General features: G+C 32.5%; 6 protein-coding genes across 8 annotated transcripts; 3 read left to right on the top strand and 3 right to left on the bottom strand.

Annotated features, from left to right (window-relative positions):
- Positions 1 to 15,006: 15,006 nt before the first annotated feature.
- On the top strand, positions 15,007 to 15,803 carry LOC112803705 (2-hydroxyacyl-CoA lyase-like). Its single transcript, XM_072196015.1, has 2 exons — positions 15,007 to 15,145; positions 15,607 to 15,803. The coding sequence occupies exons 1-2, from the start codon at positions 15,007 to 15,009 to the stop codon at positions 15,801 to 15,803; spliced, it is 336 nt and encodes a 111-aa protein (XP_072052116.1).
- A 7,602-nt stretch (positions 15,804 to 23,405) lies between these two features.
- LOC112801807 (uncharacterized) lies at positions 23,406 to 27,975 on the top strand. Its single transcript, XM_025844740.3, has 5 exons — positions 23,406 to 23,825; positions 24,129 to 25,071; positions 25,844 to 26,010; positions 26,329 to 26,589; positions 27,198 to 27,975. Exons 1-4 carry the CDS (start codon positions 23,635 to 23,637, stop codon positions 26,534 to 26,536), a joined length of 1,509 nt encoding a protein of 502 aa, XP_025700525.1. The 5' UTR covers positions 23,406 to 23,634; the 3' UTR covers positions 26,537 to 26,589; positions 27,198 to 27,975.
- Positions 27,976 to 28,176: 201 nt separating this feature from the next.
- LOC112801808 (alcohol dehydrogenase-like 6) lies at positions 28,177 to 32,458 on the bottom strand. 2 transcript variants are annotated; one of them, XM_025844743.3, is made up of 11 exons: positions 32,322 to 32,458; positions 30,982 to 31,083; positions 30,735 to 30,871; positions 30,613 to 30,650; positions 30,074 to 30,396; positions 29,496 to 29,578; positions 29,314 to 29,389; positions 29,156 to 29,217; positions 28,867 to 28,962; positions 28,594 to 28,755; positions 28,177 to 28,410 (listed from the first exon to the last, which is right to left on the bottom strand). In XM_025844743.3, the coding sequence occupies exons 2-11, from the start codon at positions 31,022 to 31,024 to the stop codon at positions 28,294 to 28,296; spliced, it is 1,137 nt and encodes a 378-aa protein (XP_025700528.1). In that variant the 5' UTR covers positions 31,025 to 31,083; positions 32,322 to 32,458; the 3' UTR covers positions 28,177 to 28,293. The 2 variants fall into 2 exon arrangements, with proteins under 2 accessions (XP_025700528.1, XP_072093518.1); XM_072237417.1 differs by having other exon boundaries at positions 32,403 to 32,421.
- LOC112801809 (uncharacterized) lies at positions 32,380 to 35,244 on the bottom strand. 2 transcript variants are annotated; one of them, XR_011882233.1, is made up of 6 exons: positions 34,578 to 35,242; positions 33,859 to 34,001; positions 33,448 to 33,632; positions 32,856 to 32,969; positions 32,556 to 32,763; positions 32,380 to 32,476 (listed from the first exon to the last, which is right to left on the bottom strand). XR_011882233.1 is itself a non-coding variant. In XM_025844745.3 (5 exons), exons 1-5 carry the CDS (start codon positions 34,938 to 34,940, stop codon positions 32,636 to 32,638), a joined length of 933 nt encoding a protein of 310 aa, XP_025700530.1. In that variant the 5' UTR covers positions 34,941 to 35,244; the 3' UTR covers positions 32,494 to 32,635. The 2 variants fall into 2 exon arrangements, 1 of the variants encoding a protein (XP_025700530.1); XM_025844745.3 differs by lacking the exon at positions 32,380 to 32,476 and having other exon boundaries at positions 32,494 to 32,763; positions 34,578 to 35,244.
- Positions 35,245 to 35,842: 598 nt separating this feature from the next.
- LOC112801804 (uncharacterized) lies at positions 35,843 to 39,563 on the bottom strand. The gene is made up of 2 exons (XM_025844737.3): positions 36,739 to 39,563; positions 35,843 to 36,546 (listed from the first exon to the last, which is right to left on the bottom strand). The coding sequence occupies exons 1-2, from the start codon at positions 39,491 to 39,493 to the stop codon at positions 36,134 to 36,136; spliced, it is 3,168 nt and encodes a 1,055-aa protein (XP_025700522.1). The 5' UTR covers positions 39,494 to 39,563; the 3' UTR covers positions 35,843 to 36,133.
- Positions 39,564 to 66,928: 27,365 nt separating this feature from the next.
- Positions 66,929 to 69,085, top strand: LOC112801806 (uncharacterized). The gene has a single exon (XM_025844739.3). It carries the CDS (start codon positions 67,259 to 67,261, stop codon positions 69,020 to 69,022), a length of 1,764 nt encoding a protein of 587 aa, XP_025700524.1. The 5' UTR covers positions 66,929 to 67,258; the 3' UTR covers positions 69,023 to 69,085.
- Positions 69,086 to 72,089: the final 3,004 nt, after the last annotated feature.

Raw genomic sequence — 72,089 nt, 5'->3', positions numbered from 1 at the left:
ATGAGACAAAACGAGAGCAGCAGCAGCAGTCTTCATGAGACAAATCTTAGGCATCAGAACCATCTCCCTCCGAAGCAGCTTCCTCTTCACCATCGGTGGCAATGTCGTCATCATTTTGAAGGTTATCAATGAAGGTCATGAGCACAGCCACCCTATCCCTTGATTTCTTCAGAAAGTTCTCATGCTTGCTAGCTAATTTCCTTTGCTCCTTGCTCATGGCAATAAAGTGATTTGATTGGGAGACAAATTCTTGAGCAACATCCTTAACCACATTTAGCAGAGTTGATTTCTTTCCAGTGGAGATGGATGTTCCCTCAGTGGAAGGAGCAGGAGAATCCTCAGGGACAAAATCATCATCTTCATCATCTAGGACAACTCTTTCAGATCTAGTGGGTCCTTTGTTCTGTTTCACTGAACCACCTCCCTTTAGATATGAATGTCTATTTTCATATTTCTCATTGGTCAAGTCAACACCAAAATACTCAAAAATACAAGTTAAAAACATGCCATAAGGAAGAGCTTTGTCCTTTTCACTTCTAACAGAATCAAACATGTATCTAACCATCAAATATGCAAATGAAATTTCAGTTTTGGTGAGAATGGCATATAAAACAAGAGTGTCAGTGTATGAAACCCTTTGATATGAACCACTTTGAGGAAGTATAATGTGGTTGACCATTCGGTGCAACTGAGCACGTTCATATCCTAGGGCTTTGTGTGTGGGTGTAATGTCATCTATTAAGGAAACATGTTCACAAATACTATCCAGGGCATCATTGTATGAAACACCAACTCCTTCATCCCACTTAACTGACGTGTATGCACAAGGCCCAACATCAGTATACTTCAAAGCTTCACTGATGGTCTCATTGTTTAAAATGATATCTCGGCCCTTGACATACGAATGAGCAGTGCCTTCATGATAAGTCATGTTTGCATAAAACTCTTAGACCAACAATGGATAAACAGGTTTTTTGATGTCAAAAAGGTGATTCCAGTCCAGAAAAATTAAGTTGTCAACAAAAGGAAAACCTTTTCTTTTCAAAGATGGCAGATCAGCGAGAAATGAAGAGCATAGGGTACGATACTGGATGACTCCCTCATAAAAATCATTATTCATGGCAGATTTGAATCTATAGGGGTTATAGTTTGAATGAGAGGTCATAAAATGGGCTTTGTGATCAAATGGTCCAATTTCTGGTTCTTTAACATTTTTGAGAGAGACTCGAGTGTTACCTCTCTGTGAACGCACAGGAACTGACCTTGCCCTGGGTAGTTGTGGCTCAGGAACAGGTTCCTCCGTCGCCGGACGCTTCCCTTTGGATGAGGGTGGCTTTGAAGAGCCAGGTTTTGAAGAGCCAGGTTTGGAAGGCGTCGCCTTTGGTGGTGGAGTTGGTTTGGCAGAGGCAGGGAACCTTGGAGTGTTTTTGGTTCGAGCCATGGGGTCACAGCGAGGAGGAGAGGTAGGAAGAGAAGGAGAAGGGGTAAAGGTTCGGTCTTGAGAGCGAGTGGAAGGCTTTGTGGGTGGTTTGTAAATCTTCTCACGAGGAGCCCTTTTTGCAATGACTTTCTTCCTCATTTTGGTTAAAATGATGCCTTTGATGAAAGAGAGATAGTGGTGTGAGAGGAAAGAAACCGAAGGGTTGAGGAGAAGTTATGGAGGGAAGAGAGGGAGTGTTGGTAACCGTACCCAAAAGCAAATTTCCAAAACCATGCAACTGCATCACCATTTGAAAAGACTTGACAAGACATGACATCATAAAGGAGAGGATTTTATTTGATTTTCAAAAATTAATTTTTTAAAATTTGAAAGACAATCAGCATTAAATTAAAACTCCTTTTGGACCAAAGTCAAAAATTAAGGTTGCCAAAAAAAACTTTCCGGCCAAAAAAAAACTTTTAATGAAAACTTAAACACACTAGTAAGAATGTAACATTCACATTGGGCCCATATGTGGTTTGAATTAATGAAACATATAGGATTACCCAGATCTGAATTGATGTTGGCCCAGATTGATTTTTCACTTGCAATAAGCCCAGAACACGCTGTTTTGAAGGAAACATTCATCATCTGCCCAGAATTGTCTCATACCTGTTTATGAGACAAAATTCTCCAGCAAACACATCAGCACTTTTCAAATAAAGAATTATAACTCAAAATTCCTAGACAAGTCCTAAGCATGCAGAAACTATCCTCAGCTAATGGTTTAGTAAAAATATCTGCTAATTGCTCTTCTGATTTAACAAATTGAATGCAAATATCCCCCTTTTGGACATGTTCTCTTATTGAGTAAAATTTCACTTCAATATGCTTAGTCCTAGAGTGCAAAACTGGATTTTTAGAAATATTGATGGCACTCATATTATCACACATTAAGGGAATATTTTCAGCATTTAATTTGTAATCAGCAAGCTGTGTTTTTAACCATAAAAGCTGAGAACAACAAGAAGAAGCAGCTATATACTCAGCCTCTGCAGTGGATAATGCCACTGTTGGTTGCTTCTTACTTGACCAAACATTTAAGGACTTTCCCAGGAAGCAACATAAACCAGAAGTGCTCCTTCTATCTATTCTGTCACCAGCAAAATCTGCATCACAATAACCAACTACAGAAAATTCATCAGTCTTAGGATACCAAAGACCAAAATTGGATGTGCCATGAATATATCTAATGATCCTTTTAACCGCAGAAAGATGTGACTCCTTAGGTTTGGATTGGAACCTAGAACACAATCCAACACTTTGCACAATATCTGGTCTAGAGGAGGTTAAGTACATAAGAGAACCAATCATTCCTCTATACCTAGTCTCATCAACATCTTTCTCATTTTCTCCCTTATCTAATTTAGAATTCGGGTGCATGGGAGTTCTCATAGGTTTGGCATTTTCCATACCAAATTTCTTAACTAATTCCTTGGCATACTTTTCTTGATGAATGAAAATACCGTTTTCAGTTTGTTTAATTTGCAGCCCAAGGAAAAAATTAAGTTCACCCATCATACTCATGTCAAATTCGCTTGTCATGAGCTTTCCAAAATCAGTACAAAGGGATTCATTTGCTGATCCAAAAATAATGTCATCAACATATATTTGGAGTAAAATAAAAGAATCATTAGAGTTCTTGATAAATAGATTTGTATCAGTGGTGCCTCTTTGAAAACCATTTTTCAAAAGAAAAGAGCTAAGTCTCTCATACCAAGCTCTAGGAGCTTGTCTTAAACCATAGAGAGCTTTAGACAATTTAAAAACATGATTAGAATGCTCTTTATTTTCAAAACCAGGGGGCTGCTCCACATATACCTCTCTATCTATCACACCATTTAAAAATGCACATTTCACATCCATTTGGTATAGTTTAAAACCACAAAATGCAGCATAGGCTAAGAGAAGTCTTATGGCTTCCATTCGGGCAACAGGGGCAAAGGATTCATCAAAGTCTATTCCTTCTTCTTAGTCATATCCTTGTGCCACTAGTCTTGCCTTGTTTCTTGCAATGCTACCATCTTCTCCTAACTTGTTCCGAAATATCCACTTGGTGCCGGTCACTTTCTTTTCACTTGGCCTTGGAACCAAAGTCCACACTTGGTTCTTTTCAAACTCAAGAAGCTCATCCTCCATAGCTTTAACCCAAGAGGGATCATTAAGTGCTTCCTTGACGTTTTGAGGCTCTATTTGTGAAAGAAGGGCAACGTTTGAACTTCCATTTGCCTTTCTAGTGGAAGACCTAGTTTGCACTCCATGAGAGACGTCCCCAATGACAAATTCCTCAGGATAATTCTTCAAGAATCTCCATTCACGAGGTTTGGTGGACTTGGATGCGGATTCAGTCACCAAGGGATTCTGTGAGCTGCTGTCTGCAGAGTTTCCTTCAGATTCATGAGACAAAATGGAATTGTCTCTTGATTTTTCAGTATTTGTAGTTTCTGGTTCAGCTTGTCCAGAATTTTCTTTTTCATGATTCTGAGCAGTTTCATCTTCAATTTGAGCCTGATTTCCTGCATCACCATCTTCCAAAATGCTTTGCACCAAGTTAGTATCACAGAATGTAACATGTATAGACTCTTCAATAATTCTAGCATCTTGATGATAAACCCTATATGCTTTACTAGTTGTGGAATATCCTACAAATAAGCACTCATAAGCCTTTGGATCAAATTTTCCCAAATTTTCTTTGTTATTTAGTACAAAACATTTGCATCCAAAGATGTGCAAGTAATCTAAGTTTGGTGGGTAGCCTTTCCAAAGTTCATAAGGGGTTTTCTTCAAAAATTTCCTTATGATTGTTCTATTTAAAATGTGGCAAGCCGTGTTAACTGCTTCAGCCCAAAGGAATTTTGGAACATTATTCTCACAAAGCATAGCTCTTGTCATCTCTTGTATGCTTCTATTTCTTCTTTCCACAACACCATTTTGTTGTGGTGTCCTTGGACAAGAGAAGTTGTGAGATATTCCAAATTCCTCACAAAAAGATTCAAACAAATTATTTTCAAATTCAGTTCCATGATCGCTTCTTATAGAAGAGATTTTCAAATCCTTTTCATTTTGAATTTTCTTGCAAAAAGGTTCAAAGGCCGAAAAGGCTTCATTTTTGTGTGCAAGAAATAAAACCCAGCCAAACCTAGTGTAGTCATCCACAATTACTAAACCATAATATTTACCACCTAGGCTTTGAGTTCTTGTTGGACCAAATAAATCAATGTGTAGCAACTCAAGTGATCTTTTAGTAGAGATGTCTTCCTTTGGTTTAAAAGAACTTTTAGTTTGTTTTCCCATTTGGCAAGCATCACAAGTGATGTCTTTGTCAAACTTAATCAAAGGAAGACCTCTTACTAACTCTTTCTTTACAAGTTTGTTTATTTGAAACATACTTGCATGGCCCAATCTCTTGTGCCACAACCACTTTTCAGATTCTTTAGAGTGAAGACAAGCTACATTTTGATCCTTTAGTTCATCAAGAGTAAGTCCATACATATTATTGAAACGCTTGGCAACAAACATCACTTCATTTGTTTTTTCATTAACAACACAGCATTCAAGTCTTTTGAAAACAACTAAGTATCCTAAATCACATAGTTGGCTAATACTCAAAAGATTGTGCTTTAAACCACAAACTAGAAGCACATCATCAATGAAAGTAGATTGCTCATTACCTACTTTTTCAACTGCAATGATTTTACCTTTGCCATCATCTCCAAAGGTCACAAAACCTCCGTCATACTTATTTAGTTTGATGAAGTAGGTTGACCTTCCAGTCATGTGCCTTGAACATCCACTATCCATGTACCACATGTCCTTTTTGTTCTTGGATGCTAGGCAAATCTCATCGAGATTGTTGTTTCCAGCCATGAAACAGTCCTTGTCATCTCCTTCAGATTCTTCTTCTTCATTTGAGTCATTCTCAAGATCCTCCCAAGCTGCCATGAGTACTCTCTTCCTTTCCTTCTTTCCTTTGTCCTCCTTTTTGAGCTTTGGACAGTTTGACTTGAAGTGTCTAGCCTCCTTGCAATGATGACATGTCACCTTGCTCAAGTCTATCTTGTGCTCCTTTGAACTTGAGCCCTTGTATTTGCCTTTGCTCTTCAACATCCTTCTAAATCTCCTAGCAAAAAACAAAAGCTCGTCATCTGAAATACCATCACTTAACTCACTCTCTTTCGGTTCTATTTGTGACTTAAGGGCTATTCCCTTTTTCTTTGAGTCTGTGTTTGTGTGTGTGGCTTCATTGGCAAGGAGTTTTCCTCTCAGCTCATCATAGGTTATTGGACTTATGTTGTTACTCTCGGTTAGGACAGTGGCAGTGTTTTCCCACTCTTTTGTGAGGCTTCTAAGGAGTTTTCTCACCAAGGTTTGTTCTGCATAGTTTGTACCCATAGCATCAAGGTTGTTGATTATGATTGAGAATCTCTCAAATGCTTCATCAATGCTTTCTCCATCCTTCATGCTAAACATCTCATACTCTTTTCGCAGCATATCAATCCTCGTTTCTTTGACTTGTTTGGTGCCTTCATGTGTAACCTGGAGTTTTTCCCAGATTTCTTTGGCTGTCTTGCATCTAGACACCTTCCGGTACTCTTCAAAGCTGATAGCACAGTGAAGAAGGTTGATTGCTTTAGCGTTCAGCTCTATCTTCTTCTTATCATCTTCATTCCATTCAGCTTCTTCTTTTGGAGTCACCACTCCATCAGCACTTGTTTTTGTTGGGATCTTTGGACCGCTCACAATGATCTTCCATAGGTTGTAGTCAATGGATTGGATGAAGATCCTTATCCTTTCTTTCCAGTAGGAATAGTTCTTCCCGTTGAAGAAAGGTGGTCAGTTGTTTGACTGACCTTCAGTGAGGGTGTAGGCTACTGTGGTTGTGCCCAAGTTGTTCGCCATTGGATCTTTGCTCCAAGCGGTTAAGCTTGATTCTTGAGACCTTAGCTCTGATACCAATTGAAGGTTGTAGTAGGCTTAGAGAAGGGGGGTTGAATCTATGCCTTCCTTTTAAGTTGCTGTTTTGACCCTTTTTTAGTAGAAGTTACAAATCTGATTCTGTTTGAACTCAGCAGCGGAAATTTATGAGACAATTTATTTTTGTCTCATGAATATCAGAAAACCGAACATGACAGAGAAGAAAAAGCTTACACCAGCATATATCCTGGTTCGGTTGCTTTGTGCTATGCAACCTACATCCAGTCTCCTCCACAAATATGGAAGAATTTCACTATAGTTAACAGTATTACATACACCAATTTTACACTCAAGTTCTAACCTAACTTGACATTGGCTATGCTAACACCTAACTATTTACTCTTAGTGCTAACCCAACTAAGAAAGGGATACCAAACAGGTACAAGATACAAGACACAATCATACCTAAAGAAATCAGAAAACAACTCTAGACTTTTCTCTCAAGTGTATCTCTCAGCCTTTTTTCACTCATGGCTTTTTCTCAAGCTTTCTCACATTGCCTTTTCTCTCAAGAAATTACAGAAAGATAAGCTTAGAAAAATACATTACAATCAGTAAAATATGAAGGAGATTGACTTCATCAGCAGCCTCTTTGCTATGTGCAAAACCAGATTCACAAACCTCATCTTGAGTTCTTCAGTATTGGCCGAATGCTTCTTTGAAAGAAAGCATTATCCAAGTAGATGAACTTCCTAATAGAACACTGTTCTCACACTCTGGTTTTTTTTCTCCTTGCTTCAGAATGAACAACAAGCTTCTTTTTATCTCCTTGCATGTTCTTTGGTTCTTCCTCCAAGGTCAACATCTTGAGCCTTGAGCTTCACCAACCACAGATCCACTTTTTCTTCTTAATCCTCAGAGTAGAAACTTTCCCTCTGACTTCCTCATCTTGACCGAAAGCCACAAAGCAGTAACCATAGAAATCTTCTCATGGTCAACTTGATCTTAGCCATAGAAAAGCTACTTGGTCCCCAAGTATCACTTGTGACCGTAGATGTGAAACAGAATAGGGCAGAGAACCACTTTCCCTTGAATGTCATTTTCGGATATAGCAGAGAGTTGGGAAGAAGAGAAGAAGATTTGATGCAAGCAAAATGAGATGGATTACCTTTAACCTAAGCTTGATTTGGTTTGGTTTTTCTGATTAAGTTTCTGTGTGTCAAGCTTTACCTTTCTCTCTTTTGCTTCTTTGGTGTTTAGTTTGGTGAAGAAGCTCTTTCTCTTTCTTACTTTTCTGAAGGTTTGATTTGACTTGATTTGAGAGGAGGGGAACGTTGCTTTGGTTGGAGCATTATGGTGGGAATTGAAAATCAATTCGGGCTTGGATCATGTAACCCGTTTGGCCCATCTGATTTCTTTGGCTTCTATCCTTTGCTTTTGTTTGGGCTTTACCCATTAGCCTTGCTGTATTGTCTTTATACCATTTGGGCTGCTTAAAGGAATTTGGCCTGTAACATGAAATAAATAATTAGTAATATGCCATTAAGATTGATCAACACTAATTATTTATTTTGCCCAAAAATAATGTTTGTCATCACTAATTAATTTAGTTAATTTCTTAACTCAACAATAAATCAAATAGAAAGAATCTTTAAATAAAATAAAGATAATAAATATAATCATAAATCAAATAAAAATGATCTTTGGATAAAAGATGGATCTTTGAATAAAATAAGAATAATAAATATAATCATAAATCAAATAGAAACGATAAAAGGAGAACTATCATAATCACAATTTTCTTTGTACTTTTCATTATTTTTTCTTGTAACTTTTATAGAAGGTATTAAGCTCAAACCAGTATAAAGAGGTGGGAGTCCACTTCTCCTACTGAAAGTTCTTATCCCAAAAGTTTTGGCAATCACCTTTCCTTATCGAAGGATCATATCGATATCTTGTCTTTGGGGACCACTTTACTTACCGAATGATCATTCCCGCAATTCAATTTACAATCAAGGTTATTTAGACATACACAAGAAAGGGAGTTTATGTTATAAGAAAGGGACAAAAGTTTGTCCTTGAGAGTTCTCTTTCCTTATCGAAGGTTTTTATCTCAAAAGTTTGCCGATCACCTTCTCTTATCGAAGGATTATCTCGATTCGATTATTTTCTCTTATCAAAGGATCATTTCGATTATCTTATCTTCGGGGGTTACTTTCCTTTATTGAAGGATCATTTTCTTAGTTCTTTATTCTTTAATGCACATAAGATCATTATTATAATGCATAATGTGTATGAAATGAAGAAACATTATATCATGACATGACATGCAATGCTAACATTTATATTTAAAAAATATTTAAGATATGACATATAAAAAAATAGTATAAAATCCCTACCTCCAGTGAAGCTCCTATATATATATCTCCATATTCCGTAGTTTGCATAATTTAAAAATGATATCTTTTTAAATAATATATGAATAAAATTTGTGGATAGTTTGACAAAAGATTTAGAAGTAAAAAAGTGAGAAAAGATAATAGTTTTTTTAATCTCATTTTAAAGACAAAAACTAGATAATTTATTAATATTGTCATTGAACTCTAGATAACTTAACTAAATAAATTATATTGCAACTATTTTTGTATTAATTAATTAATAAATAATTTAAAAAAATCTTTTTTTAGACAGAAAGTATACATTTATCATGAAGAGGAAAAATTGATTAGGTGATAACTCATTATTCTTGTTTTGCTTTTTAATTAGCAACGATATTTCCTATAACTAAGGTGGAAAAAGATCAGGTAGTCTATCAGGGGTCTATAGTCTAACTTGTATTTGGCCTGATCTGGTCTAACTTGTTATAACATAATTAAATAAATCAGGTTCAAACTCACTAATTAATCTTATTGGTTGTCAGATTAGGTTGGACTTGTTAAAACATAATTAAATATATAAATAATTTTTTATTATTAATAAAATTATGAGATATTTTAAATTTATTATATTTTATTATAAATATTTTTATATATTTTAAATATTTTAAAAGATTAAAAATTTTTATAAATATTAAATATGACATATTACATATAAATATTTTTATTAAAAAATAATTTTTTAAAAAATATTTTATTTTTATAAAAAAAATTATCAGAACTTTTAACAGGTTTCATACCAAGTCAGACTGAATAACAGGCCAAACCTAATACTTTATAAAGAGCCTATAGCACACTGCAGGCCAGGCTAATTAACTATATGACGGACTTAATCTGTTTTTACCCCTGCCTGCAACATAATCGATAAACCTACTTACATTAGTCCTTAATTAACAATTATTGAATTTCTTGTTTCTTTTAATAAAATTAAATAGGGACTAGCTCTTTCATTTTGTTTATGTTTCGTATATGAAATTAACTAAAATGGCTCTAAAGTATATGAATACTTAGTACGCATTTTAATGCAAAATAAAAATATAATTACTTTGTGAATATGACTTACAAAAACCAAAAACACTATCTAAACTGAAGTTCATCATTATAATCACATTTGTCATGCTTAATCACTAATTCCTTCAGGTGCTTCAGGGGACAAAGCACGATCAAATAGAAATGGATTCTCTCAATTTTTTTTAACAATTGAGAGAGTAAAGTATGATCTCTCACCATTAATTTTATAAGTGGAACCAAAAATAAATATGAAAGAGAAAGTAATAAAATGTTAGAGATCACGTTTTACGCTCTCAAATTTTTTTAACGATTAAAAAAATTCATTCTCCAATAAAACTCACTTGAACATTGTTAGACACTTGTCACACGCTATTGTTGCCATAAGTGGTTTCATTTATTTTCAATATGTATTTATATTTTAACATGTATTTTATACTAATAGTTGACTTTGATAACTAATTTTAATATACATATAACATAATCGATATTAAATATATTATATAATTATGTAATAATTTCACAATATTTATGCTCCTACAATTATATAATTGATACTAATTTAATTTAAATTATAATATTCTAGGTTTAAATAATAGTATAATATTTTAGGTTCATGTCCTCCTGTTGAATTTAATTAGGGGTGAATGCGAATTGGATATGATTAAAATTTCAAATCGATTTGTATTAAAATTATCGGATCGGATCTAATATTCACAATTTTTAAGAAGCTTGGTCGGATCCACAGATTTATAGATCGGATCAAATCGAATCTTGAATATATACGCAAAACATAAAAATATTTTAAATAGCTTATTTTTATTAAAAAAATATCAATAAAATTCTTCTTTTTTTTTTCATTTTTTTAAATATGTTTACATACCTGATTTTTTTTAAATATGTTTACTCTCAAAATATTTAAATAAAATATAAAAAATAGTTATTTATTTATTTTTACGAATTTGTAGATATGATATTTGTGTGCAGATTAAATCTAACGGATCGAATCTACACAATATTTATTTATTTACTTATTTAATTTTATAAACCTGTGGAAATCTACATAAAATTGGCAATCTGATTTTATTAACGTGCAGATGGATCTGATTCGATGTAGATCAAATCTATATATGCAACTTTTCATTCGAATTCAGATAGATAATAAGGATATGCCGATCGAATCCAATTTACAACACCGTGGTTGGGTTGCGACGCAAAGGTGGAAGAGCATTGTGACCTCCTAATCCCTCTTGAAGGGGGGTGCCGTGGACTCTTCTCTCTGCTTATGAGTACTCTTTACTTTCCATTTAGCCCAATCTGAATTTGTTCGAGTAAGAAAAAAGTTGGGACCTTTAAGGAAATGTTTATCCGATGGTATCCTTTGGTTCATCCCTTCATGAAAATTGAATTCGGATGGTTCAGTCAACAAAGAAGGGAGAAGATTTATTACATGCTTTAGTGCTAACCTAGATTATTGCTATGTGACTTTTTGCGGGACTCTAGGGTGTTCTTCACTCATCAATGATGTTGCGTTCATCAACAAGAGCTTCTCTGCGCTTCTTTCCGCAGCAATCTCAATTTGGTACTCTTTCTCATCCCAAACCCTACCTTATTCCCATTACTCTCTCTTATACCACTGATATTGATGCCATCAAGGACAGACACCATCTCCTATATTCTATTAGGAATCTCCAAAACCTTGACTCTGCTTTGCATCTCTTTCACAAGATGGTTTCCATGAACCCTTTGCCATCTGTGAAGGACTTTACCGTATTGTTTAGCTCTATTGTTAAGATGAAGCATTACACAGCTGTCATTTCCTTAATCAAACACTTGTTCTCCTTAGGTCTCAAATCTGATACCCATACACTCAATATTGTTGTCAATTGTCTGTGCCGTTTGAATCATACTTCCTTTGCCTTCTCGGTGGTGGGGACGATGTTCAAAATCGGCTTGGAGCCCAATGTGGTCACGTTTAGCACCATTGTTAATGGTCTTTGTATTGAAGGCAATGTGGATTATGCTATTTGGTTTCTTGACCACATGGATAACTTGGGATATCAACCCGACTCCCACACCTTTGGAGCAATTATAAATGGATTGTGCAAGATGGGCAACACCCCTGCTGCCATTGCCATTCTAAGGAAGACGGAAACAAGAAACTGCAAACCAAGTGTTGATGTTGGAGGTTATACCACAATTGTGGATAGTCTTTGCAAGGATGGGCTGGTATCCGAGGCTTTGAGTCTATTCTCGGAAATGACAACAAAAGGTCTTCAACCCGATACTATCACTTACAATTGCTTGATTCAAGGACTCTGTACTTTCAGCAGATGGAAAGAGGCTGCGTCTTTACTGAGCGAGAGGAAACAAAAGGGAATTATGCCGGATATGCATACTTTTAATATTTTAGTGGATGCTCTTTGTAAAGAGGGAAAGATTTCAAGTGCGAGAGCCATACTTGGTCAAATGGTTAGAATGGGAAAGGACCCTGATGTTGTCACCTATAACTCAATGATTGCTGGTTTTTGTTTCCAAATTCAAATGGAGGAGGCCATGAAAGTATTTGATTTGATGGTTCACAAGGGATGCGTACCAGACGTCTGCACTTATACTTCATTAATCCATGGGTGGTGCAAGATCAAAAGCATTGATAAGGCTATTTATCTCTTGGATGAAATGGTCAATAAAGGTTTAAATCTGAATGTTGTGACTTGGAATACTCTTATCCATGGATTTTGCAAAGTGGGTAAACCGTTAGCTGCTAAAGAATTGTTTTTTACAATGCACAAATTTGGTCAATATCCTAATCTATCGAGCTGTGCCATAATATTGGATGGCCTATTCAAATGTCATTTGTTTTCTGATGCAATATCATTATTTAGAGAAATGGAGAAGAATAAGTTGGATCTTGATATTGAAACTTACAATGTGGTGCTCCGTGGGATTTGCCATGCCGGAAAACTAAATGATGCACGAGTACTCTTCTCTTGTCTGCCAGCAAAAGGCTTGAAACCTGATGTATATACTTATACAGTAATGATCCAAGGTCTATGTGGGGAAGGACTTCTGATTGATGCTGAAGAGTTGCTGAAGAATATGGAAGAGCATGGCTGCTTGCCAGATAGCTGCACATATAACGTCTTCATCCAAGGATTACTACAACGAAATGCTGTTCTGAAGTCAATAAAATATTTTCAGATTATGAAAGACAAAGGTTTTGCAGCAGATGCTACAACCATGGAATTGCTTGTAGGTTGCCTCTCTACGCACAAAGGAGAGAATGCTTTTCAAGAATTTGTGCAGAAAATTGTTTGAATATATCAATATAACCTCTTAGTTCTTTATTTGAATTGAGGTTTTGATGTTTGTGTAGAAACTGATACTTTCATGCTGCTTTTTGTTTTCAAATTGGACCCAGCAGAGCAAGAATCTCCTTCTTAAGAAGATTATGCAATGTATTATTCTAGTCATCTTAATAGACAGTAAATAACTTTGTGGCTGTATCTCTTTTTTTTTTTTGTTTAATTACTCTGCAGACTGCAGGTACTTATAGTTTCACCGAATTTTCAATTAAATTCCTATACTTTTTTTCTTTTCAATTGGATTTCTTGACATTAATTTTTTTTTTCAATTTAATTCCTATCGTGACAAAATCGTTTGAGATAACAAAAATATTTTGTTAAAAAATCGAATATTCTTATAATTGGGTTAAAAAAGAAAACTGAACCTACCTCCAATTTTTCAAAATTTCAAAACTACTATTGACATTTTGTAGAACCCTAGCCAGCGCTTGTCCTCTGAAGTTAGTAGCGTTTCTCCTCTGTTCACTGGTGTCGTCGTCCATCTGCATTGTCATCGTCCTTAGCGGCATGAGCATCCGTCGTCGTTCGTTGTCCTTGGTCTGTACTGCACTGCTCTGTGCTATTAGTGGCAACTTCATAACACAGACGTCACTATCGAAGTCTTGGTTACCTCCACAGCTTTGGAGGAAGCTCTTCAATTTCTCTTAAACTGAATTCATTGAGTTGAAGAATTCAAGAAAGAAAGAAGAACGAAATCGAAAATGGATAATCAGAAGCAGATTCTCAAAGATTCCCAATTCGCACCCTTTCTCACTTCACGTTCCAATATCGACCTCAAGGTGAAAAAGTCTCCTAATTAGCCTTTTCAATTTTGCGTCTTATCTCAATTTAGGACTTTAAATTTCACCATAATGTGTCTAATTCCCCTTCATGTATTCCGTTTTGTGGATAAATGGTGAAATTTGAGTGTGAAAAAACTGAGTTAAGGGTTTAGGATTTTTAATTTTTGCTCTTTTGTGGTAATGTCGAAATTTGAGTGTTAACAATGACACTCAAGGATCCAAAGAAAAATCTAGGATTCCTAGAATAAGGCTGCGGCCCCTGCTGCCGCTACCCCAGTTGCTGCTGGTAATGCCATTGTTGTTTCTGGGGTAGATGCTACCCCTGTCACGACTATGATTCATCAACCTGATCCTTCTGTTGCTGTGGGTGATTCCTCTCAAAATGACGAAGATATTAAAATTCCTCTACGGTATGCAAATTGATATTACTAATTTTATATGGATTATTACAATTAAATGATGTGGATTAAGATTGTAATTTTGGATAAAACTGTTGTATGTCTCAACAAAATAAGAAAGATATTTTGTGACTTTTGAATTGTTCTGAGACTTGTTGTTTATCTTCTCCAACTCTAAAAGATGCTAAATCTGATCTAAATGTCATTGTTAATTTCATTAAGGTCGGATTATGAACTTATAGCAAGTAAATGTTATATTTTTTGGATTGATTTCTGAATTTTTTTATGTAATGGTTTAAGGTTTACAATATATATATATATATATATATATATATATATATATATATATATATATATATCAGTGAGAAAAAAATTGAGCTAAATCCCATTTGGGTTTGGTTGGTAATGCAAAAACAGTTGTGGAGACTATGAATAAAGAGATTAAAGATGGTCCTTTTTGTTTGGCCAGGAACCACCCTTGAGTGGAAGCTATATGGAAGAAGTCTAAGGATAATGCGGTGAAAATGGAGGCTTAGATTGCTAAGGATGTTCTGCCATTCAATTTCTTGACGCCAACGAGGATCATAAGAATGCAATTCTTGGAATCGAAAGCCGGCTCCAGTAATGGTGTCCAAAGGTGCAAATACCATGGATGTAGGTAAGGCTGTGTTGGATCAGACAGAGCACAGGACTAGGTTGGATGCAGGGACTTGGGGAACCATAGGGGTTGGCCTCGGTTATTGCATTGCGGCTGCAGTGGCTTGTCCCCATTGACTTGTTGTTGCAGTTGAAGGGGATTTTGGATTCGAATTTAGTGCCATTGAAGTTAAGGTAGATACGGCTGAATCCATGCTTATGTTTATCTATTTAATTGCCCTTCCATTGTGTTACGTGGATTGATGCCCTTATCTTTAGTTATATTTTTATCATCATATAATGGAATGGTTCTTATTTTAGTCTATACATAAAATTTTTACTGCTATTGTTTTGAACTAGGATCTTCCATAAACTCTTTTATGTTTCTTTGTCCATAGCTAGTAGTTATGTGATAGAGAGGATTACATAAGCTGGTGTAATTACTATGCGCCAACCTAAAATCCCAGATTCTGGACTGTTGCCTTATATGTCTTATCTTTTGTCGATACTTGACAAAATATGTATTGCCTTATGTGTTATCTTTTTTTCAATCCATACATTTAGTTCAGTAACAGTTACCTATGGTAGTCATTGTTTTCAACAATGGAGGGGTATATGGTGGTGACCGGAGAATCTCCGAAGAGATGAATGGACCTCACAAAGATAATCATGTTCCGACTTTCTTTGTTTTGAAAGCAGGCTACTATGCTTTGATTGAAGCTTTTGGTGGAAAAGACTATCTTAGTGGGACACCTGAAGAACTCAAGTCTGCTCTTTATTGTTGATCCCTATGCTGGTTTTGGGAGGCTGTAACACAAGAACTGGTTTTTAGATTATTTGTATAACACTGAAATTAGGTTTTCTATAGTTTTCGTTTTTAGATTTCAAATTTCAATTACACAAGTTACTTAGCCTTGTGATTTTTTATGGTGTACCATGATATGATAAAGATACAAATTATATTCCATGAATTCACATAAATGTAAAATGTTACATGATCATAATAAATATTTGAATGATGAAAACTGAATTTTATACTATTATTTTTGTTTCATTTTATTCATTTTTTTTGTATGTTCTTAAGATAAGGCAATTTGAAAGTAAAAAAAAAAAAAGAAGGTATTTTTGGTATAATTTGTATATAAATAAGCAAAAAAAAAATGATAGTAACAAAATAAAAAGGATTATAGAAATATCTTTTATATTCTAGAATCATTGAATATGGATTATAGGAATATATTTAATTGAATATTTATAGTTTCATCGAATTTTTAATTAGGTCTCTATACTTTTTTTTTTCAATTGGGTCTCTAAAAGTATATAAGTAATTTCACAATTTACTAACATTTTTTTGATATTTAACGTTAACTAGGACTAAATTAAAAAAAATTAATATATAAAGATCTAATTAAAAAATATAAAAATTTAATTAAAAATTTAATAAAACTATAGAGACATGCAGAATAATTAAACTTTTTTTTTTCTCGCAACTCAATAGAGAGTGCATGATGCTCTCGAATTCTTTCTGACAGCAAGAGCAAAGGAAGACGTCAATGAAAATATATTATATAAAATATATTAGATTTAACTAATTTGATTCATATTTGTTATATAAAATATATTAAATTTAATATGAGATATAATAATTAAAGAAAAAAAAAGACAAATAGATCATGATTTTTTTAACTCTACATAAATTAGCCTGAGTAAATAAAAATGTAAAATATTTTTTATTTTTTAAAATATGAAATAATTAATTTTTTTGTCTAAAATATATAAAAATAAATAAATTATTTGAAATTTAAATATTTATATTTTAAAAGATAAAAGATATTTTATATTTTTAATTGCACAATACTAAATAAATATTATTATTTTTAGTCTGTACTTGACCAACAATAATTTATACCTATATTTAGTTATTTACATACGTTTTACATATATGAAATATATAATTTGTATCTATATTTTTTAAAATTTTGCATACATAAATTTACATAATTTATATCTATATTTTTGAAAATTTATATATATAAATTAATAAACTTTATTTATTAAAAATAATTTAATATTTATACTGATTAAATAATAACAAAAAATACTAAAATTTAATTGTTCCAAGGAGTTTTTCATTTTAATTAGTGAAAAACTTATTTATTTTTTTCTAAGATAATTACTTTTATTTTTGGAATAAGGTTGGTCCAAAATCGGACATCACACATAATAATGGCCCACATGAAAAAGTTCCACCAATCAATTAAACAACTATGTAATTAAAGTAATGAAAGAAATTGGTAAGGTCATCTTCAATAAAGAAAAATAGAGAGGCAACGGGCCATGCACTCTTTCATGAGCTTTCGAGCAGCGTGAACAACTTCTACCGGCAGCTTCTGTTTACTTTAAAAAATTTGCTCATTTTTGGATTTTCAAATCTGCCATGCTAAGTTAGCTATAAGTTTCTTTATCTCCTTCAATTGTCTTTGTCCTTTGTTCTGATTTTGCAATTCTTTCTACCATCGCCAAGACTCATCAGTAATTGCTGGGGGATAAATACCCAATAGCCTCCAAGCTTCTGCTGAATCTGGAGAGATCCACAAACAATGTGAAATCGATTCCTCTACTGAGTAACACTGTGGGCATCGGGTTAACTTGGGGGATTCGAGTGTGGAGCTTTAATTTGACTAGTAATCCATTATGCATTAACTTTCATAAGAAATTTTTTACTTTAGGTTGGCTTTTAAGACTCCATATTCCTGACTATATGGATGTTTTTTTTTTGCACTAGATAGAAAAAAAATTTCACTGGAGGATGATAAACTTGAAATGCAATTTTATAACCAGATGAGACTGAATAATTTCCTTTATTCTCCTTTAGCCAGGTAATGTAGTCTTCTCCTTCTACAATTTCTATGCTAATAATTACCTCTGCTTTTGCTGCATTGAAATATTCTTTTATTTTTTGTTTAATTCCATTGTCTATTTGGTAGCATTAGTTCTGCAAACTATTTTGGAGTGTATTCTGTATTTGCATTAGTTATAGGTGTTATGGCAGTAAATTTTTTGACTCATGAGTCCTGTGTAATACTTATCATGCTGCCTCGTCCTATTCTCTAGAGAATGTCTTTTTCCAGAATTTTTTGATCCTCCAACACGCTCTTCCAACCCCATGAGAGGTTGGTTTCTGTCTTATCCCGTAAAAAACTAGAAAATCTATAGTATTTATTTTTATAAATCTTAGAAATTAGGGAATTAGGTCTAGTCAATAGTCTCCACGCTTGCTTAGCTAATATATCAAGGTTGAAGGCTTTAAGATATTTGAAGTTCAATTCTCCTTATTCTTTTGGCTCACAGGTAATTCTCCAACTTATCCACTGCATCCTCCTTTCGCTTTCCTTTTGTCCCTACTAGAATTGCAGAATTACTCTCTGAATTTCTTCGAGCAGCATTTCTGGTAGCTTGAAACAGTTTAAGGTGTAAAGTGGTACAATAGTTGCAACACTTTTATTAACACCTCCCTGCCACTTGATAAAAGTAAAGCCTTTTTCAGTGTTAAAACTTTTGTGTAACCTTATCCTTTATGCAATTAAATGTTGCCTTTTTACACTTTTGGATGACTGATGGGAGTTCTAAATATTTGTCTTGATTGCCAATATGAGGAACTTGGAGTATGTTAGCTAGGAAATCTCGCGTATGCACTAGTGTATTTCTGCTAAAGAACACTGATGATTTATCCAAGATGACCTTCTGATCACTAATCTCCTCATAATTCTGTAAAATCTGAATTAGTCTCCGACAATCCTCTTTTGTAGCCTTACTAAACAGTATTGAGTCATCTGCAAAAAATAAGTGATTGATTTTGGGACATCGGTGATTAAGTCTCAATCCAAAAAATTTCTGTCCCTGTTCTCCTCTGTGGAGCAGATGGAAAGTCCTTCTACACAAAATAGAAAAAGGTAGGGAGAGAAAGGGTCGCCTTGCCGCACTACCCCTCTACATGGTTTAAAAAAACGATGAGGTTGACCATTCACAGTAACAAAATAAGAAACTGTCGTCACACACTCCTTAATCAATTCCACCTATTTATTACAAAATTCTAACTTTCTCATCATAGACCATATGAAAGATCTTCAAAGCGAAATCATGACTCCCATATTTCTTGTTCTTTAGAAAATGCATGAGTTCATATGCAATTAATACGTCATCACTAATTAGTCTTCCTTTAACAAAAGTATTTTGTGTATCATTGATAAATCTATTCATAACAAACTGCAACCTATACACTAAGATTTTGAATATAATTTTATAAAACACACTACTAAGTTATAGGTTTAATCTGCTTCATATTCCTAGCATTTGAAATTTTAGGAATTAAGCAAATATTTGTATGATTAAAAGTTTTAAGTAGTTTACCTCCAAACCACCTACCAACCCAATTGGGTGCACTAAGAACATAGAATTATATCCGACTCTCCACAGCACATCCTCCACAATCGAGGAATTGTTCTTTGTCTCGCATAAGAACAAAATTTCAGGGGAATGAAATTTAAAAATCCCTTTGATGCTGTGGAACTGTCGCGCTTTATGTCTCTTGCGGTGCCAAATTATGGGCGGCATCCTCTCACTTTTCAGACAAATGTTATTTTTTCGAATATGGTTTTTTATTTTGTAATCTTTCACCAACGTCTTCAGATTGTCGCTTAACCCTCGAAATTGATTTGAAAGAATATTTTCTCCTTGCTAAATATTTCATATTCTTCTTCCTACCTCCCTTATTACCTACAGATTCTTGCCATACTCCAATAGAAAATACATAATCTAAACAGCGTTTTTGTATTTGTTCAGCTCTATTTTCATCCACTTTCTCTTTGTCTCCCAGAATATGTTGATCCTCCAATGTATCTCCATTTTTTTTCACTGTACTATTACCATTCTTTCTGCTCTATACTTCATCTTCTTCCTCCCGCACCTGTGAATTATTATCCTGGATGGATAGATTGGTAAAACCTTTGATTATACACACCGGTGTTGGTTTGTTCGATCTCGCTCTCCCTTCTCCAGCCTTGTTCTTCAATTTGGATGTGGATGTTCTTTTTGGTTTTCAATTCTCCTCCCAAGTTGTTCAGCTCGTAGCCAAGGTCTTCACTATTCCTGCTGTTGACTTTCTTTCACCGAGTCCTCCAAATATTGGCTGCAAGCTCTAATTTCACGCCCTACACAGCCACAGTAGTGGTAAAAGTTCCCGATTCTTTCATACTTAATCTGAATCTCTATGACTTTGTTATTTTTTCCTGCAACTTTTAAAACCTTTCTCAAAAGTAAAATCTTTCTCAAAGGCTTAGTTATGTCCATCAGTATTTGAATTTTGAGAATTGTTTCTTCTTTCTCCCTCATAGTGAACACATAAGCATCTATGACCTTTTCCATCGCCTCTCCCACCTTTCTCCTTAAACGTGCCGTTTTGCATTGTTCAAGTAGTCCCCACATCTGCACCTATATGAGAACCAAAGTAAATTCTTTTTCCATTAATCTCAATCTCTATTGACCACCTCCGTAAGTTTAAAATGTAATTTTTAAACAGCCACAAGTGCCCCTTTCTCTATTCGAACTAGGTCAATTTTCTTTTCAAAGAAAAATTGGAATAGATTTCTTCCATGGTCCATCACTTTAAAGCCCTCTGGTTGTCTCCATATAGCATATAGCGCCGCTTCAAGAGTTCTAGCACTGAATTATCTGTCATGAGTATGCCCACCAAGCTCTTTATGCATTTTTCCATTCTTTTCTTAATATCTTCATCCTCAAAGTGAAAAATATAATCCTCCTCATTATCATGCACGAATTTGCCGTGATGTGATCCTGATTAACAGTCAAAGCTACCATGGTTATTTTTAGGCGCTCTACGAACAAAACTTATAAAATTAGGATTTTTTTTGCAAACCCTAGCAGAGCAAGAAAATAACCCTAACAGCAGGGCAGTTTTTTTCTGAAGAGTTAAAAGGGTTTTAAAAACTTATTTATTTTCAAATTAGAAACTCAAAGGATTTATTTTTCATTTTCTCGTAATTAAATTATAGAGTATTTAACTATTTTGGTCCTCAAATAATTTCGAACTAGACACTTTAGTCCCCAACTAAAATTAATTACTCAATTGCTCCCTAACAATTAATTCCGTTAGTCACTTAGGTCTTTGGTTCCGTCAACTCTAACGGAAGACAAAATGATTCCTGATAACTCTAACAGGGGACAAAATGATCTATGACAACTCTAATAAGGGACAAAATAATCCCTTACCCCTTTGTTCGAAAACGACACTGTTCTTCCCTAATTCATACTCTCCTTCTTCACCTTTACAGTCTTCTTTTCCATCTTTTCATTCCTCCTCTTCAGCTCCAAGATCAAGCCATGGTGTAACTGCCACATGTATCGCACCTACCTCAACATGTCATGGACCACACACTTCCTAAATTCCTGTGACTGGTACACCCACCTCCTCCGCACTTCACCCACCAGAAGCATCCACTTCCACGTCCTCAATAACAATATCACCTTTAATTCCGACAACGTCCACCACATCCTCAAGACCAAGTTCCAAAACTACCTCAAGAGCACGTTTTTCTCCACTTCCTGGCAAGAAATATAAATTGTTGGACATTAGGACATCATGAGAAGATTTTTGTTCCACATCATATGCAAATTCTCATTTGAAATAGACCCCGAGTGCTTCATTCCTTCTTTTCCAGAGTCCAAGTTGGCAGACAGTTTCGATCTCGCATCCAAGCTATCAGTACAACGAGCATGTCGTCGTTGCCGCTCATATAGAAACTGAAACGATTACTGAACATTGGTTCGAAGAAGTTGAAGAAAGCGATTGGAGTGGTGGACAATGTGATGATGGAGATGATAGGACAAAAGAAGAGGGAGATCCGACGACGACGACGAGTCTTAACAAATCAGATTTGCTATCTAGATTCAGGGATCTATCGAAGACGACAAGTACTTGAAAGACATAGTCATTAGTTTCTTGAGTGTGAATTGGTTGAGAACAAGTTGAGGATTTATCTTCTTATAAACATTGAAGTTGCAGAGTGTGCATTGTCTAGCTTGAAGTTACAATATTAGACTGTTAGTGTTATGCGAGATATGATAGAAATTAGGAGAGAACAATGTCTTTTTTGACCAGAGGAGGTTAGAGACTATTTTGTCCTCTATTAGAGTTGTCAGGGACTATTTTATCTTCTGTTAAAATTAACAGAGCAAAAGACCTAAGTGACTGACAGAGTTAATTATAAGGGAAAATTATTGTAAAGGATCGCTAAGAAGATTTAATTATTAAAAAGGACATTTAATATTAAAATTATTAAAAAGGACCAAATCTTCTTATAATATTTAAGAAGAAGAACCAAATCTTTTTATAAAGAGACAAATATATCTTTAATTATTTTTTATTTATTTTTTATAATTTTCCCTTAAATAATAAAAATTACTAAAATAATAATAAAAAATAAAATTTTAATAACAGTTTTACTAAATATTATTTTCTAAAATTGGTCATCTAAAATTTTAAATTAATAATTATTCTTCAGATACTTACATAATAATACTTATTTCGTGTTATGTATTATAGTAAATTGAGTTTATGAACTGATTCAATTTATCATGTATTTTCTATAATAATAAATTAAATTGGATTGATTAGATTTATTAAAGAATTTAGTGCAGATATAATTTTTCACTTGTTTTAATAAATTGAAATGACCTAATTCGATTTATTTAGATATTTTATCTTATTAATAATTAAATTTATCTAATTTGATTTATATAGATATATTTAAAACAAATGTGTAATCAAATAATTTTATGTAGGACATCTGTATAATTTTAATCTCTATTTATTAACATAAATTACCTTTGAATTTATATCATGTTTTATTATTATAATTCAATGGCTAAATTAACATGAATGCTTTTTTTTTCCAAAGACAGAAGACTCGAATCTGCGACCTCTTAATTGAATATGGGGAGACCTCTTAAAAAAAATTAACATAAATGCTATACCCCAAAGAAAATATAAAATGCAGGGTCTCTAAAAATTATAATCTATGTTGATAAATTTTATTTTTCTTAAAATTTTAATAATTTTTATTTATTTTTTTAATTTTGTGATCTTTACCCAACAAGAAAAATAAAGCTAAAAAATCAGAAAAGTAAAAAAATACATAAATAAATAATAAAAATTACTAAAATTTTAGAAAAAAATTGTTAATATAAAAATTATAAAAAATAAATAAAAAATAATTAAAAATATATTTGTCTCTTTATAAAAAGATTTGGTTCTTTTTCTTAAATATTATAAAAAGATTTGGCCCTTCTTAATAATTTCAATATCAAAGGTCCTTTTTAATAATTAAATCTTCCTAACGATCCTTTACAATAATTTTTCCTAATTATAAAGAACCAATCGAGTAATTAATTTTAGTTAAAAAATAAAAGTCTGGCTCGAAATTCTTTTGAGGTACAAAATGCGTTAACACTCTAAATTATATTTGAGTCTTTTATTTACAATGCGGTTCTGTAGTAGTCTGTATTATCTCCATTGACGAAGAAGCTCGAAAAACCAAAATGGAGGAGCAGAGGAGGGTTGCGCAAGTGGAAGCGGCGAAGCAGAGGTGCAGCTCCGTCATCGGCGCCATTCAGCAGCTGTCACGTGGCTCCACCAACATCACCGATTCATGCAGGCGAACACTCCTCAAATCCGCACGTGCCGAGCTCTCTTTCCTCTCTCGTCCCTTTCCCTCTTCCACACCCCTCAGGTAATATTTGATTCATTCATGGTTTGATTTTCACTGGTCAATATTCACATGGATCCTCAACGTTATGTTCATACTACAATTAATTAGAAAAGAAATTGTTTTTTTCTTCTTTTTAGTACATAACAGTTTACTTTGTGTGGATGTGGGAACATAGGGTGAAGAATTATTGAGGTTTTGAAAACTTAAAAAGTGTTTGGATCATGTTTTTATTTTTTTGGTATAAGTGGTCTTCATGAGAGTAAGTATCTGTTGTTGTATGCTTGATTGCTTCATACTTTTCTGAGTGTTTGTATGTGACAACAGTGTCAACGTTGGGCACCTTGAGGCAGTTGTATATATTCTTCAGCAGCCTTTTATAACCGGAGTTTCTCGAGTTTGCAAATCGATCCCACTCGTACCTTCAGCTAGAAGTAATGAGCATTGTTGTTCCTCTCTGAAAGACATTCATGTTGATATAGTGTGTACCCTCAATAGGAAGCCAGTTTGGATTATAGTATCTGATAGAAATCCAAAGTACATTTCTTGGAACAGATGTCATAGAAGTAAAGGATTAAAATTACGCGTTGAACAAGTCCTTGCTGCTGCCCGGTCGACCTTATCTTTAAGACCTTCTTCGGTTATTCTTTTCTTTGCCAATGGGCTTGACAACCATGTTCGCAAGAAACTTTGGGATAATTTTGCGGCATCTGAAATTGGCTTGCAGTTTTCGGTTTTCAGTTCTGTTGCATTGGAAGAAACGGAAGGTGACTGGATAAATGTTATTGCAAGATCATATAAAGATGCATGTGTCCTTGAAATCGACCCTGCTGTTGACAAAGAAGTTGGTTCAAATACAAGTTGTAATGGCCATGGTTCTAGTGCTGACTCTTCTCAACTTGAGCTTTCAGTAGCAAAAGCTGAAACTCAGGTGCATCTTTTAGAAGAAAATGCCAAAAAACTAGGACTTTCAGTACAGGAAGCTGAAATTCGATCAGAACCTTCAAAAGAGAATGCTGATACAAACTTAGGGGATACATTCTGTTCAATTGTTATGGGAATGAAACAAAACTCCTTTAACAACAGAAATTCTGAATCGACTGAACCTGAAAACCTTTCATGTGAAGGTAATCTAGTAAATTTTGATACAACAGCTCTAATAGCTTTTGTATCGGGGATTAGTAATGGTGGTACAAAGAAGCTGTTGGCCACTCCAGAATCTGAACTGAGGCAGCGGTTCAAGGGAAACTATGACTTTGTGCTTGGCCAAGTGAGTTATTGAGATTTCTGCTACATGCTTCTTGTTATCTAATTATTGTTGACAGTATATGTATATAAGTAATTGGGGCAATGGGATTTTCATGTTCTTACTTTTTGCATGCTTGTGTCTATGCTCATTTTGATCCTTGCAGTTGACTCCACTTATTTGTAAGATGGCTTTATTGTTTTTCTTATAGAATGTGAACTTGATGAAATATGTGATGAGCAACCTTTATTTTGTTATGAAACAGAATCATTTAACTTCCAAGAATTTTGTATTCTGAAGGCTTCAATGGTCTAGTTTTGAAGTTACAGTAATATTTTGATTTTTATTTTAGCATTGGAGTGTTACTTGTTCCTTGATATTATTTTCATGTTGACATTTTGTCTGCATTATCTAAATCCCAGGTAACTGTGTCCTACTTTTAAGATCCTATCCCTATATATTTTGGGGGGAGTTTAGATGTACCCCTGAATTACCTTATTTGCCAGTTGTGTTATTTTCAATATTGCTGCCTTGAAATGTTGTAAGGCCTTTGTTAATTCCTCTTTGGCTTAACTAAATATATCATCCCGTGCTTTTATATATTTCATTAAATTCATTGTATTGGCTAACTTTTTATTCATTTTTTTCTTCCAATGGGTAGTTCTCTAAAGAAAGGTTATACAGTGGAATAGTTCATGGTGTTAAAAAACGTGCATTTTATATAGCTTCAGAAACTATTCTGGCTTTTATTGGCATCAAGTGAATTGGCTAAATCATTGCCCAATTTTGTTGCCAGGTAATGTCCGAACTTGAAAGTCCAATCCATGTACAATTTGGTAAAATCTTATATGGGAAGACAGGAATAATTTGTGAGAGTGTTAATACGGAATTTAAGGAGTTGGTATTGATGTGTGGAGGGCCCAATGAGAAACTCAGAGCTGAGAAGCTAATAAATTGCCTCAGGTCAGTTTAATGAGCTATAGTATCTTCATCTCACCCAGTTTACCTATATATGGAAAAGAAAAAAATTGCAATGGAAAATTATTGTTTTTAGTATGTATCAGTTTTCTAATCATGGATTCACCATCTGTTTTACGAAATTATTAGGCGTGTTTGAACATACTTATGCAGTTGCACTTTTAAGGGACTTTTTTCCTAACCTTTTATTTGTTGTGAAGTTCACTCTTGAAAGTTTCTTTATTGATTATCTTTTTATTTTATTTTTTAAATTGATAATCCTTAAAATAATATTTGCAATAACAAACTGGAGGATCACCACAGGGTTGTTCCTGATACACCTTCAGAACGCATGATGAGCCTCCCAACCACAAGGAAGCTGGCATTGAAAAACAAAATTGTCTTTGGCACTGGTGATCATTGGCATGCTCCCACTTTAACTGCAAATATGGCATTTGTCAGAGCAGTTTCACAAACAGGGATGTCACTTTATACTATTGAGCACAGACCAAGGGCCTTAACTGGTGACTAGTTTCATGAATTCTTGACAAGTTTTGAGGCATTCATTCTCACATAGAAAACCAGGTAACAGTGTTATCTTGTCAATGACACATTAAATGGGCAAGAGGAAAGAAACTTATGAAATTATCCTTTTTCTAAATCTATTCCATTCCATTATCAAATTGTTCTTTTGAAACCAATTTCTGGTGAAGGGTACTTTTCAATTTCAATTGGTTCAATGTAGAATGATGAGACTTCGGTAATTGGCATCTGCTTGCAAGATGTTTATAACAAATACATAAGCATTGAGATAATAAAAACAGAGATACTTGAGCTCAAGTAACTATAACTACACTTTAATTTGTAAACTAAATTTTTAGCTTACCGCTATCTATACATAGTTTTACACTTTCCTTAAATGAGTATTACACAGAAAGAATAGCTTATCTGTAAATGTAAAAATAAATAATAATTAAAAACACAACTAATTTTTTAAAGAACTGTAATATAGCTATTTATTTTTATCATTATTAGTTTGGTAATAATAAAGCTATTTATTGTTCAGAGAAGTCTAAATCTTGGAACAACGTGAAATTTTGCAACTATAGGATAATATTCAGAGCATAATGCCAACTGAAAAGGAATTTTTCATTACCACTGATAAAAATTCAACCAATGCTTTCTTTCCTCAGTTCCAATCTCTCAAGCTTGATGTCTATTGGGGGGACTTCAATGGAATGTCTCCTGTCTGCTGTTGTAACCAGCAGTTGGATCTTCAAGGTGCTTGCAGACTGTACTTGTCCAGTGAAGGGCACATTAACCACTGTATTGTTCCGATGATCTTGGAAAAACTGTGGCATAGACCTTTCACATAGTCCAGTGTTTTTGTATCAATCTTGGTCCTTTCTCACTGTAAATATTTGTATCTGGGTTGTGTGCTTTGGACTTCACAACAAACTCTGCGTTGTCATGTGAAAAATTAGTTTAAGATTACTTATCCTGTGCTGTCAGTTCAGAAGTTGGGAAGATTTGACTGAAGATTAGGTAATGGATTCAACAAGGGGAAAGTGCACTTGCAAAAGCAACCTCTTTAAGTGTATTGGCATAGATTTTTAGTAATGGGGGATGATATGAACTCATACCGTGCCCCTTGGGAACTACCAGGGGAGCTGTTGGTGGTCATGGAATCAAGGTGCTTCCACCTCTACGCTGGGGATCCTATCTTTGATTATCTATCATAAATATCAAAAAGGGTGTTTTTGTAGTTTCATCTTTTTGTGATTACATTATTACAACCTTTAGCTGAGTTCAGTTCAACAATGGATGAAAATAATGTAATGTTGCTGGTCTATGTTGAGCTTCCTTATCTGACCCTGACTTATGAAAATACCGTTAGTGTTCTTTTTAAAGGAAACAACCTATATATACTTTTTGGTTGAAATACATATAGTTATAGTTCAGTCTCCCTAATTTTTATTGTGCAATGAGTTGCTGCCATTTTACATCCTTTTGGTGCCAATGCTAAGTGCCAAGTTATGTCATGCTAAAAGATTGACATGTAACTTTTTATAACCGCCAGATAAAGTTTCTATATTACTTGGAGGAAAGATAAAATATTTCATATTCCGAAGGGTATTCTAGAAATTAACTTTTTAAAGAATTGCAATTCAATTTGAAAAAAAAAATTAAAGAGAATAGCTCTTATATAGTTATATTAGTTCATTCTACAATGATTTGGATTTTGGACCGTTTTCCTTGAAAGAAAATACTAATAGAAATCCACAGGAATTATCTTGGCATGTGAATAACACAACGCAGACACTTTCCTTCCTTCATGAGATCAAAAGCATTGTTAATGTCATCAAATGGCAAATTGTGTGTTATGTAGTCATCAATTTGAATTTCCTGCATATTAAACATCATATTAGTACATATTTCTTGCTGAAATATCAAATTTAAAGTAGGTTGGAGTTTGGAACTTAAAAGTTGAGAGTGAGGCCTTGAAGTGAAGACTTGCATGTTCCACATGAAAATAAACATAGACAAAGCAATGATCAAACAAAATAATCAGGGTACTCTTGCTATTACCTTGTTCACATACTTCTCTACTAATAAAGGAAGATCAGATTTAGGTTTCCATCCTCCAAATAGAGATCCCTTGAGTGTTCTTCCCATTAAGAATAGTCCATAGTGAGCTGACATCTCAGGCTTCACCTTTGGCACACCAAGTGTTACTGTCAAACCCCATCCCTAGGAGAAAAAAGGGGGGGGGGGGGGGGGGGAATGCAGAATGAAATTCAAATCTATTAAATAAAAGCCTTTAAATTTCACAAGGAGAGTTTTGGCTATAATGAGTATTACATCACAACAGGACTGCAATGCAGTGGTTATCATGTCAGTGTCGCCTACACATTCGAAAGAAAAATCTGCTCCGCCATCAGTAATGCGCTTAATAACCTGAAAATTTTCAACATATAAACGATTGTTACAAATAAACTTGTTTCACAGACATGTAAGTCTTAACCTAGCAGCAGCTATTTGATATGATATATGACCATATATATATATATATATATATATATATATATATATATATATATATATATCTGAAAGGTTAAATTGGATATTTTCTGATGAGATAAACAACCACCTGAGCAATAGGTTCTTGGTAGGAACTCGGGTCAACAACTTCTGTAAATCCAAAAGCTTTTGCTGCGGCAACAACAACCACAATAACAAATAATGAACCAAGGATTGTGCTAGGTGAAAAAACAATATTCAGATCGATTTCAGGACTGATTTTGGCACCTTTTTCACACTTCTGTGGATTGTTATCCACGCCAATTATTCGAGATGCTCCCCTTAGTTTTGCACCTTGTGCAACCTAATTAAAGGAGAATTCATAAATTATCTTGTAGTTTGGAAATGATAATTAGTAATCAATTGAGAACTGAAAAGTTAAGACAGATAGAGTTGTTCCCTGCACTTACAGAAAGGCCAACAGTTCCGAGACCAAATATCACCACAGTTGATCCTTTTGTCACATTAGCAACATTCCATGCTGCGCCTAGACCTTCCATGAGTGACATAATCAATCAGAAACCAAGAATTTATCAATGGAATTAAGAGTTATGAATTTATGATACTCTACTCTGAGAGATTGCATTATTGGTTATTATGGCCCTGACTAGTAGAACAAAGAGAAGGAAAATAAGTTCAACATTTCTGTTATGGCCTACCAATTCATCCAATGCCACTTAAGCTAAAAATTTCTTCAATGCTATTAAACCTGCAACTCTATCATTTTCAATCTCTCAACTCTACTAGCTTTCGCATCTGACTTTAAATATTCGCAGTATATGCAAGTTGCTTGCATATATCATTCAGGAATTACTTTTGCTCTTTTTATGATTGAATAATGCCTCAACATTACCAAAAATCTTGTTCTAAGTGTTGGATCATTAATGAGTTCCAATTAGCTCAACTTTTAAGAAATAGGAAAAATTTTATCTATACTAGCCATTACCCCTTTCTTTCCTATAACAAAAGATTCAATTGAAACATTTACCTGCAGCAACTCCACAGCTCAGAAGGCACACTTTCTCAAGAGGTACATGTGGGCTAACTTTCACTGCACATCCGGAATGGACTACCGTATACTCGCTGAAACTTGAAACAGCACAATAATGATATACAGGCTTCCCTTTGACAGAGAAGCGGGTCTTCTGATCACTATGCATCAAACCTTTTCTCTCCAATCCCAAAACTTGACAAATGTTGCTTTTCCCGGACGTGCACGGCCTGCACGCCTTGCATTCTCCGATGAAGACTGTTAGCACATGGTCCCCCTCCTTGAATTCAGTCACACCTTCCCCCACACTTTCAACAATCCTGCAAAGCAAAACTATTAGAAATTCAATATCTACCTAGCAAGCAACACCTTTTGCACTAACTTATTAGTTCCTAAAGTTATATCCATAATGTTAGATATCTACCATCATAAAAAAGGAAAGATTTTTATGATATCCAAAGAAAAATAACCAAATCCAAGAATCAATTTTTGACTTCAATGCATCAATCCGTAAAGGGTAGTTAGTTATAGATTACCCTGATGCTTCATGACCAAATATGCGAGGAAATATAGCCTGCAAAAACCAGAATCTTGCATTAATGTTGAACCAAATGTAGAAGCTTTTCTTAGATTCATGAAAAAAGTGAATGTTACATACATGAGATTCCCAGGCTGCAAGGTCGCTGCGACAGAGAGAGGTGGAGACAACTTTAATACGAATCTCCATTGAATTTGGAGGGCTGACTTGAACTTCCTCCATCACCAATGGCTCTCCTGCTCCCCACGCCACTGCAGCTGTTCCACAATATAGTATCCAACACAAACATTATCATATCAACACTTAATTATATTCATGTTAATATGGAAAAAAAAAAAGAAAAAAAAGAATGGTAGATGAATTTTACCTTTGCAGGTTATCACTTGAGGGTTTGGTGATGATGATGACATGTTGCAGATTGAAGAACAAGAAGATGAAGAAGAAGGAGAAGAAGAAGAAGAAGTAAGCTCTGGTCAGATCAAAAGAGAAGGTTGGTAAGCTCTGGACATATTATTATTTTATTATTATTATTAGGATTTAATTTAGATCCAATTTAATACTATAAAATTTTTGCACGTAAGCTTTTATATAACTGAGATGATAATAGAAGAATGTTTAGTTTTATAATTAGTTCTAAAATAATTTATATAACTTTTAAAAGAAAAAATTATATCATAATAAATTCTATAATTTAATACAATGATATAGTAAATAAAAATTAATTCTGACAATATATATATATATATATATATATATATATATTTGGTTAAGTAAAATTTTTTATAAAATATTAAAAAGAAAATCAATTTTTTTCTATTTGATTTTATCAAATGAGTTAAATTTAAATAAAAAAATTAACAAATAAATACAAAAATAATATTTTAACAATTTAACACTTAAACAACAAAGTTTGACTCATACAAATTTTACTTCATTAAAAATATTTTTTATCATCGAATAAAATTCTACAATCATTTATATAAGTTAAAGAAAATAAAATTATAAAAAATTAAAATAAATTCAAGTATTTTTGTCACAATTCTTCTTAACATGGTTGAATATCAATTAACTTTTCAACTTATAATTTTATTTTAAAATTAAAAAATCTATTAAAAAATAATATATAGGTTATTGGACCTATATAAAATATATGAAAAAATATTTTAATAAGCAGAATTATTGAAAAATAATAGCATTATTTTTTCTTAGAAAATAATGTAATAATAATATATAGGTTATTGATTTAATTTATATTAATATCAATTAGAAGATAATGTTAATGGAGGCTATTAAATGAAGAGATAAATAAAAAGTTAAATTCAAAAATTTATAAAAATTATATTTAAAAAAAAAAACTTATGTGATAATATAATAATAGATGAGATGTCAATTTTTAATTATGGTAAAATTTGTGTATCAATTTTTATATAGATAAAATAAAACAGATAGATAGATAAATGTCCTAGTGACATTAGTTAAGAGATATGATGAAGTTGGAAAATTTTGTTTTTTCTAATACATTTAATATGTAAAAAAGTACCAAAAAATCTTTACTAAAATAGTCGAATAAAATTTACTCATAATTCAACTACTTTGACAGATGTTCTCTTTGTGACTAACTTTTAATTTTGCATTTCTATTGATAGATAATTAGAAAGTAAATATGTATCTAGCTTTAGGAGTTCTTTGATCAACACTGGACTTTACTTTGTTACATGTTAGAATTTAAGTAGCCTTTGATGATAGCCAAGCAAGAATTGGAGTTTTAGTTGTTCCATGAAGCATTACAATATTGTGTCTTCTTAACAGTGGTTGTGAATGAATTCACTGAAAATGGTTCACAGATGATAGTCCACTTTTATCTGTCAAAACAAAATTGTTAGGCTTCTCAAAATGAGCATGATATCAAAAAATAATATATGGAAGGAGAATATCTTTTACAATGAATTCTAGCATAGGAGGGTCACACTCTAGTAGAGTATAAACTATAAAGTAACATAGTTTCATTAATTCTGAAACTTTCATTTCTTCACAAGAACATAAAGAACAACTCGGTTGCTGCAATAATCAGGATGCCACAGATTTTGATCGACCCGACCAATTCTGAAATTGTTCATTGCAGCTTCTAGGAAGTACTCAAGAATGGCATCTGAAACCAGAAAAGAAAAAAAGATCTCAGAACTCATAATACTTGTGAACATTAGGGTCCAAAAATGAAGTTAAAAGGAACAAATCCTTCACCATTTCGAAGTTCGCCAGCCAAGAAGATAGTTGTATTAGGCCCGCAGAGCTGCCCTAGAGTCTCTAGCAGATCCTCGACGGCTCCCTCACTGTAAACAACATCGGATCCAAGCACTGAAAAGAAGAAATCAAATAAGCATTGAGTTGATAATCGATTGGTATATTAACTCAATCTTGAAACATCTTATGGCACTCTTTATCTTTATATTCTCCAGTGCCCTAATATACCAAAATGGATCTTTCTTAATCATGTCAAAAGCCATAAATCCCTAGCATTAGGCAAAATTATATTTGTATTATGAATTTGGTAACAATTGCCTATATTCATAAGACCATGGAGGCATGAGTTGTAGAGAAATTATTACATGATAATAATACCACAAAACAGTTATATTTGCAAATAAATGTGAGTAGTGATCGATGACAGTATTTTAACCAACAAAAATTTTAAGTATCGCATGAGACACAGAAAACAGATGTTGAACAATAAGGGATACTATAAGAAGGAGAAACGATGGAGATTGGGCGGCAACATAAACTGACTGCTACATCCCTACAAGTTTTCTAGTGCCAATAGTTGAATCTTTATTACCATAATCAGGCATGGGCTTAACAAGTTCTAGGTCAGCATCATCTCCCCATATGAGTTCAGTTGCTGTCACAGATCCGCGTAGACAAAATTGTTTCATGTTGGTTTCAATGTTCTTTCTAAGTAGCCTCAGCCTATCGGGAAGATCAGTAAGAATGACCTCACCACCCAAAAGAGCTGCAATGCAACTAAGGAATACAAAATAAGAACAGTGCATTATTATAAACTGAGTAAGAACAATCTGAAAAATTGATACTTCACTGGTTTCTAGACAAGAGTCAACACAAGAGATCATAGTTCTACTTTTGTAGTTCATAAATCTTCGTCAAACAGGTTACAAGCTAATTTAAATGAAAATAAGTGACAAACTATATCAATTCGGCACCAACAAATTGATAGTAAGAACGTAATTACCCGACCAAGCCACAACCAGATCCCAATTCAACAATCTTCTTGCCCTGTAGAACAAGCATCCCGGAATCAACAGAATGCTCTAGAAACTTCCCCAATACAACTCCACTGTCCCACATCACTGATCCAGTTACTCCAGGGGTGCCCTTAAAATCAAAAGTTTAAATAGGTATAACTGTGAGCTTAATTCAACAATAAACAACTCATGGTACATCAATTTCACTAACTAAATAAATTAGTAGCTTGAAAAGATAAAAGCTGTTTAACGAGGCTCCAAATTTATACACACTGAATCCCAAACCATGAAATATGAAGCAATCCACAAATTAAACTCATGCTATTTAATCTTATTTCTTGATCAATCTAAAAACTGATATTCCAACCTGGTACACAGTAACATAATAACATCTCAATATTGATTGGCTAGTAAATCAAACTATCTGTAAATCACATCATAATCATAGCATAGAAACGGGGATTATGCATGAAGAGTGAAGCCAGAACCATAGCTTACAACTAAATTATCAATGAATGAACATCACAATCCACAATAAATTATCAGCATCACAAGCTTCAAATTTTAACCGCCAATTATCACTAACAGAGCATCATACCAAATGAGTCATCACATTTGAGCCAAAAATACAAAAGGGTCATCAAGTTAGAATCACCAAATAAAATAAATTACAGGGAAGAACACCGAGAGAGATGATTAGGGGTACCAATGAAGAAGGAGACTGAAGAATGGAGAGAGAGTGTCCACAAGAGTCGATGGAGAGTTTCAATGAAGACTGAGAAACAAAGGAGTTGGGTTTGGAAAGAGTTGGTTGTTGGATTCCCCATAAAAGCATGATCTCTTCTGCAGCTGATTCCTCTCCATCAACCACCAACCTCACTTCGCCACCATAGGAACCCAACTTCGCCATTGTTGCATCCTCTCTTTCTTCTTCTTCATCTTTTACTTCTGCTGCTTCATTGCTGGCCATTGTGATTTGTTTGCGCTTTGCACGCACTGCATTTGTTTTCCACTTTACAGTTTCCAGTGTTCCACTTTTTTCCTTTTTTTGTTCATAGTTTTGGGTCATTGAGAAAAGCCCTTTCTTAATTATTATAAAAAATAAAAACCAGTTAGATGTACAAAAAAAATTTAAAAAGCCTATTGGATCCAAGGAGAAGGAACAATGGCAAATTGACACATTTCTAGAGTCTAGACCAAGTCAAAATAATAACTGTATAATATCCAAAAAGAAAAATAATATATATATAGGATAAGTATGTATTTTCCAGAGGATCTGTGTCCCAAAAAAAAATAAAAAAATAAAAAGATAAGGATGTATTTTTGAAAAATAAAAATTAATGGATCTATCCAGAGTTCCAAACTATTGCCGGAATGAAAAACTATGTACAGAAATGTATTTTGATCATTTTTTTTTTGGGATTTAACAGACACGTGTTATAGTTGTCAAGTAAAATTTTTTTATAAAAATATATAAAGTTTAATTTTCAATATATTTATTATAGGTTTATTAAAATAAAAATTTATAAATTTATAAATAATCTTAATATACAGTATTAAGATGCGCAACAGCTAAACTCATTTTTTCCTTTATATAACAAAAAAAGCCATAAATTAATAAAGAATAAAATAATAAATAAATTCTTAAAAATTTATTTAAATTAATTTCTATAATTATTTTTTTAAAATTAAATTTTTAAAAATTTATTTGTCAGTCTACTCTTAATTAAATAAATCCAAGCATGATAATGATTCATGATACACGCTAAAAAGAAGTGATGGGCACTTTGGACAGTTAGTGTGGGGAAGGAAAAAATGTGTCCCAGCATATTCATTGTTTATTCTTGGTCAACTGGTGTGGAGTGTGGACAAAAGTTTGATCTATCTGCTTTGTTGTTTCTTTTATGTTCCAAGTTTGCAACTATATTTCATAATTAATTTCGGCAGTCAATATTGACCATTGAAACTTACTTACCAAACAATAAAATCCACTTTTCATTTTTCAAAAACCATGGCCTCAGACCAAGTCAAGCCTCATCAACAACCCTCCAAATATGTCACTCTTAGAGTCTTAGTTTGTTGCTAATTCTAAATTACAATTTGGTAAATTTCACATTCTATTATCTTATGAAGTATGAACTAGAATTGTAACTAAAACTAACATACTTGTAAGTCCACTTCTAAAATTATACTTATAACAATTTAAATTATATTTTTACATAAACATCCAATCGTGTGTATAGGTATATCATCAAAATTCTATTATAAAGTATCAACAACATCCAACCTTGTTTCACTTTTTGAATCCTTAAGAAGAGGAACAACATCATAATGGCCTAACTTACTGTCTCCTCCATAATCAAATTGATCTCTGCAGAGTTGCAACATTTGCAGCACCTCCTTCATGGAAGGCCTAGTAGAAGCCAATGTTGAAGTACACATCACCCCAAGTTTGAAAACTGTGCACATTTCATCCAAGTAGCTTGGTTCCATGACATCTTTGTCTAGAAGCTCTTCTATGTTGCTTCCTATCTGAATGTGGCGCCACGCCCACTCGGCCAGAGACAAGTGTTGGTCTCCATCATTCGCCTCTTTGCCAGTTGTCAGCTCCAACAGAACAACACCAAAGCTAAACACATCAATCTTTTCAGTGATCCTTCTTGTTTGAGTATATTCTGCAATTTCAATCATAAAGAAACACATATATACATTAAGAAACTTAGGCCAGTGCAAAAATATAAGGCACATAGAATTTAACCAAGCAATGTACTTGTTATAACAAACTAGAAGTGCAGATTATGATTACTTGCTCTTCAAGCAACACATTTCTCTTGTGTTCTGAACTAGAATATTGGGATTTCACTCACCAGGAGCAATGTAGCCAAATGATCCAATCACAGTTGACATGGTGTTCAATTGACCAGGCTTGAGCAACATCCTAGCCAGACCAAAATCTGCAACTTTTGCATTGAATTGAGCATCCAAGAGAATGTTGCTTGTTTTCACATCTCTATGAACAATAGGTTGTGAGCAATCATGGTGCATGTAGCTCAAACCTTGTGCAACTCCTATTGCTATTTGCAACCTCTTTGGCCAATCAAGAAAAACATGATGCACTGCTGCTGAACTTGAGAAATTGGAGGCCTTATTATACTTCTTGTGCAGCCACTTATCTAGGCTACTATTTTCCATATACTCGTAAACAAGGAGCATAGATTCCTCATTTGAAATGCAGCACAACAACCTCACAATGTTAGTATGGCGAATATTGCTCAGCGCATTAACTTCAGCGCGAAACGAGCTCTTGAGCTTCTGATCTAACTTCCTGTCATTCCAAATCTTTTTCACAGCAACATAGCCGAAATCATCGACAGGGCAACGATAAATTGCACCATATCCACCACTGCCAATAATATTCTGCTCAGTTAATGAGGAGAGAATGTCTGATTCTGTGAAATTCAGCCTTTGAAATGAAATTAGCTTCCATGAGTTATCAAATTCTTGCTTTCTTTTTCTGTAAAGCCTCATAATCAAGAGTGTTGCCAACAAAGCCATTAAGAAGGCTGCTACAACAAGACTTGTAATCAAAGAAACAGACCAAGATGAACCCTTGCCTGATCTTTGTGGAGTAGAATTACACAATGCAAGGTTCAGTTCCGGGGTATCAGAACAAAGGCCAGGATTGTCCAAAAAGCTGGTGTCAAATGCAGAATTTTCAAATTCATATGGAACCTTTCCTGTCAAATGATTGGAAGAAAGATTGAGATTGGTGAGTCTTGGAAGCTGAGAAGGAACTTGGCCAGTGAATTGATTTTCTGAAAGGTCAAGCTGGCTAAGCACCGGCAGCCGGCCGAGTGCATCTGGTATTTGTCCAGAGAGCTTGTTCTGTCTCAAATTCAGAGTCACTAGATTCTCCCAATGGATTATGTCCGAAGGAAGCGGCCCAGTGAGCTGGTTCTGATCAAGCAATAGGGTTGTTAACTTTGGAAGAGAAGTTAGCTCTTGTGGAATGCTTCCATTCAAGTTGTTCTTACTTGCATCAAACACTACCACATTACTCCAAGAAGACACAGTAGCTGGAATTCTACCAGAAAGTTGATTGAAACTTATCTCGAGCCGCAAAATGCTAGAGGACAGCATCTCAGGAAGCTCACCAGTGAAATTGTTATGGCTCACCATGAAATTTGACAAATTCAAAGATGTCCAAAGACCACTAGGAATGTTACCAGAAAACTTATTGTTGTAAATTTTCAGATCAAGTAGGCTATTACAATTTCCTAGTGATTTTGGCAACTCACCACTAAGATTATTGTCATACACAGTTAAATTAAGTAACCTGCCATTGTAACATAAATTCTCTGGTAAATTTCCACTAAGAATATTAGATGAAACCAGAAAGGTTTCAAGCCTCGAGTAGCGGCCGAATTTGGATGGAAGAGTACCTGACAAATTGTTGGAGAACATACGAAAATCCACCATAGCTGGAAGACTACCAAAGGCTTCTGGAATCTCCCCTGACAACTTATTAAGTGACAAGTTCAACCAAGTAATGTTCTTAAGCTTTCCAAGAACTTCTGGAATTTTCCCTGTGAGGTTATTCTGTGCAAGATCAAGATCAACCAAATTCAATGCTTCAACAACTTTAGGTATCTCTCCGGAGAGATTGTTCTGGAAAAGGTACAATATGGTCAGATTCTTCAGCAGGAACAAGCCACTGGGAACTCCACCAGTTAAACCATTCTGTGACATATCCAAATTCTCCAAATCCACCATTTCTCCAATGTTCTCTGGAATTTCACCAACCAAGTTTGTAGCATACACATGAAAGAGTTTCAATTTGGTCAATTTGGTAAAGTTTGATGGCAATTTCCAACTTGGGAACATGGTGTTGTAAGACAAATCCAAGTACTCAAGATTGGACAAGTTTCCAATCTCAGCAGGAACGGTTCCATTGAATAAACAATAATGAAGCTTAAGCTCTCTCAGTTCCTTTAACCTTCCAATACTAGAAGGAATATCACCAGTGAAATTGGTAGAACCAAGATTAAGGTACCTCAATTCAGATAAATAACTGTGCATATCATCAGGAATGTTGCCAACAAAATTGTTCATTGAAAGATCAAGGTATTGAAGCTTTGAACAATTGTATAGTGATGTTGGGAACTCACCAGGGATGAAGTTGAAGCTGAAGTCAATAAAAGTGAGGTTCTTGAGTTCACAAATGAAGGTTGGTATGGCTTGTGTGATGTTGGAATTGGAGAGAGTGAGTGAAATGACAGAATTGCCATTGGTGGTGCAGTTTATTTCAGGCCAAGAACAGTGGTTGTTATTGGAAGTTGATGATTGCTGTGTCCAGTGGCTTAAAAATGGTGGGTTTCGAAGGTACTGTTTTATCTTCATAAGAACTGCATGTTCTTCATTATAGAGCTGATGAGACTGAGAGTTTGCAACATGACTCATCATAATGATGATGATGAAGAAGAACAAAGTCAGAGTATGAGAGTACCATGAAGGTTTTGAGATTTTCATTTTGGAATGTTTTTTTTTTCCCTGGTTTTGTGTGAAATATTGAATATGTCTTACATTTGCAAGGAAGAAACGAAGAAAGAAGATGAAGAACATATGAATGCTGTTGACAACTTTATCGTTTGCTTTGCTTCCAAAATTGGACTTTTATATATTTATTATATACACGATCAATTTTAATATGCCTATTATTGTAGTGAATATATATTGAATTTTAGTATATCTGTCATTACAATAGTTACTGTGATTATGTAAATATTATTAAAATTATAATTATAATTTCTTATATTTTATTAATATTTTTTAAATATTGTTAAATAATTAAAAAATATTATTTTAATTTTAGTAATATTTTTAAAATATTATAACTATCGTAGCCACCGCAATACAAACATACCAAAATGGAAGAATATAGATAGATAATGGGAATATTAAATAATATGAACAGTGAATCTATCGGATGTTCAATTCGCAGATGATTATGTTCAATTCTCTAGGTGTACAGATGATTATCCTAATATTAAGATTTATGAAGTAATGTCATTAATGTAAGATGAAATATTTTTTTACTTTATTAGGTCAATTCTAAAACTTATTATTCATGTTATTTACAAATATTATTATCTATCTAATAAAACTCCACTAAAATATATTTATGAAGATACCGTTTGGATGTGTTTTATTGGGGAATTTTTTTTAAGTATTTATTAAAAATTATTTTTATATAATTTTAAAGTGTGTGGATATAACTTTAAGAAGGTATTTTTATTTTAAAATCAAGTAAAAAATTTCTTTTAAGCAGTAGGTTTTCTTGAAGTATATAGTATTTGATAATTTTGGTTTGATAATTAATCTTAGCATAATTTAAATATATATTTGTCTTTTTAAATTTACTTTAGCCATTTGTAAAATTTAAAATACTTTATTTTGATCCTTATTAATAATTTTTAATTTTTAATTTTCTTCATTAAAAATTTATGTATGTGTCATTTTGTTACATCAGGTTAATAAATCATAGGAAGCCAACAAATTAAAAGTTAAAAACATTAAAAACCAAAACCATAAAAAATATTACAAGAAAATAAATATGCATTTTACAAAGAGTAAAACTTATTTAGACTTTAAAATTTTAGTTATTTAAGTTAAGGATAACAATTTAGCTATACATTTAAGTGTTATTGGCAACCAAGTCTAATCAAATTGACTCAAACTCAACAAAAACTATCTTTATCACACCAAGTGTATATTACACGCACGTTTTAATAATGCAACTTCCTTCTCCTCCTCCTCCTCTTCCTTCTTTTTCTCTTTTGTTATCATCATCACCAACAACACTAATATTTTGTTAACATCTTTATTAGTTCTATTTTTTTTAGTGCCATCATTAAATAATTTCAGTTTATTTTTAGTTTATTTTAATTCATTTGTGAATCAATTTTGGTCCATTTGTGTGTTAATTGGAGTTCACCTGATGCTATTGATAAGTATCTCAACTTTAAAAATCCAAGGCGACATCCCAAGTTTGCATTCCCACCTTCAAGCTCTCCCAAATCGGACTCACTTTATTATAAAGTCAGAGGCAATGTTCTACAGATTCTGGTGCTTCATTACATCTGGGCAAAGATCCGCTGTTAAGCGTCTTCGGTAACGAAAGCTAGCAATGGGAATGACCCCATGCAAGATGAGCCAAATCAACCCCTTGACCTTCTTAGGTATTCCTAAACGCCAAAGCCACAACCAATTCTCATTTGTATCCCATGCAACCTTTCTTTCAAAGAGCCATTCATAACCATCCCTTGTTCAGTAAGTCTTTGAAGCATTAGATCTCCAACACCAGTTCGGATCACAACTTGCCTCAATTAACACACAAATAAACCGAAATAAATTAAGAAATAAACTCCGAAATTATTTAATGATGGCAGCAGAGAAAATCAGAACTGATAAAGATGTTTGAAAAATGTTAGTGTTATTGGTGATGACGATAGCGAAAAAGAAAAAGAAAAAGAAGAAGATGCAACATCTGCGAGTGCAAATTTGGAATACTAAGAAGAAGAAAGAGGAGGAGAAGAAGAAGGAAAGAAGAAAAACCTACGTGCACAAATTTGAAAGAAGAAGACAAAGAAAACGGGGAAGGAGAAGGAAACATAGAAGAAGAAAGGGGCGCATAATTTAAAAAGTTGTTATAATAATTTGGTTAGACTTGGTTAAATATTTTACTTTGATGTAGAACTTTTTATTGAGGATCAGTCTTCCTAATGCCTGCTGTTCCCAAGTCTTGTGATTCTTTTCTCCAAGCTTGTCACTAATGGGGTTGAAAGGTCTCGTATTTAGAAGATGTGATGGGAAAGAAAAATTGTTTGCAAGAACATTGTTGTTAGGGTTTGAATTTGCAGAATTGGAGGAATTTGAATTCCCAGGATTAGAGTTAACAGATGCATCTGTCATGATTGAAGAATCCAGAAGCTCTTGATACCATATAGAAACTCAAATGAGATTGTTTGAGAGAAGAAGAAGAACAGGGAATAAAGAACCAGAAGTTAAAACGTATACAGAGAGGAAGAACTCTTCTGCACCAAAAAGAAAAAAAACTAATCAACTATTATTTTTGAGTGCACTCAATTTGTGAGAAAGTCAATTACAAATCTTAACCAACCCCATCAAGATAGGAGGTAAGGCTACTATTTATACTGAATAGGCTCAATAGAATTTTAACAAGAATTTGTTATTCTCAACAGTAAACCCTAACTCTCTTTATATTGCAGACTCTATTTTCTTACTGCTTAACAAGACTGATCCTCACATTACACAAGACTCATCAAATTTCATTTCCTTTTCAGATTGCACTGGTCCTGACAAAATACAAATTGGTAATAGTGCAGGTTTACATATATCTAAAGTTGGAAGTTCTTATTTATATGCTTATGACTCAAATAGATTTTTTCAATTACAGACATTAATATACTCACATGAAATCACTAAAAATTTAATTAGCGTTTCTAAATTTGCTGAAGATAATAATGTGTATTTTTAATTTTATGCTCATGTGTGTTTTGTTAAATGCCAGTGGACTGATAAGGTGCTGTTACAAGGGTATAGAAAAGGAGGAATCTACAAATTCTATAATGTTGCTACCCCTAACACATCTTCTATTTTACAAAAACCATGTGTCTTTACTGCTTCTATGATTTCTTTAGACTTGTGGCATAAAAGAATGGGCCATACGGCCATGAAAATTGTAATTTCTGCTTTTTCAAATTGTAATCCTGACTTAGTTCATAATAAAGAAAAGTTGAATTCAAAAGTGTGTGAGAATTGCATGAATGCCAAGATGCATAAATTCCCATTTACTTCATCCCTTACTGTTTATACTACACCTTTACAAATTGTTTATTCTGATGTTTGGGGTCCAGCACCCGTGATTTCTCACTTGGGCTTTAGATACTATGCGACGTTTATTGATGCTTTCTCTAGATATACATATTTGTTTTTTCTTGTCACTAAATCTCAAGTATTTCAGGCTTTTAAACTCTTTAAACAACAAATAGAGAATCTCACAGGACATAAAATCAAGGTTCTTCAGTCTGATAATGGAGGTGAGTACACCTCTATCCAGTTCACTCAATTCCTGGCTGAACAGGGTATTATTCAAAGATTTAGTTGTCCATACACCCCTGAATAAAATGGCAGAGCTGAAAGAAAACACAGGCATCTCATTGAGATGAGTATTTCTATGTTATCTACAGCCTCTATGCCATTAACATATTGGGATGAAGCTGTGCTAACAGCCACACATATCATTAATCGCATTCCCACCCCGGTTTTGGATAAGAAATCTCCATATGAAACACTATTCAAATCTACACCTGACTATGATCAATTTAGAGTCTTTGGTAATACTTGCTACCCTCTTCTTAGACCTTATAGCAAAACAAAACTTGATTTTCAATCTTATAGATGTATTTTCATTGGATATGCTCCAAATTCAAAAGGCTATAAGTGCCTTTCTCCTTGTGGCAAAATTTACATCACAAGACACGTTCAATTTGATGAATCATCCTTCCTTTATAAAGACTTATTTTTTACGCATTCATTTCATTCTTCTATTACATCGGATACTTCTATAGCTAGTATAGGTCCTGTTATACCCTCCACTATTTTCAGTCACTATTATATTCACAATACCAATGCTACTTCTTCCTCTACTGATTTTAACCTTAACAAGTCCAATATAATACATGTTAGCAGCAGTAATCAACCTCATACCAACAATTCTTTGTCCAACAATTCTTTCTCTAGTGTTGTCTCTAATACTGATCTTGCTAATTCTAGTACTCTTCAATCTAATATACTAAATACCACTTCTGTCTCAGGACCACAGATAAGCCTCCCCCCATTGATCCTAATGGCATTCTAAATCAACTTCATAAATCCCCTCATGCTAATACCTCTCCACCCCTAACTGCTAATCGTCATCCCATACTTACAAGGTCTAAAACTGAAAATTCTAAACCGAAAGCCTATATCACTAGGACACTTTCTGATGCCTCTGTAGAACAGCCACCTAAGAATTCCTCTGCTGCATTAGCCATTTCACATTGGAAGAATGCTATGCAAGAAGAATATAATGCGTTGATTAAAAATCAAACATGGACTCTTGTCTCCAAACCTGATAATGCTAAGATCATCGGCTGCAAATGGATCTACACCATCAAAAGACTCCCTGATGGTTCCATTCAAAAGTACAAAGCTAGATTGGTGGCACAAGGCTTCCACCAATCTGAAGGCTTTGATTTTGAACAAGTTTTCAGCCCTGTTATTAAACCAATTACAATTCGATTAGTGTTGAGTATTGCTTTATCAAAAGACTAGATTATTAGACAATTTGATTTTAATAATGCTTTCTTAATGGTGATCTAAAAAAAACTATTTACATGCATCAGCCAGTTGGGTTTTCTCATGATTCAGACAACATTGTATGCAAGTTAAACAAGTCCTTGTATGGTCTGAAACAAGCCCCTCGTGAGTGGTTCTTAAAACTTAGCAAAATTCTAAATCTGTTTGATTTTTATAGCACAAAATTAGATACATTGTTGTTCATTAAGCATGGTTCTCATTATGTTATGTAATTCTTTGTTATGTTGATGATATTATAATAACGGGTAATGATTCCATTGAAAAAAATTATATGATTCAGAACTTGAACAAAATCTTTACTTTAAAAGACCTTGGTAAATTATCATATTTCCTTGGTATTGAGGTTCAGCGAAGTAAAACTGGGCAGCTGCACCTTTCACAAACCAAGTACATTAAAGATCTCTTATCTAAGCTAGGGATGAGTGAGGCTTTTCCTATGCCAACTCCTATGATCTCATCCTTACAATTATTGTCTATTGGATCAGAACATTTTGAGGATCCCAAACTCTTCAGGTCAGTTGTAGGAACTCTACAATATGTTACTATAACCCGACCAGACCTAAGCTTTGCTGTTCAAAAGGTCTCTCAGTGTATGCACATTCCTCTTTTGGCTTACTGGAAGGCTGTGAAGAGGATACTCAGGTACCTACAAGGGACAAAAGACCATGGTTTACTTCTACATAAGTGCAAGGATTACAGGTTGATTGGGCAACAGATTTAGAAGACAGAAGATCTATTTCAGGTTATTGCATTTACTTGGGAACTAATCTGGTTAATTGGTCTTGTAGGAAGCAACCAACTATAAGCAGGTCATCTACTGAGCCAGAATTTCGAAGCTTAGCATCGTGTGAAGCGGAGGTGACTTGGGTTAGAAATCTACTTGATGAGTTGAAGATTCCTTTGGCAACTATTCCAATGATTTTTTGTGACAACATGAGCACCGTTATGCTCACAGCAAATCCTGTACTACATGAGAAGACTAAGCACTTTCAACTTGACATTCAAGTTGTTAGAGAGAAGGTGAATAATAAGGCTTTCCAAGTGGTTCACATACCATGAGTAGAACAAGTCGCTGACATTTTGACAAAGTCATTATCTGCTGCTAGTTTCGAACGGCTCAAGAACAAGCTCAGAGTTGTGCCAAAGCACACCTTGAACTTGAGGGGGATATTGAGGATCAGTCTTGCTAAGCAGTAAGAAAATAGAGTCTGCAATATAAAGATAGTTAGGGTTTATCGATGAGAATAACAAATTTTTGTTAAAATTCTATTGAGCCTCTTTAGTATAAATAGTAGCCTTACCTCCTATCTTGATGGGTTGGTTGAGATTTATAATTGACTTTCTCACAAATTGAATGACTCAAAAATAATAGTTGATTATTTTTTTCTAATGTAAAAGAATTCTTCCTCTCTCTCTGTATATGTTTCAACTTTTGGTTCTTTATTCCCTATTCTTCTTCTTCTTTCAAACAATCTCATTTGAGTTTCTATACTTTTCACTAAAGATAATAGGACATTTGATTTATTTTTAACTAAAAAGTCCCTAATAAGTTTCAGTATCCTCAAATTTTATGCAGATAAATCTTCTTAAATTTGTATATTATATGTTAAAATTTGATGGTTAAACTGTATAATTCGATCAAAATCCCAAAATCAAAAGTTGCATCGGTTTGGTCAACCAGACATCAAACTACCAAATTCAAAGTGATGAACAAGGAAATCAATAAATAGCTATAAAAAAAATTTGCAATAGTTATTTATCCAGAGAATTAAAGAGTTAAGCTTGACTATTCAATTGCTACAAAAAGTAATTCGATCCAAACTACTAATAATGTTGTGGTGCATAAAGTTTACAAATGTCAGAATCAATTTATATATAATTGAGGATTAGCCATAAACCTTCATATAGTATTAATATTACTGTCGCTGAAAACGATTTGTTGCAAATATTTTTTTTATTTCACGTTGTGTCCGAATGTATCACGAAATCTTTAGCTTCTGGAAATTGGTCAAAAGTTTAAAATGCATGTAGTTCAACCAAAACCAAATATATATATATTTAGATAAGTTCAAGCACAATATATAATAGACATGATGTTCTAGATGCTGATAGCCTCGTCTTTTATATTGAGTAAGAATACCTATATATTATAATATATTTCATTAATCCATGGGCGGTGCCAAATCAAAAGGATTGATAATGCTATTTATTTCATGGATGAAATGATCAACAAAGGATTAAATCAAAAGGAGATAATAATTTTCAAGAAAAAATTGTTTGAATATAACTTCTTAGTTCATTATTTGAATTGAGGATTTGATGTTCTAATGTGGAAAACGATACTTCTATACTGCTTTTTTGTTTCTCAAATTAGTTATAGCAGAGTAAAAATTTTATTCTTGAGAAGGTTATGTATTGTGTTATGTTAGCCATCTATTTCGTTTTAAGTTTTATTCATGTGGGTTATAGAGTAAGATAAAATTTATGATATAAAAATGAGTTAAATTTTAATGTAGTGTAAAATATTTTGTATTGTTATTTAATTATATCTGTTGTTTTGAATGACTATTATTTTTATAGTTAATAAAAAAATGTAATATTATATAATTAAATGCACATATAAAATTATTTTATAATAATAAAATATTAAATTTAATCACATGGATAGAGTATTTGTATATAATATAATATTTATTAATATATTTTTAAATTAAACTAAATAATTTTAGAGATAAGTATTGTTTTAGTTCCTAACATTGAGAGTCAGAATCGAAATCGTTCTCAATGTAATTTTTTATTTAGAATCGTCCTTAACGTTTTATATCGTATTAAAATCGTTCTTTTAACTTTTTTCGGACAAAAATACCCTCCACCACCACCAACACATTTACCTCCACCACCAAGAATAACAACATCAATAAAATCAACACAAATTCAACAAATCAAAGAATCAGAAATTCAACAAATCAACACAAATTTAATGAATTCAACAACCAAATCAACACACAATAATAATAAAATCAGAAAATAAAAAATCAAAATCAGAATTAAAAGTAGAAGCAGAAGCAGTTACAGAAGCAAAAGAAGTAGAAGCTGAAACTCAAGCAAAAACGCAAGCAGAAGTAGAAAGCAGAGGCCGAAGCAAGGAGCAGAAGCCGAAGCAAGGAGCAGAAGCCGAAGCAAGAAGCGAAGCAAGAAGCAGAAGGCGAAGCAAGTAGCAGAAGCAGAAGCAGAAGCAGAGGTCGAAGCAGAAATGGGGAAGAGCAGCGGCGAGAACACGGCTGGGAGGAGCGGCGGTGCAGAAGCAGAAGCTCTCTCTCTAGCTCGCGACGGCAACAGCGACGGCGGCTCCACGCTTTGCCAGCGCCATCCCCCTTCCCCTTCTCCCTCTCCCTTTCCCCTTTTCCTTCCCCCTCCATCGTGTCCTTTCCCTTTTTCCCTTCTCTTCTGCTCCTCGCGTCATTTTTTTATTTTATAATTTTTTATTAATAGGAGTAATTTAGTAATAAAATAAAAAATTTTATTAAAATGGATGATTTTAATACGAAATAAAATGTTAAGGACGATTTTAAATAAAAATTATATTAAGGACGGTTTCGATTCTAACCCTCAATGTAGGGACCAAAACAATCCTTATCCCATAATTTTATTAAAAAATATTATATTAAATAATTTAAAATTACTTTATCTTTTAACACGAGAGTATTTGTGCGCCGAGTAAATTTTAAATTTAGTTTTTAATATTTCTTGAACATAGATTTTTGGCCAAGTTCAATTAGGCATAATAAGTACTTTGTTTCTTTTGTAAAGCAAAGGTAACCACTTATTATGCTAATAAGTGTAATAACTTCTGTCATGCATGTGATAAAATTAAAATTATAATTTTAAATTATTTTGTTAAATTAATTTGAATTTAATAAAAAAGTAACATATCATATGTGTTGTTCGTTTTTTCTTAATCTGGTGTTCAGTGAATCAACTCTAATGTAGTTATTAATCGCTTTTATTAATCTACTCTAATAGCGAGCACGTGACGGCGCGATGGGTGGGCGGCGATGGCAAACATGTGACGGCGCGCACATGTTTGTTCTTTATGTCATTGAGTGGCCGCTAGGTTTGTTCATTTATTTGGATTTAGAGTTATTTGTGGGTTTGGTTGTAACAGGTAGCAGTTAGACCCCAATTATAATGAGTTTCATGATACTGGTCAAGAGAAAAGGAGAATTGCTAGGTAGATTTATAAAAGTAGGTAAAGTAGTTAAATGGGTGGATTAGAGAGTTCTTTATTGTGATTGTGTTTGGAGTTAGATTAAATGGGTTGTGCCTGTATTTGTGTTTGTAATATCTATTTATTTTAATTTTTATTTTTATCATATGATACAGTTAATTTTAAAATATTTATCTAATACACCATGTGTTAATACTAAGAGTATTTTTTAAAAAGATATATACGTAAAAATAGATATAATATGATTACAGATATAACATAAACAAATATATTAAATAAAAGGTTAAACTAATATGCTTACCAATGCATTTGTTAAGTTTTACAAATTGGAGAATAAGTATGTATTCGGTTGCTTAGTGATCACGTAGATAATTGAATAATTGGGTTGCAAATTGATCCTATAGTGTGCACCTTATTTTTTTTTTCATTTTTAAATAAAAGCAGGAATTAAGAGAAATAAGTAGTAATATATCGTAAAAAAGATAAAAGATTCTACATATGAATAGAAAATTGTTATAAAACAAAATCTCGTTGTGAAATATTAAAATTTCACCTAATGCAAATCATGAATATCAACCACAATGTAATGGTCACTTCTCCCTGTTTTTGACCATGATATAAGCTCTCATTTTTCGGTCAAGAGTCCAATAATATCTAATTGAAAAAAAACTGAATTAAAAATATCAAATTAAGGACAAATAAATGAATAATATAATAAATTACTTATAAATTAAAGAGATTTTATCAATTTATTTTATATTAAATGATAAAACTAACAATATATTAATAAAAGGATATACCTTTAAAAAAGTTAAAATACAATTTTAAATATCTACATAAATCAAAGGTTAAAATTTATGTTATCGATAAAATGACGCTATTATATAATTTCTTGGCAAAAATTAAAATTAAAAAATAATTTTGTGTAGATTAATACAAATTAACTACGTACTAAATAAGTTAGAATGTTCATTTGTTTGTTTCAATATATCAACATGAGCAAGAAAATTGAAATAATTGTTAAAAATTTTACGATCATCAACCGTATTTACTATACATGACTCCTTTTTAAAAGTTATTCTATACACGTGTACAATTGGAAGATAAATTCCACTTGATTCCTCAATCACAAAATTTGAGAAGACATAGACCCTCCCTTTGATCAGTTCATTCTCAAACATCTTTGCCAAATAACTTTTGATTGAACAATGAATTTTATCACAGTATAAAACAAATTAAATATAAAAGTTGTTAGCACTTATAACGCTATTAAAAATATTTATAAACTGGACTTAGTATCACTTGAAAGAATCATGAATAATAATCAACTAATCTTATCATCCATTAGAACTATTTCTATGTAAGTCATCTTGCTCTTGTCAAATTTAGATGGGACTTTCTATAACCTTATAATTTTTGCCTTTATTTTCCAAATTTTTTCATCACATAATCTACTATACGCAATACTATTGATAGAATCGTAGCTAGTAGTCATTCGGTATGAAAAATAAAACACAGAAGAAGAACTATGTCTGAATTATGAATCCTCTAAATGATAAATAATTGTAAAACATCACTATTATTATTGTCTGACGGGGAAGTAGGAATATTATTATTATCATTAAACTATCTCTGAGGTTCATGGATCTGAAAATTATGTTTAAGTTTACTGTTCATGTTCTTATTTTCTGTACATATGAAACAAAACTATGCTTTAAATCTGGAAGTACAGGCTGTTTAATCTTATCACTTAAAGAGACTGTAGCAATAAGACCCTTGTTGTGGGCAGTAAGACTAATTTGTCGATTTTCTTGAAAGTGATAAGATCTAAACGTAAGAATTCTTGGTGGCTATGGATTTAAAGATAAAAAAAGAGTTATAATCTCCAGATTCAAAAATTTGAGTTATAGTTTAGTGATAATATAAATGTTTTTTTTGAACCAAAGGAGGGCAATGATATCAGATTTTTTCTAATATGTCTAATCTCTTCCGATCATTCTCTAGACGTCTCTCCATTAGGGGATCTTCTCCGTCTTCTTCTTCCACCTCTTTATCTCATTCTTCTTCCAATCCTCTTACTGAGAAAGTAACTCGGCCTGACGAACTTTCTCCCAAACACAATATCTTCGAAGAAGAACTTTGCTTCGAAGATATCAATCAAGCCATAGACAATTGAAAAATATTCAAACTCCCTCAAGATGAGTTATATGTCCCTGATGACAATAAGAGAAAATTGGATTACGTTATCAAAACCACTAAAAATAATATTCCTCTATGACCAGAATCTGGCAAAGAATTCTATCTTTTAACTAAGCAACCTGTCAGAGAACATGCCCGTCACTACAAATATCTTCACATAGGGTGTGTCCAGGTAGCTGTCAAACCTCTCATCAGAGAAGGTCTTAATGCTTCCATTCTTATGTGCCTTAGAGATATTAGGCACAATGATTTCCAAGATTCCTTAATTGGAAGAGTAGAAACAAGCCTAGGACACGGTCCAGTCTACTTCAACTATTTCCCAAACAAAATTATCAGTTTGTTAGATGTCTACATCCTTGACTCCCTTTTTCTAAACATCCAAATTCATGGTCTTAACATGAAGGAAGGATCTATCCCAGCAGCTTTAATCTATAGGATTCAATACAAGGTCATGAACACTTGTAATTCTAGAGTCCTTCTTAAATCCAGTGATCGTGAAACTACTTTGTTCGTCACAGACATGACAAAGGCCAACATCACGGTCCCAAGGCTCATAAAGTGGGATGAAATTGAGCATCCTCAGTCATGGTCAATTGATCGGGCCATTCCGACGCAACCTAGACAAGCACCTCTCTTACGAGAGATAAAACAAGATGAATCAGGAAGAGTAGAGATTTTCTTTAACAGACGAAACTCTTTTTCTTCTAGATCTGAAGCAGGAACATCTAATGATTTTGCTTCAACAAGAAGATCTTTTTTTGTGACTTCACAATCTCAGTTTTCAAGTAAAATTTCCAGATCTGTAAATTCTGGAATTAATATTTCTGGGGTATAAAATAATTCAAATATTTCTCAACCATTTTATCAAACTGATGATGATGTTGATTTACAATCTCATCAATCTCTGACATATTCTTCTATGAACGATGATGCCCATGAGTAGCACAGAATTTGTTATAAACAAAGAGGCCTTACGTAAAAATCTCTACTCTAAGGAGTATGATCTCCATAGAGAATGGTATTTACGTACATATACAGCTTCCCAAATTTCATCATTTAAAGAAAAATATTACAGTTTTCTCAATGAGGTCAGAATGCATATTCCTTTCTTTGAATGGTTTCATGCTTATTCCATCAAAAATAATATCAATTATCCTTTTAAAAACAAAAATCTTTCGTCTTCAGCAAATGTTATTTCAACCTGAAAAGTTAAAGATGAAATTTAATCAGATTTGAGTTTCTCCCAAAAGGATCTTTTGTTATTTCAAATACGGAAGGACATAACCCATTTATGGCCTCTCCATTTAAAACAAAAAATGTAGATGAAGCTGTCACCCCAAAAGACATTAAAAACCTCATTGAGCAATCAAATTACACCAATAGATTTTTACAATGTTTGGGTGACAACCTCTCATCTTCAGGATCTCCTTTGTCTTTGAAAAATGTCTCTAAAGCCTCTACTTCTAAAACTATTGAAAAACTCCTTTTTAAACCTTTCAAAATGAGTAGTAAGGCTAAACAAAGTCATAGAACTTCTATTCTAAAACAAGAATCTAGTCATTCTGAAGTCATTTAAAAGATTAATCAACTTTTAAATCGTCTTACTACTGTCCGTGAAACTCCCACGAACTCTGGTGAATCTACATCTCAGATACAAACTCGCTCCTCCAAGGCCATTAATGCCCTTAACCAAGACTCTAATGAGTCTTCTTCGGACCAAAGTGATGATTCTGACAAATCATCCCTCAAAGTTAGCCCAATCATGACCAATTCTATGACTAAGTAGAAGGGTTTAACCAAACCCTCTGCGTATGGTTATAATCACGTTTTTGTCCCTGATCTAGCTCTCGAAGAAAAAAAAAACTAGGTTTTGTTAGTTTCAATGCCAACAATGTTTATGAATGGAACATAGATGGCAAAACCGAATACAACATCATGAGCATGTTTCAGCATATGACCATGGTAGGCATAACCTATCAAGCTGCTCATGAAATCTCTGAGAAAGCAATAGCCAACGTTATTGTTTCTAGGTTTTTTGGTCAACTCAAAGGTTGGTGGGATAACTATCTTTCTGATGACAAAAGCAATCAATCTTTTCTGCTATAAAGGTTAATGATCAAAATAAACCCATCATTGGAGATGACGGGGAACCTATCCCTGATGCTGTTAACACCTTAATCTTTACTATAGCAAGACATTTCAAAGGTGACCCTTCTCTTTGGAAGGATCGTTCTGCTGAATTACTCTCCAATCTCAGATGCAAAACTTTGTCTGACTTTAGATGGTACAAGGACACCTTCTTTACTAGGGTCTATACCAGAGAAGATAGTCAACAACCATTCTAAAAGAAAAAATTCCTAGCCGGACTTTCCAAATCCCTGAGAGATAAAGTAAGGGACAAATTCGCAGCTTAACCCCAGATGGGATAATTTCCTATGACGCGTTAAGTTATGGTCAAATTATCTCTTTTATCCAAAAGGTTGCTCTAAAGATCTGTCAGGATGATAAAATACTTGCTCGTGAGAAAACACAAAATTGTATTGATCTGAAAACTTTCTGTGAACAATTTGGTCTTCCTGCCTGTCATCCAAGAAAATCTAAAAGACCATCCAATCGAAAAGTTTTTAAATCCAATCCTGAAAAGAATTTCAGAAGATCTAGAAAAAATTTTCAAAGACCCAAAAAATGAAAAAGGTTTCCAAAAGAATTTCCAAAAGAATTTCCAAAAGTATCCCCAGAAAAATCTCATTATTTGCTATACATGTAAAAAACCCATACATGTTAGCAAATAGTTGCAGGTTGAAAGGAAAGATTAATAATCTGAACCTTGATCCTCAGATTGAGGAACAGATTAACAATCTTTTAATTGAAAGTTCGGATGATGATTCTAGACTGGAATCATCGGATGATATCAATAATATCCAGCTTGTGATATTGAATCATCCTCAGATTCTGATGTTAAGAAAATTAATGTTTTATCCAAAGATCAAGATCTTTTATTTGATGCTATAGAGGCTATTAGTGATCCTGAACAAAAGAAAGACTTTCTTTTAAAATTAAGAAAATCTTTACAAAAGAGAAAGAAGCCCAAAAATCTTGTCCTTAATAATAAATATGATGTCAAACCCATTTTCAAAAAACTAAAAAAACAAGTTATTCGTCCTATAACCATTTAGGATCTCTAGACTGAGGTTAACAACCTTAAGAAAGAAATCCATGAAATCAAAAGAAATCAAGACAATCATCAGCTCATTCTCTCGCAATTAATGCAACGTGAAGAGTCTGATGATGGAGAACTTGACTCCCTTAAAAACCAACCTGAGTTTTCTGAAAATCAAGAAAATGAAAATTTTGACGACAATAATGGAAAAGAAATCTTGAGATTAATAAATATATTCTCTTTTATGAAATGTCGTGTTAATATCTGTATTGTCGTTAAAGATTTTGTCCTCGAAACCATCGCACTCTTTGACACAAGTGTTGATTTAAATTGTATTAAAGAAGGACTTATCCCCACAAAGTATTTTGAAAAATCTACTGAACGTCTTAGCTCGATAACGGGTAAAAGACTAAAAATCAATTTCAAATTAACCGATGCTTTTGTTGAAAAGGGTAATCTTAGGATTCGTACCAATTTCATCATAGCAAAAGATATAAAAAATGATGTAGTTTTGGGGACACCTTTTTATAATACTTTTGTTTCCATACCTAGCAGATTTTCTTGGAATTACCTCTTATGTGGGTGGATAGGAAACTTTCTTTGAATTTTTAGACTCACCAACACAGAAAGCTTTAAACCAAATTGAATCCAAAACCAAACAGATTTGTTTCTTAAAAGAAGAAATCTCTTTCAAAACACTTGAATCCCAACTTTTTCAACCAAGGGTTCAAGATAAAATCAAAGGTCTTTTAAACCAAATTGAAGAGTCTATCTGTTCAGATTTGCATCATGCCTTCTGGAAAAGGAAAGAACACATTGTTGATCTTCCTTATGAAAAAGATTTCAAAGAATCACGAATTCATACAAAAGCTCGCCCCATTCAAATGAATGAGCAGCTTTTGCAGCATTGTCAAAAGGAAATTAAAGATCTTTTGGACAAAGGATTAATTCGTCCAAGTAAAAGTCCTTGGTCTTGCTCAGCTTTTTATGTCAACAAGCAAGCTGAGATAATACAAGGAACTCCCAGGCTCAACATCAATTACAAACCTTTAAATCAAGCTTTACAATGGATTCGTTATCCTATCCCAAACAAAAGGATTTGCTCAATAGGCTAAATGCAGCAAATATCTTTTCAAAATTTGATATGAAATTTGGGTTTTGGCGAATCCAAATCAAAGAATCTGACAGATATAAAACTGCATTTATAGTTCCATTCGGCCAATAAGAATGAAATATAATGCCCTTTGGTCTGAAAAATGCTCCTTCTGAATTTCAAAAAATCATGAACGATATTTTCAACCCATACTCAAAATTTGCAATCGTTTATATAGATGATGTCTTAATCTTTTCTCAAACTTTAGAAGAACACTTCAAACATGTTAAAACCTTTATGTACATTATTCAGAAAAACAAACTTCCTTTTTCCAAATCAAAAATTGTCCTTTTTCAAACAAAAATCCGTTTTCTTGGTCATATGATTTTCCAAGGAACAATAACCCCAATTGAACGATCGATTCTGTTTGCAGAAAAATTTCCAGATTATATCATTGACAAACCTCAGCTCCAGAGGTTCCTAGGATGCCTTAATTATGTCTCGGATTTTATTCCAAATCTTAGTAATCTTATTAAGCCTCTTCATGATAGGCTTAAGAAAAATCCTCTGCCATTGACTGACAAAAATTCTGAAATCATCAAATTTCTTAAAACCAAAGTTCGCAATCTTCTCTGTCTTTACCTACCTGTTCCTTATGCATTCAAAATCTTTGAAACAGATGCATCTGATTCAGGATATGGTGGTATCTTAAAACAAAAATTGCATGATAAAGAGTGTATTATTGCATTTACATCAAAATATTGGAATAGTACTCAACAAGTCTATTCCACAATCAAAAAAAAATTTAGCCATAGTTTTGTGCATCACAAAATTTCAATCTGATTTACTCAATCAAAAGTTTTTTATCCGAGTTGATTGCAAGTCGGTCAAAGAAGTCTTACAAAAAGATGTTAAAAATCTTGCATCAAAACAAATTTTTGCCAGATTGCAAGCTATCTTAAGTGTTTTTGATTTTGAAATTGAGCCCATCAAGAGCAACTCAAACTCTCTCCCTGACTTTATCACACGTGAATATTTGCAGGGAATCAAACACGGTCAAGATGCCTAAAAAGGCAATTATCGCCTCTTCAAGAGGCAGAGGCAAAGGCGTTCGATTAGCCATCCAGGCAAACTTAATCTGATCACGAATCTGGGTCTTCTACCCAACAATCTTCCAAAAAATTAACCCAACAATCTATTGAACTAGCTACCAATCAGGCCAAACAAACTAAGGCAGATTACGCCTTTCCAATCCAAACCCTTTTGGCCTTACAAGACCAAGTAGTGAATTAAAAAATAATCGCACATAAACCAAAAGAAAAAATCATAGCCCTAACACCACAAATATTCTTAATCATAACAAAAACACAAAAAGCCCAAACCAATTATATCCCCACAAACAAAATTTTAAATATTATCCAAATGGAGCCTAAATTTTGGGACGAATCGCCAAACAAAATTATCCAAAAAATTTTCCTACCGGATTCCATTTCAAACCAATCTCACCCAATAAAATTCGCCAATTTTATGAGTTCATTTTAATAGATACTGAATCAGTATCTATTAAACACTATAAGGACAAAATCAATCCTAAACTCATAACTCATTCTACAATCCAAATCCTCAAAGTCATGACCCCAAAATAATTTGGAAATAATCTAAACAAAAATAAAAAGTTTTCTCAAAATTATGACCCAATAGATTTTAATTATTGGGACTCAATAGAAGCCTGGACTAAAGTATTTTAGTTTCAAAATACTCAGTACAGACATTTATGGTTAATTTATTTTAAAAGAAATTCAAACTATGTTTTTCCAAATTGGTTCTACTAATGGTGGGACTCCTTTAGACCAGTTTCAGAAATCCTACCCTCACCTACCGATGAAGGGTATAAACTATTCCAATCAAAATTTGACATTCAGGAAACATGCATTTCTGTAATGTTAAAATTTTTCTCAATTTTCTTATTGTCATGGGTTTTCTCGTGGCGATACCAATATACAAAATTAGACCATCCTAAAGCATTTCCAATCCTACAAAGGCATGCTTATGTCAAATGGTGGTCTCAATTTGATTCTTCAATGGCCTATCCAAAAAAGGTCAGAGAATGGTTCAAAATCAATCCCAAGAATCAGAAGATCTTAGATCCAGAAACAGCCTTGTTTCTCAATCAAAAGGCACAAATTCAAGCAGCCCATGCAGCCTCACAATCGAGCAATCAATCAAAGAAAAGCATCAACAGATCCTTCACTTGCTTCAAGAAGATGAAGAGTCCTCATCTAAAGAAGAAAGTGAAGATAATCAAATTGATGAAGACTGTTACGAAGTTTGTCTAGCTAATGATTAAAAAATTGTAATAATCACCGGTACTGTGGCTATAGTTTAGGTAATGTTTACTTGTACTGTAGAAACAATAAAATCTTTGCTTATAAAAGGAGACCTCATTCTCATTGGGAGGCACTCTTCATTTTACACAATCATAGAGAGAGGTTAGAGAGAGAAGCTCTGAGAATTCCCTTGTAAGCTCTCCAACTCTTATTCTTTCCCCTTCTTCTTTTTAATCAAATCCAATTCAATAAAGATTTTTCAGTCCTTTCAATTTTTTGTTTTTTAATTTAAGCTTATTGCATCTGCACATGTGTGCGTACTACCGCCACATCTAACTTCATACTAACTTGCATATGCGTGCGGACTACCGCCGTATCTAACTTCATATTTACTCCCTTGTCTCTGTATCTGCATCTTAATTTCTGCATTTTCTATTACACCTTTTTCCCCTTTCCCTCCTTGATCCGCTTATATATATATATATATATATATATATATATATATATATATATATATATATATATAGGGGTGTTCACGGTGCGGTTTGGATCGGTTTTGAGTGAAAAACTCATCCGATCCGAACACTAATTTTATTTGCGGTGCGGTTTGGATTAGATTTGATTTGTGGTTTTATAAATTAAAAAAAATAAATACATATAACAAGTTTGAACATTAAATTTTAAATAATCAACAATGACATAACAAGTCTCAACAATCTCTTAAAAAGCCAACGATAACATAACGATAGAAATAAAATTATAGGTTAGTTAAAATAAATAAACAAATATCATTTTGAACATAAAATATTTATTAAATAAAAATAATACATGAATAACATAAAAATGTATAAAAAATTGAACATGTTATAAGTATAATTGTAAATATAATAATAAAATAATAATATTATAGCACATTGTGCGGTTTGGATTGGATTGGATCGGTTATGAAAAGTAGATCTGAAATCCGATCCGATCCAGCGGTTTGTAAAAAATAGAATCCAATCAAATCCGAATTAATGCGGTTTTAATCGGTTTTCGATTTAGATTGAATTGGATGAGCGGTTTGATTTGGATTGGTTTGTTTGAACACCCCTACACACACACTAATTGTACACGGTAATAATTAGACAATATTTTCAATTGAGATACTTGCTACAATTAAGTAAAAATTATGTCATTATATTTTATTTATTTTATTAACCTTTATAATTAATTCAATGGAGATATTTGCTCAGTATATATATTATCTAAATAGTTAAAGAGGAGAAAAAAGATATAATACTAAATAAATAAATAATTGTCAAATAATATAGAGTAAAAATTTCGTAGTCTATAAAGAATGATATAATCTCCAATATATTTATTATATTTTAGTTTAAGTGAGTTAAACTTATTATCAAAATTTAAACACAACTAAAAATATTATTGAACGTATAAAACTTTTAATAAATATTATCGTTAATTTATTTGTACCCAATTATTAATTATTTTATTATTTGTTTATAATAATTTTATATAATTGATTAAAATAATTGTCATATCAAAATAATATTTATTATTTGTAGGTTTTTTGAACTTAATTATTTTTTTTCTTAGTTATGCCGAGAGCAAATAAAAATTGAAATAAAAATAACTTAAAAACCAAAAAAAAAGAAAAAGAAAGAAACTTCATATTCAAAAATTTAAAAATGACATATTAAAGAAGAATAGTCGTAATATATAAATTGAGATAATAATTTAAATTTAAATTAATCTAAAACTAATTTAATCAAATACCAATATTAGAGCTAAATTACTAAATAATATTTAATCTATCCTAGTCTTTAGACACGTATAGATTAGAGTCATTCTCATAACGACAACCAACTGAAACAATATCATAAGTTCGAACATTTAGAATTCATGCAAATTCAGATCATCCCCTTGTTAAATAAGCTTCATCAATTGCTATCCATGCAATGCGACAAGGTATAGAATTGTCACACCGAAAAACTAAATTGACATTTATTCTCCTCAATGGCATTGCATTGATGCAGAAGAAGGCATGTAATTACTGAAAAAAAATACAATACGTTATAAAATTATTTTAATTATGAAAAACTTAAAATAAGAAAATTTGAAGGGTTAAGTACTGAAATCGTCCCTAAGGTCTGGGGTGAAAATAAAAATTGTCCCCGATCTTTTTTTTTATTAAAATCATCCTCAACGTTATAAAACGTTATAAAATCGTCCTTTTCACCAATTTTATTTTTTTTATTACTAAATTACCCTTTATTAAAAAATTATAAAATAAAAAGAAAAGAAAAGAAAAGAAAGGCTGGGGGAGATAGAGAATCGGGGGAAGGGGGAAGGGGAAAGGGGGGGCGAGAAAGAGAGGGGTAGGGGAAAAAGAGAATCCGGGGGAAAGGGGAGGGAGGGCCTCAAGTTCCGCCACTGTCCGCGAGTTGTAGTTGCTCGGTGGCATTAGATCCGCGAATTTGTTTTCTTCTTCTGTGAGGGGAGGGGGCAGGGGAGATGGGAGAAGGGGAAGGACGATGGGGTAAGGGAGAAGGGAAAAGGAAGAGGGGAAGGGGAAGGGGGGAGGGAGGACGGCGCCGGCGAAAGGGGGAAAGGGGAAAGGACGCGGGGTGGGGGTGGGGGTGGGGGGAAGGGGAAAGGACGTGGGGTGGGGTGGGGGGAGGGTGTGGGGGAGGAGGAGTGGGAAGGGGAAAGGGGGGAGGGAGACCGCCGCGCCTTCGTCGCCGTTCATCGCCGCCTCCGCCTCCGCCTTGCAACCTCTCGCCGCCTCGCCGCCTCCGCCTCCGCCATCTGCATCTGCTTTCTTGCTTTCTTGTTTTTTTGCTTTCTATTTCTGCTTTCTAGTTTGGTGTTGTTTTGTGTTGTTGCTGTTGTTTGGGGTTCTTGGTGTTGGTGTTGGTTGATAGTGTTTGTGGTGTTTGTGGTGGTGGTGGTGGTGGTAGTGGTGGTGGTGGTGGTGTTGATAGTATTATGTTGTTGCTGTTGCTTAATGTTCTTGGTGTTGGTGTTGGTTGGTGTTGGTGTTGGTGGTGGTGTTTGTGGTGGTGGTAGTGGTGGTGGTGGTGGTGGTGTTGATGGTGGTTATGGTGGTAATGTTGGTGGCAGTGGAGGTGGTGGGGTGAGAAAGGTGAAGAGAAGAATGATGATGATGAGGGTATTTTGGTCCAAGAATTCGGGGAAGGATGATTTTAAAACGTTTTTGAACGTTGAGGATGATTTTAATAACGAAAAAAAGTCGGGGACGAATTTGATTTTTGCCCCTTACCTTAGGGACGATTTCAATACTTAACCCAAAATTTGAATATATTACCAATAGTTGAAATTGCATCTCCGAATTTGACACGAATTTACCAAAACTGAACTTAGATTGAGAAAATTCAATCACATTATGTGTTCCACTTTGAAGATTTTCGGACAGACGTAGAAAGCATAGAGGGGATGGAACTTGAACTTAGCCTACAAATCTCTGTGGAAACAATTCCTCAATAAAAAATCGAGCTCCTCTCAATAAAACTAACTTTATCCACATTCCATTAGTTTGGTCATAACATGTAAGTAGATCCAACCATCTTTCGGTAAAATAAAGTTTACTGCCACTTCATTAGACGCTTACATCCATATAATTAGAACCCGAATCAGTGAATACAACTTGAGATGGTATTTAATGGATGTGGTGCATTGTAAACGATTGCAGCAAAAGAAAATCACACTGGAATATTAGGCGAAAAGAATAAGTTGGAATAAGAACAATCATTAAATTATCAAAAGAATAATATAATAGAATAAGTATATAAAAAATTATAAATTATACCTTAAAAGAATCAACTTCGATGAAAAACGAAAAATACATTCTTATTTTATGAAGTAGTTAAGAAAGAATAATAAATTAAAAAATGAGTTTACTCTAAGATCTAGACTCACGAATCACAAAAAATACCATATATAGTCTTATTAAAACAAAAATAATTATATAAATTAGTTATTATTAAATTAATCTTTTATTATTTACATTATACATCATATATTTGCTGTGATTGAATAAGTCATTATCATATCATATACATTTTTATCATGAGTAGAATCATAAATTTTTGTTTTAATTTTTTAAGGTAGATATCAATATTAACTTGCCAAAAATTACGGTTAATTTAAAATTATATTATAATAATTAAAAATTAAAATTATTGACAATTAATATAATTATGTATTAAATGCTGATTTGATGTATAATTATAAAAAAAGTATCGACAACTAACATAATTATGTATTAAATACTAATTTGATGTATAATGATTGACAATTAAGATAATTATGTAAAAAATAAAACATAACAACTAAAATTAAATTTGTTAACTAATTGAAACTAGGTAGATAATGTTAGCAATTATTTTAGCATTTAATTATTATTATTATTATTATTAGGTTTAATTATTCTGTTGGTCCCTATAATTTTGCGAAATTTTTAATTAGGTCCTTGTACTTTTTATTTCTTTTAATTGAGTTCTTGCACTAAATTTTTTTAATTGGGTCCCTACACTTTTTTTCTTTTTATTTGGGTCTCTGTACCAATTTTTTTTAGTTAGGTCCCTTTAAAATTAAGTCAATTACTGCCAAGAGGGACCTAATTGAAAAAAAAATTGGTACAAGAACCCAATTAAAAAGAGAAAAAGTATAGGGACCTAATTGAAAATTTCGTGAAACTAGAGGGACTAACAGAGTAATTAAATCTTATTATTATTATTATTATCAATTAATATCAATATAAATGGGTCACCATTAACGTAATAACTTGCCACCAATAAAATTATTACAAAATAAATGAGAATTAGAATTGTATCAATATAATTAAAATAATTAAAAATATTTTTAATTGATAATTAGTTTAATAATGCATTAAATATTAATTTTATATAATTATAATAACAATATTTTTTTAAATTAGTATAATCATGTTATTAAATATTAATTGTAATATAATTATAATATTGTAATATAATTATAATCAGATATTTTTTAAAATAAATTTAAAAGAGAAAATAGTATTTTCATTTTGGAGGAAAAATGATGAAGTCATGAAAAATTGATACCTTACTTTCATTAGTTGATAATACATTAAATATTAATTTTATATAATTATAATAAAAATATTTTTTTAAATTAATATAATCATGTATTATTCATTAAATACTAATTGTAATATAATTATAATACAGATTATAACAACCCAAATTTTTAAAATTAAATTTTATACTTTAAATTTAAAAATAAAATTTAATTTAATTATGACTTATTCTATTATTTTGAGTTATCTATCAAAAACTATATTGATAGTTATAGTCTAAATTGATTTTTATAAATATTGTTATTACTATTATTATTATTATTCAAAAAGAAAAAAAATGGCCGAAGGACAATATTATACATATAAGCCACTATATATATTTATTTTATATATATATAAGAAAGGAAGCAAGCCGAATATGGCTTATATGCATGAAAGTATATATATAAAAAGCATGACACATGTTTTTTTTGCATGTATAACTAATGACACTTAAGTTTCTTTATTTCAATAATTATCATTATTTTGCATTCCTTTCACTGAATCACCGAACTACTAAGAAAAAGAAAGAAAGAGAGAGACCGAGAGTGTGGGTGAGGAGAACCGTGAAACCTTCGAGTTTCCGGTCTCGATTTCTGGCGCTCTATAACTCCAATAAAAAATTTAATTTGGTAAAAGTGTTCGTATCTTCCTCTTCTACGCGTTGACGCTATTTTTGTTCGGTGGAAGCTGACGGTAATATAGCTTCTCTTCTTCTTGAGTTTGGCCAATTAGAGTTCTAGGAGGCACAGACGATTCTTGACGTTTTTCTCTTCAGCAGTTCGGTCAGAAAGTTTTTCCAAAACTTTTGTTGATTTTGATTTCATACGGAAGTAGGAGATTTTGTTTTAAAATTAACTGTTTTTAAACTATGAATGCCATGGAAGTCTAGTGGGTATTTGTAAATAATTTATGATTGTTTGAAATGACTGAATGATGAGTTTGAGTTGTGTTTGTCACTGAATTTGATGAATATGTATTTAATTTCTCGATTCAAAAGAGGTTGAAAATGGTTCAGTTGGGACCCGAAAAAGGGTGGCTAACCCCGAATTTTAGGGGAAGTGCTGCCGAAATTTTATAAAAATCTGAGGTTTTATTTGAAAAGTTATTTTAAAAGATTTGGTTTTGGAAAATTAAATTATTTGATATTTATTTAGTTGAGAAAATGTGTATTCTATTTTTAAACTAGATTTATTAAGAAAAACATAACGTTTTAAATCCAATTTTGTAAGGAGAGATTTTGTTCTAAGTGTTGTTTTAAGTAAAAATTTGAGCTCGGTTTATTAAGAAAAGGAATCTCTGCCACAGGAGAGCAGAGAACAAAGATTAAAGAAATATATTAATTAATGAAGCGTCTGCCACAGGAGAGCAGATGTGACATTGTTTGGGCCTTAGTGCCAAATGTAAAGTGGGGACCACACATTGAGAACTGTTTTCCAGATGTACGCTTATTGATTTGGAAAGTCACACTGATGCAGCCTAGCTGTACGACTTATAAGCACACTGATACATCTGGAAAGCCATATCTGGGACTTGTGCCCGGGTAATGTCGGGAGCGGGTAGGCAACCGACACATGAGCTCATGGCCTGCGTTAGGGATAGACATGCATCATGTTGTTTGCACATTCGCATTTGATTGCGCTTGCTTGTCTTATTACTTTGTGATTGTATTGTTTGTCTTGTTGTGACTTACTTGTACATTGAATTGAATCTCTTACTTGCACTACTTGTTTGTGAGTGTATTAAAGTGATTACGAGTTGACATTTGACCGAGGATTAATATGTGGCTGAGAGACAAAAAGTGTGACTAATTTTATATTTAAGTTTTGTTTTGAGTTAAGAGATTTTAAAAGGAGGTAATTAATTATCTAAAGTAGAACCAAGAGTATTTTCAAAGGGTTTGATAAAAATATATTTTTATTGAGTAAAGTTATTTATTTGCATTTTATTCCATTACTTTTACGGTATTCCTATTCCCTATTGAGAACGTGTGGTTTGTTCTCACCCCAAATCTTCCACCCTTTCAGAGACACAGGTTCGGAAATTCAGTAAGAAGCTGCAGACGATTAGTAGATTTACTTGTGATTCCTGTTATTTTTATAGAGTTCCCTCGCCCTTGTTGCTTTAAGTTTTATTTTATCCAGAGGGATAGGTATTGTATTTGAGCTCTATATTGAATTCATTGGTATAGTATTTATTATTATTAATAATTGTGTGATTTTAATTACTACAAATAATTTTCTGGTATTTTCTTATAAAGTGAAATGCGATATCGACCTAAAGGCTCAATATTAAATAGTAAATAGGAAGAATAGGTTAGTAACGCTTTACTTTTGGTACGATCATGACGTACTAAAAGTTAGGGTGTTACAAAGATATCTTTTTAAAATAAATTTAGAAAAAAGAATAGTACTTTTATTTTGAAGAAAAAAAGAGTTCACAAAAAATTGACACCTCATTTTAATTAGGTGAGAAAAAATTCAATTTTAGTGTATTAATAGATAGATATTATTTTGTAGTTTTCTTCTAATGGCAAGAATACATTTTCTTCACAAGAGCTTTCTAGGAGATAGCTAGATTTTATTGACATTTGTTATTCATATATGCAAAAAAATATTAAAAATAATATGAACGCAATTAGGAAGAAAAATAGAATTGTATTTATATTTGTAACAAACTAACAACTAAAGATTCAAAGATTAAAAGAATATAATATATCAATTAAGATATGAGAATAATTGATTTGTTGATTCAAATATAGTTCAAAGTAAATAGAATGTGTTAACATTAATTAACAATGATTATTTTAAAAAAGAAATACACAATTTTTGAATTTTAAAAGCAAACATTTATTAAAAGAAGAATCTATTATAAAGAAATTTTCATATGAAAATTACATTATAAATTGTTAGATAAGTCAATTAAACAATTAAATATATTAAATTATTAAAAAAAACATTAAATAAAAAAAATCATCGAACAGTGAATCTTGATTGTCCTTTACTAAATACTTACAAAATTGTATGACAAGAAACAAAATTGGCATATTATTCTAGTCATTAGTGTAGAAACTGATATTTTCATGTTGCCTTTTTATTTTCAAATTGGCCATATTCATGTGGATTTTTAAAAAATATTTGTATGTAATATAATATTTATTAATATATTTTTAAAATTAGATCAAATAATTTAAAATTATTTTATATTTTAACACAAAAAGTATTTTGTCTAAAAAAAAACACACACACACAGAGTATTCTCATTGATATTTGATATTTTTTTGCTTTCTAAATTTTAATCTAATTTTTAATGTTTTTTAGCATAGATTTTTGGTCAAGTTCAAATTAAGCATAATAACTGCTTTGTTTCCATTTGCAAAACAAATAACAAAAGTAACCATTTATTATGCTAATACGTTTTTTCTCTTTGCAAAACCCTTTACAGGAGATATTAAAAATATTAAAAATAATATATTGTTATTAATATATACATAAAAATATAAAAATAATACTAGAAAGAGAAATAAAATTAATATATCAACTATGATACTACGCATAACACAACTAATTTGTTCATTTAAATATAGCTTAAAGTAAATATCAATATGTTAATAAAGATTATTTTTCAAACACATATTAAGTATATTATAAAATTATGTAATAATTTTACAATATTTATACTCCTATAAAAATATAATTGATATGATATAATAATTATTTAAAATTTAATTTAAATTATAATATTCTAGGTTTAAATAATATTTTAGGTTTATATCTTTTGTGATTGTTCGGTTACGACTAGAGTTAGAAATGAGTCGAACCGAGTCGAACTTTGATTTTGACGCTGACCCATGTTATAAATAGATGGTCCAAGCCTAAATCTATTATCTCTCATAGGATTTTTTTCAGGTTTAAGTCTGATCTATTTAATGTTGACGAGCCCACAAATTTATTTGAAAAGTCCATTTCATGAATTAAAACTCAAAACAATACATTTAAAAAATATAAATTGACAATAAATTCATTCTAAAATTTATAATTCATAATTTATAAAAAATAATTCATTTATATATTAATCATTAGTCACATATCATAACTATATTTACAATTCATAAATTTTTTCTTTTAACAAAAATATTACAATCTTAACTAGTTTTGATTATTGATTTTATTTTATTTTATTTTGTGTTTAATATAGATAAAACTAAAAAAAAGATTTACAAAAAACATTTTGACAAGCTGACCTAACAAATTTTATAGTATTTTTTTAAAACTTATGATCTAATTTTTTTTAACTAATAGACTTACTAAAAAATTTAAACCTAACATATTTAATAAAACAAATCAAATCGAATTAAATGAATCCTAAAACAACGAACCCGTCCGTAACCCGGCCCACTTTCACCCCCTATTTTCGACCCAAAAGTGGAAGAGCATTGACACTAAATTCGGCTTAGAATTCTTTCATAAACATCTCTTTTCACTAGTTGAAGATTCTGACATCCTAATCCCTTTTGAAAGAGGTGTCATAGACTCTTCTCTTTACTACGAGTACTCTTTGCTTATCGTAAAAAGAAATAAGGCTCTTTAAAAAAGAGAAAATTCTTGAATTTGCTCGAGTAAAAAAAAAATTGGGATCTTTGAGAAAATGCTTATCCGACGGTATTCTCTGATTCATCTCTTCATAAAAATTCAATTGGGATGGTTCAGTCAACAAAGAAGGGAGAAGATTTATTACATATTTTAGTGCTAACCTAGAATATTGCAATGTGAGTTTTGCGGAACTCTAGGGTGTTCTTCGCACTGCGTTCTTCACTCATCAATGATGTTGCGTTCATCAACAAGAGCTTCTCTGCGCTTCTTTCTGCAGCAATCTCAATTTGGTACCCTTTCTCATCCCAAACCCTTTCTTGATGCCATCAAGCACAGACCCCATCTCGTAAATTCCATTAGGAATCTCCAGAACCTTGATTCTGCTCTGCATCTGTTTGACAACATGCTTTCCATTAACCCTTTGCCATGCGTGAATGACTTTAACTTTTTGTTTAGCTCTATTGTTAAGATGAAGCATTACACAGCTGCCATTTCGTTAATCAAACACTTGTTCTCCTTACGACTCAAATCTGATACCCATACACTCAATATTGTTGTCAATTGTCTGTGCCGTTTGAATCACACTTCCTTTGCCTTCTCTGTGGTGGGGACGATGTTCAAAATCGGCTTGGAGCCCAATGTGGTCACGTTTAGCACCATTGTTAATGGTCTTTGTATTGAAGGCAATGTGGATTATGCTATTTGGTTTCTTGGCCACATGGATAACATGGGATATCAACCCGACGCCCACACATTTGGAGCAATTATAAATGGATTGTGCAAGATGGGCAATACCCCTGCTGCCATTGCCATTCTAAGGAACACGGAAACAAGAAACTGCAAACCAAGTGTTGATGTTACGGGTTATAGCACAATTGTGGATAGTCTTTGCAAGGATGGGCTGCTATCTGAGGCTTTGAGTCTATTCTCGGAAATGACAACAAAAGGTCTTCAACCCGATACTATCACTTACAATTGCTTGATTCAAGGACTCTGTACTTTCAGCAGATGGCAAGAGGCTGCGTCTTTACTCAGCGAGAGGAAGCAAAAGGGAATTATGCCGGATACATATACTTTTAATATTTTAGTGGATGCTCTTTGTAAAGAGGGAAAGATTTCCAGTGCTAGAGCCATACTTGGTCAAATGGTTCGAATGGGAAAGGAACCTGATGTTGTCACCTATCACTCAATGATTGCTGGTTATTGTTTCCAAAATCAAATGGAGGAGGCCCTGAAAGTATTTGATTTGATGGTTCACAAGGGATGCCAACCAGACGTCAACACTTATACTACATTAATCCATGGATGGTGCAAGATCAAAAGGATTAATAAGGCTATTTATCTCTTGGATGAAATGATCAATAATGGTTTAAATCTGGATGTTGTGACTTGGAATACTCTTATCTATGGATTTTGCAAAGTGGGTAAACGATTAGCGGCTAAAGAATTGTTTTTTACAATGCACAAATTTGGTCAATGTCCTGATGTATTCAGCTGTGCCATTATATTGGATGGCCTATTCAAATGTCATTTGTCTTCTGATGCAATATCATTATTTAGAGAAATGGAGAAGAATAATTTGGATCTTAATATTGTAACTTATAATGTGGTGCTCCGTGGGATGTGCCATGCCCGAAAACTAAATGATGCACTAGAACTCTTCTCTTGTCTGCCAGCAAAAGGCTTGAAACCTGATCAATATACATATACAATAATGATCCAAGGTCTATGTAGGGAAGGACTTCTGATTGATGCTGAAGAGATGCTTATGAATATGGAAGAGCATGGTTGCTTGCCAGATAGCTGCACATATAACGTCTTCATCCAAGGATTACTACGAGGAAATGCTTTTTTGAAGTCAATAAAATATTTTCAGATTATGAAAGACAAAGGTTTTGCAGCAAATGCTACAACCATGGAATTGCTTGTAGATTACCTCTCTACGCACAAAGGAGAGAATGCTTTTCAAGAATTTGTGCAGAAAATTGTTTGAATATATATCAATATAACGTCTTAATTCTTTATTTGAATCGAGGATTTGATGTTTGTGCAGAAACTGATACTTCCATGCTGCTTTTGGTTTTCAAATTGGCCACAGATCAAAATTTTCCTTCTTGAGAAGGTTATGCATTACGTTACTCTAGTCATCTGTTTAGTTATAAGCTTCATTCATATGGAATTTCACGGAACAAGGTAAAACTTTATGATATAATATAGTATTTATTAATATATTTTTAAATTTAGATTAAATAATTCTATTAAAAGATATTATATTAAATAATTTAACAGAAAGTATTTTCATATAATATTTTCAGTTAAAAACATTAAAAACTAAAACCGTAGAAAATATTACAAGAAAATAAATATGTATTTTACAAGGAGTAAAAACTTATTTAAACTTTTAAAAATTTAGTTATTTAAGTTAAGGCTAATAATAGGGCATTTGATTCATTTTTAACCAAAAAATTCCGAATAAGTTTCGGTATCCTCAAATTTTATGCAGATAAACTTTTTTAAATTTGTATATTATATGTTAAATGTTGATGGTTAAACTATATAATTCGATCAAAGTCCCAAAATTAAAAGTTGCATCGGTTTGGTCAATCAGACATCTAACTACCAAATTTAAAGTGATGAACAAGGAAATTATCAAATTAATAAGTAGCTATAATTTTTGTTTCAATATTTATTTATAAATCCAGAGAATTAAAGTGTTAGACTTGACTATTCAATTGCTAGAAAAAGTAATTCGGCTCTGACTCCTAATAAGGTTGGTGGTGCATAAAGTTTACAAATGTTAGAATCAATTTATATATAATTGGGAATTAGCCATAAACCTTCATATAGTATTAATTTTACTGTCGCTGAAAACGATTTGCTGCAAATAATTTTTTTTTTATTTCACATTGTGTCCGAATCTGTCACGAAATCTTTAGCTTCTAGAAATTGGTCAAAAATATAAAATGCATGTATTTCAACAAAAACCAAATATATATAATAAAAATGTATCTTAGATAAGTTCAAGCTCAATGTATAATAGACTATAGACATGATATTCTAGATGCCGATGGCCTCGTCTTCTATATTGAGCGGGAATAACTATATACTATAATATATTTCGTTAATTCATAGGAGGTGCAAGATCAAAAGGATTAATAAGGCTATTTATATCTTGGATGAAATGATCAACAAAGGATTAAATCAAAAGGAGATAATGCTTTTCAAGAGAAAATTGTTTGAATATAACTTCTTAGTTCATTATTTGAATTGAGGAAATGATGTTCTAGTGTAGAAACTGATACTTCTATGTTTGCTTTTTTGTTTTTCAAATTAGCCACACCAAAGCAAGAATCTCATTCTTGAGAAGGTTATGCATTGTGTTATGCTAGTCATCTATTTCGTTTTAATTAAGCTTCATCCATGTGGGTTATGATAGGATTAGTATTGGGCTAACCCAATTAGAGAATTATACTATAAATAGGAGTATGATGTAATAATGTAAAATATTCATGATGTAATAAGAAATTCAATTTTTTTTCTTTGGTCTTAATTCTAGGGATTTCTCTCCTATTCTTTCTCAATATTTCTAATTCTCTCTATTCTTGATACAAATTCGTATCAAATGGTGCTTTTATTGAACACCTTGCTAAATTTTCATGGTGATTCACTGGACTCAACTTGGGATCAGATTCAAACTAATTTACAACGTTTGAATTCAAATTATCAAAAACGGACATAGTTACTTGAAGATATTAAAGTAACTTGTGCCAGAATTTGTGCAACCTTGATCGATAATTAACAAATCCAGGATTCATGCCAAATCAGAACCAAATTCATCAGAAGACAATCTAAATTCAAACATTCATGCCATTTTAGAGGCAGATTTTCAACTATTTAGCAACAATTCACTAAATCTGAAAGCAAAAAAGTTATTAATCACAGATCTACAATTACAAAATTTGAATTTTGAATATGAAGATGCAGCATTCGAGAATGTAGAAACAAAAATTTCAGAGTTCAACAACAATGCAGAACACGCAGAGGAGCCAGCAAAATTAGATTTTAATTTTGAATTTCTACCTGAAGAATCAACAGAACTTGCAGCTAAAGTAGAATGTCAACCAACAGAACACGTATTTAAAAACTCAATTCCAGGGATTCCAACCACAGCAGGTTATGGAGCAAGATAAAATTTATGATATAAAAATAAGTTTAATTTTAATATAGTGTAAAATATTTTGTACCGTCATCTAATTATATCTATTTTTTGGATGATTATTATTTTTATAGTTAATAAAAAAAAGATGTGATATTATATAATTGAATACACATATAAAATTATTTTACAATGATAAAATATCAAATTTAATTCACATAGATAGAGTATTTGTATATAATATAGTATTAATTAATATATTTTTAAATTAAACTAAATAATTCTATTAAAAATATTATATTAAATAATTTAAAATTACTTTATCTTTTAACACAAGGGAGTATTCTCAGTTATATTGTATTTTTTTTTTGCGTCGAGTAAATTTTAAATTTAGTTTTTAATATTTCTTAAACATAGATTTTTAATTTGGCCAAATTTAATTAGGCATAACAAGTACTTTGTTTTCATTTGTAAAGCAAAGGTAACCGCTAAGAATACATTTTCTTCCCAAGAGCTTTTCAGGAGATAGCTAGATTTTATTGACATTTGTTATTCATATATGCAAAAAAAAAAATATCAAAAATAATATGAACGCAATTAGAAGAAAAATAGAATTGTATTTATATTTGTAACAAACTAACAACTAAAGATTCAAAAATTAAAAGAGTACAATAAGCTATGATAGCAGAATAACTGATTTGTTGATTCAAATATAGTTCAAAGTAAATAAAATGTGTTAACATTAATTAACAATGATTACTTTAAAAAAGGAATACACAATTTTTGAATTTCAAAACCAAACATTTACTAAAAGAAGAATATTATTATAAAGATATTTTCACATGAAAATTACATTATAAATTGTTAGATAATTTAATTAAATATATCAAATTATCTTTAAAAA

This window comes from Arachis hypogaea, chromosome 5, assembly GCF_003086295.3.
Source record: "Arachis hypogaea cultivar Tifrunner chromosome 5, arahy.Tifrunner.gnm2.J5K5, whole genome shotgun sequence".
Classification (NCBI taxonomy): domain Eukaryota; kingdom Viridiplantae; phylum Streptophyta; class Magnoliopsida; order Fabales; family Fabaceae; genus Arachis; species Arachis hypogaea.
This window is presented reverse-complemented; position numbering and strand designations above follow the sequence as displayed.

Bases quoted from the DNA above. Each gene is read 5' to 3' on its own strand.
- LOC112801807 (XM_025844740.3), top strand. From the start codon at position 23,635: ATGGAGGAGCAGAGGAGGGTTGCGCAAGTGGAAGCGGCGAAGCAGAGG. The intron at 23,826-24,128 runs GTAATATTTGAT...ATGTGACAACAG, and splicing joins CCCTCTTCCACACCCCTCAG to TGTCAACGTTGGGCACCTTG. The intron at 25,072-25,843 runs GTGAGTTATTGA...TTTTGTTGCCAG, and splicing joins ATGACTTTGTGCTTGGCCAA to GTAATGTCCGAACTTGAAAG.
- LOC112801804 (XM_025844737.3), bottom strand. From the start codon at position 39,493: ATGTTCTTCATCTTCTTTCTTCGTTTCTTCCTTGCAAATGTAAGACAT. The intron at 36,547-36,738 runs GTGAGTGAAATC...TTGAAATTGCAG, and splicing joins ATTTGGCTACATTGCTCCTG to AATATACTCAAACAAGAAGG.
- LOC112801806 (XM_025844739.3), top strand. From the start codon at position 67,259: ATGATGTTGCGTTCATCAACAAGAGCTTCTCTGCGCTTCTTTCTGCAG.
- LOC112803705 (XM_072196015.1), top strand. From the start codon at position 15,007: ATGGTGTCCAAAGGTGCAAATACCATGGATGTAGGTAAGGCTGTGTTG. The intron at 15,146-15,606 runs GTCCCCATTGAC...TACCTATGGTAG, and splicing joins CATTGCGGCTGCAGTGGCTT to TCATTGTTTTCAACAATGGA.
- LOC112801808 (XM_025844743.3), bottom strand. From the start codon at position 31,024: ATGTCATCATCATCACCAAACCCTCAAGTGATAACCTGCAAAG. The intron at 30,872-30,981 runs GTAAAATTCATC...ATTGTGGAACAG, and splicing joins TCAAGTGATAACCTGCAAAG to CTGCAGTGGCGTGGGGAGCA. The intron at 30,397-30,612 runs GTAATCTATAAC...TTTGCTTTGCAG, and splicing joins TTTGGTCATGAAGCATCAGG to GATTGTTGAAAGTGTGGGGG.
- LOC112801809 (XM_025844745.3), bottom strand. From the start codon at position 34,940: ATGACCCAAAACTATGAACAAAAAAAGGAAAAAAGTGGAACACTGGAA. The intron at 32,970-33,447 runs GTAATAAAGATT...TCTTCTTTTCAG, and splicing joins TAAGCCCATGCCTGATTATG to TGCTTGGATCCGATGTTGTT. The intron at 32,764-32,855 runs GTGAAGGATTTG...TTCTGGTTTCAG, and splicing joins GGCTGGCGAACTTCGAAATG to ATGCCATTCTTGAGTACTTC.